Genomic DNA, 72,089 nt, shown 5'->3' with positions numbered 1-72,089 from the left:
CAGCCACTTGACTGTATAGATTATAGCAAAAATCATTCAAAGCAAAATCAACAGATAAATAGTATGGGTGTGTGTGTGTGTGTGAGACAGAGAGAGAGTGATATTTGATAGTCTATACTCAGACCTCCCAAGGTAATTGTCAGCAATAGACAGAGATTTCAATGGTCCTTTGAAGGTAGAAAGGGCATCTAGAAGATTATTCACCCCATCATGGGACAGCTCACAATTCTCAAATTTCAAATGTGACAAGTGAGAGCAAGTCTCAGCTGCTCCAACAAAATAGGGAACTAAACTCCTGTAAGTTTGATGATGGGCAATCAGAAACTAATTTTACATCTTCAAAATATACCTAGAAAATGGAAACAAAATTGACCTGATCCCATCATCCTCAATGGAATTGTCACTTATATCCAGTTCCTCCAAGTTAGGCATGTGACCAAGAGCATATCTAAGATTTTCCACGTCATCTTTCTGTAAATTGTTCCCCCTGTAAGACAAAAACTAGATTAGAATATCTTTTTCATCAAACACCAGTCACAATTTATATTTATATACAACAAGGTCAACCCTTTGTCTTACTGCAGCTCACATTATGTGACCAAAGCAAAAACCAATCAAACATAGAGCACTCTAGTATTAATTTTCCGTACACATGTAATTATATTCATCACAGCCAAAAGAAGTCAATTATAAAAGAATCTCATATCACACAGAAAGTACTCAATCATACTTATTATCATGCTACCTCAGGTTGAGTACACGCAACATTTGCAAGGAGTTTCCATTTCCTGGACACAGATTTGAACGGCTTGCAAAAATCCTGTTAACGTCATAAAGCCATCCTCCTATCTTGAAGAGTGCCGGGAACTATATATTAGCCATCAAATAACACTAATAAAACAAAATATGCAGATTAAAATCTCACCCTATTATCAGAAAGGTCAAGGACAGATATTCTAGGCAAATGGTTCAGAATAGTCACAAGAAGAGATTTTGCAAAACTCCGTCCAAGGTGGCTGTCAGAAAATTTTAATGAGCACAGGGACCTAGCAACAGCACAAAATAAGGTTAAAAGAGAGAGAATCTTTTACCTATATATTTATCCAAGTGAAAGACAGTTAGCAAACAGCAAACTGAACAAAAGATTAAATTAGTTGATGATACAATTGTCATGTGAAACATAGTAGGAGATCTCATTAAAACACATTGAATGTAGTCTACCATAAGATCAATGCTTCTTAACAATTTGGTTAATTCTTCCCTGTCCAAATCAAAACTAGCATTGTACAATACTACACGTTGATGGAAAAAGAAAAAACTAGAGAAACAACTCATTGCTCCTTAAGAAATTTAGAACTTCAAGTCTTATTAAGTCTTTCAAGTGGTCCTGATTACTTGGACCACATTCCAAACTCAATGAAATCACAAGGTATAAACAGAGGTGCTAAAAATATAATAAGGAAAATACAGAACTAAACTTATGCTCATATACCTTCCTGAAGACAAAAATGACACAAGTCCACTAGGTAAAGATACTGCACATGGTTCCAGAAAATTTGAGGCAATAATTGAGAAGTTTTGTATCCCATGTCTTTGTACACTCTCTGTGACCATAGAACCACATAATCCATTAATAAAATCGGCTGAAATTGTGCAGTGAACAAATTCCAGGGACGTTAATGTTTTACTATGTTGAGCGAGAAGTTTGCATAATCCATCAATCTGTGAAACATTGCAAGTGAAACCATCAACACCAAGGTCATAATTTTGAGCAAATAAAGAAATACTTCAAGTAATTATCACGATTGTTGGTCATCCAGAGATGATTAGACTTGACGGGCTCCGACTGGACCAACCAGACTACAGTTAAATCCTGGTGTGATTTCTCATTTTATGGTTGTAGTTGTCATGACATGAATGAGCAGCTTCAACTAAATTGAATCAGACAGAACATCAGACTAACAAACTATAAGATTGGAGTAGAGCGTAGCAGACCAGCTTACTTTTAGGGTTAAAAAGGAGAGTTTTATTAGCTATGTATTGTGTCTATTCTATCCACAGCTAGTTTTAGTTCAATTTGGCACAATTACTGGACAAGCAAATCCAGGAAATAAAGCTAACCAAAGATATGGAACAGATACATCATATCCATACAAACTCAAGCACAGATACGTTACAGATCACTCAAATCTATTGGATGAATGAAAGCTTACTTGTTCCTTGGATCTAATACACCTTAGCACCAGAATCTGCAGCTTGCATTCCCTTAATAAATCCTGCAAGTCAGAGCATATAAGATGACATTCTGTATCACCTGTTTTAAAGGGATAAAGGAGTTGAAACCTAGGAAGAACAACAGCTACATGAATTTTACTGTAAATTTGTAAATTTAATATTTTGTAGATACTAATTATAGTTTGTGAGCGAAATAAGAAATTTCTTTTCATAACTATTTTTTAGAAAAAAAAAATGCTATTACATAATACATACAATTGAAAATGTATGCACAAACTGAATTCAAAATTAGATATCGCCATTTGATAAGATGAAAATATAATGATTGTCATTCCAAAAGGATAAATATCAAATAGTCTCTGGATTTAATAAAGGATTTCTTCAGGATATTCTAGAAAGCACAACTTACACTAGTTTCTGCAGTACACAGAACATTTTGCAGCCTCAGACGACTGCATGAACACAAACATAAATGAGTAAAAGAACTAGTCAAGACAACATGAGGTGATATACAGTATTACTAATTCATCAGCATGATTATCATTGTAAACAAAGACCGTAAAGTCGTAAACCACAGAAAATCAATTTTAACTAGTCAACTGGATCCACTAAACCACTACTGATGAACAAAGCAAGGTTAATCAACAAGCAAGCTTCATTAACAGAAAAAAGGAAGTATTTTATCCAAGAATATAAATTAAAAATCCAGAGGACCCTCCCTCGTTCGATATCTAAAGTCAATCTTAACTGATCGTTTCCATATAAATTATGTCACAACAATACTGTAATGTCTTACCTCGCATGACTGCCAAATCGAAGGCAATGGTAAGATAATTTACAATGGTCACAAGTTGAATGATTTGTTCGTTCCCCAAAACCAATATGTTTCAATATTGTATCTGAAATGAAGACAGTGAAAACAGAATAATTTATGTTTATAAATTAAAGGGATAGAAACAGTGGATGAGGGGGGTTGTGCATCCACAAAAAGATTATTTGTGCACAAAATCAAGATGGAGGGGACCTTAAATATACAGATAGTACAAATGGCATTGATGCAAACACAAACTTTTAAAAACGTTACTTCATCAAAAGGTATAGGGAGGTGGGATTGAGAATACTAAAAGCATCAATTGGCGCTTCAAAGGGTTTCACAAAAAGGATAGTCAAACAGTTCTAGAAACTTTCAATCACCAATAGCTCATTCATTCTTTATCTTTGGTCAAACCAAGATGGCCTTTGTCTGTTTAAAAAACTTATATGCTTAGAAGTAGAAGTGATATTAACATTGAAACTCAAATATCTTCATGGACACAAAGCAATATTAAGAGCAAAATTAAATGTTTCCATAAACACTTTAAAAATCAGACGTGAGCAGATTTTTTCCTAAGCTAGAACTAGAAGAAAACTTCACACACAAATTTTCCAGAGGGAGAGAATTATCATTATACCTGGAATCTGTATGTCGCTAAGATACCCATTAAAAGACGGGACTAGTGCTATTTCTGCTGCTTCATCTAAACAGCTGTTATGTCACAAGGTTTTATAAAAGATTAAACTATGAGCAAAGACAATAGTAAATATTAAATAATAAAAATATATTATGAAACTGATATTATGTGTTAGCATACTTCTGTAAATGGTTTTCCCAATAAGCTTGCAGCCAGTCTGCTGGTTGCATCTGGTCAATGAGATGAGGCCACCGTAGTTTAAAAAAATTCCGCCAAATTGTATTTAGATTCCAATCCCTGTATCAGCAAGAAAACACAAGTCACAACAAATAAGAATTTACTTGCACAAAAAGGTAAACTATCTACAAGTACAAAGTTCTTTGCAACCTTCCACGTTTCCTCTTGTTGGTTAATTCATCATGAGAAAATCCTTCCTCAATCTGGTCTTGAAATGGCCTGTTACATTAACAACAAGAAGTGTGTCCAACCAATGTAAGATAGAAATCCAGAGGTAAAAATAAAAAGAAAGAGATGTAAAAAAAAGGCAGCTTGTAAGAGCCAAATAAAGCATTGATGCATTACTCACCCTACTACAAAATCATGCTGCTATCAGTAATAAAAACCATATGCTCACATGCAACATCAAAATTTTAACATTTTTAGCATATTTAGACGACTGTTACTTAAAATTTACAAAACCTTTCACCAATCAATCAATAATTCATAATCACTTGTTTAGACAATTCTTAGTTATACTATTACTAGCTACTTGCCAGGAACACATTTTAATGTATTTTTAAATGTACCAGCTATATATTTTTTATATGATAGAAGAATTGAAAATCGAATATAGTTTAATGGTTAAGAATCATGTGCAAGGTTCATAACTTGGCAGAATCTTTATAAATTTATATTATATATCTAGAATTTAATTTTGATGCACTATCCGTATAAAACTGTTTTATGCGTGCATCCAATTACATCACGTGGCGTCAACAAAAACAATTATCTTTTACTTTGATCACGTGAATAGTCATCCAAAAAAACGAATGTGATTGAACAACATTGTAAAATGTTTTACAATGTAAGAGCATCAAAATTAAATTCATATATCTATATATGTATATGTATGTATAAATCTATAGTATAGAAAAGTAAATTAAAAAGGGAAATGGCGGTTACAAGAGTGTATACCCATTATATATCAAATTATCTATAGCTAGATAGAGATCAGATATAGATAGATTATGCGAAAAAGAAAGCAACAAAAATTGGAGCAAAATGTGACAATAGTAATAGCTGGTAAAAAAAGAAAGAAAAATACATGTGAAGGTGGAACTTTAGCAATGCGAATGGAGGCAAACGAGTGATTAAGGTGTTGACCAAATCGAAAGGAAGGTCGTATATAACAGAAATAACAGCACCATCATCGTCGTCGTCGTCGTCGTCATGGTCGTTATCCCCTGCAACCATTGCACGTTCAACACTCATCTATAAGCACTCTAGAATCTCCAATCCTATGCAAATTAATTAATTCCAGAACAATAAACGATTAATTGAAAAGAAAAAGGGGGAAATTTTACGGAGGAAGAGTTGGCGAGCGAGTGTGTCGATGCAGAGAGAAACTAAAGAAGGGACCTCCGGCATTTGGGACCGAACTGTGCCACCGATTGGGATGGCGGCGCCGGGAAGAGGAAGACGAAGGCCGAGTTACAACGACGCCGTTTCGTATCAGTGTCTTACCACTTACTTACCGGCTTAGCTTTGTAGATACTTGATACTTGATAGAGTTGAGTAACGCGAGCTCGTGTTACAGACTTACAGTTAGTAACGTTTGTCATGGACCTCTCTTACTCAGGTTCATCATACACCATGTCTCTCTGGCCGTTGGATTTGCACTAGACTCCTATTGCACTTTTTGCCAACAAATTGTTCCTATCAAATTTTAGCTCCGATATTTTGGTTTTTAATACGTGTGACATATTTGTTAAATTTTATTATAAAATAAATAGGTCTCAACTTTGATTACTGCATGATTCTATTATGTAATTATAAGAGATTACTAAGATGCTTTGAGGTAATATCGAGATATTAATTTTGAGATGCGATGATTTAAAATACATTATTTTTTAAATGGTAGCAGATATTTTTGAAGAAAGATTGTTTCCTGTGAAAAAAGATAATTTATTCTCGTAATAATTGAGTCTCTATATGAGATGTTGTATGTTTATTCAAAAATTCCATGTAAAAGAGGACAATAGAAAGACATATACAATCTACAAATAAAAGAATAACATGTGAATGACAAGTTGATCAATGGGCTATTCAGAGTGATGGGGAATGAGAAGAGACCGAAATTTTAAGAAGATACGTGGTTGTAGTTTGAAAATTTGAAACTCTCGTTTTCAAGACTATACCCAGCGTCTAATCAACAAGGTTTGGTGATAAGAGATTATGAGTTTTGAAATGATCTAAATTAGATGTGAAACTTTTATTGGAGGAGGGAGCTTCGACAGTAAAAAATAGATTTATTGAATCAGTTTCATGGGGTGTTGCAGTTAGTTTGCTTGTTGAAAGGCAGCAAAGACATCGTGGTGTGGAGTTCGATAGAAAAAAAAAATCTATATTCAACTAATTCCTTTGTATAAGTGCTACATACAGGGACCGTTATCTGAAAAAGTAATAAGTTATAACTATACTAAGACTTAATTTGATAAAATTTTTATTTTTTAAAAATGGTTTATAAAATTTAACTTTTGAAAGATTATTTTTTAAAAATTGTAAAATTTATGTTTGGTAAATCAAATTAAAAATAACTTTTAATAAACATAAGCAACATTAATTGTGTTTGGTAAAATAGTTTTTAAAATTTAAAAATACTATAATAGACAAAGAAAAAGTACAGGTAGATAATGAAAATATTAAACAATGTGAACAATTAATATATCGGATGTTCATTTCACTACGTGTGCGGATGTTTATTCTAATATTAATATTTACGTGGGTAATTTGGAGGTATAGTGTGTTTTGATTTGATTGGTGGTTGTTCATGTTGTTCAAAAAATTTATTAGTTACCTAGCATAACCCATAGACAAAAATGTAAGTATTAAATTTAAAAATTAGTTAACATATTAGACTTTTAAATTTTGAAAAGCACAAGCTAACTTTAAAAAACTCTATCATAGATGCTTTCAAAAGTACCCTAATTTTTTAAAAGTTGCAAGTATAAGCACATGTGAATAATAACGCATATAGTAAATAACGCAAACAACAAATTAAAAATAGAAGGTAAAATTAAGTTTAAATATGGCAAGTTTATGCTTTGTTAAATTCTTTTGGGAATAGCTAGTCTATGTCAAATAAGGATTCCACACGTCTATTTTTGTGCTGATAATTGTAAAATTTTTATGTTAAACGGAATGTTATTTGGTCGATTCATTAGTTGTTTTTTATTAAATAAGTCGGATGTTCATTTTACTATGTCTGTCGATGGATTTTTTTTATTCTAATGTGAATGTTTATTTAGATATACCATTAGTATTTTACTTGATTTATTTCGTGTTGCATGCACATACTTTCACATATTTCTCTTGTTTTATGGTTTGAATTTGATTTAGTTTAATGTTGCTTGAATTCAAGTTAGGTTTGAGCTATGTCATTTAGATATTAGTGATTAAGTTAAAAGATTTTGTTAAAAAACATTGTGAGCATGTGGCCTATTATCACAAAAATTTTACTAACACACTAAGTTCTATTTAAGTTAGTCATTTACTTAAAATATAAATTGATAAATTAAGGGTTAATAGTCAAACTATTTCCTGGAAGATAAGACATTTTTCAAATTTATCCCTAAAAGATTTTGTTAATTAAATTGGTCATTCAAAGATTACGAATTAATCATATTTGTCCTCCAGTCACTCCATTAACAATTTTTTTTAAAGATTGATACTGTAAAATGTTAATTGATAACATATATAATACCTAATATGTCTAATTAGATATTAACCAAATATATTTATAAAAATTTATTAATTTATTCATTTTTCCCAATTACAAAAATTCTATTCCCAATATGACCTAGTGACTAAATTGATAGATTTTCTTAAACATATTTAGTTAATGTCCAATTGAACATGTTATGTGTCAAGTATATTATCAGTTAACATTTTATATCATCAATTGTTGATAAAAATTGTGAGTAGAGTAACTGAATGACATATATGACTAATTCGTAATCTTTGAAGGACCAATTTGAATGAAAAAATATTTTAGGGACGAATTTAAAGAATGTCTTATCTTTTAGGGACTAATTTGACTATTAATCCATTATAAAATATATGTCACTATTAAATTAAGTGTCTAATAGATGAGAAAATTAATGGGTATATTAGAATTTGTGGTTAATTTAAAATGTCGGATGTTCATTTTACTAGGTATGCGGATGATTCTTTTCTTCTAAAATAGATATTTATTTGATTTGGATTGGATTTAACTTAATTTTGCCTGATAAACAATAGAATCACCCAAGTTAAAAAAGAAGGAAGCATCTATATGTTTCTGCCTAAAAAACACCACACTTTGTCTTAGAAAAAAACTCCAATTATTTTACAAATAAAACATTAAAGATGATTGTACTATTCAACTTTCTTCGGCTGTTATTTTTCTCCCTTGACAGTCTTTATCATGGGTAATCCTTCAGCCTGTTGTATCATGATCTTCGTACTTGGTGCTGTGTATAGTGTTCTCACCTCCTTATGCTTGTTTCTTGAATGGTTGTGGTGTAGAGATTCAGCTTGGTCTTTCAACACCTTTTGTACTTAATCAACCAATGAATTTTGCAGACCGAAAATAATGTCTAGCATCAATTCCGATCTGAATGACTCTAGGATATCCTGTATGGTAAATTTGGTTGCGAGTGAGAGGTTAGAAGCGTTAGACAAATGTGTATTACATAGAACATAAGATAATTTTAGTAGGATTGGTAAGTTCACATTGTCCTATTCATCTAGTTGACCGTCTTCAGTCCACCTTTTCATAAATTTTATGGCATAGATGCCACAATCACAACTACATAAATGAAAAAAATTGATTTTATCAGGAGACCATACATTTATATAAAGTGAATTACAAATACATATATTAGTATGTTTCGATACAATTCACCCGTTTGATTGTTTAGGGACTTTGGCATATGCATGAGGCGGGCTATTTGTAGTCACTCGTAGAAGGGGAAGATCACTTTAGCCATGTCTTCAATTAGTCTCCCCTAAAAAACAGGTTCAGTTTCATTATTATAATATGTTACAGGCTAAATCACTAGAAAGGTTGACTGAGTACATGAGAGGTCTTTTTTTTAACCGCATATGCATCTATTTTCGTCCGACCAGCATCAGACTCCTCAGAATACAAACTATCTAGTACCAGCCACCAATGACCGTTCAAACATATAGGAATTAACCATTGCAGCAAAATACACACGGAACAAAAACATTCAAACATAACAACTTTTTACAGCATTCATACTAGTGTACCTTATTTAATTATGTCAAATCAAGCACAATCAAACTATGTTTAAACTGATTTTTCAATTAACTCCCAAACCACATAGGATATCAACTAACAAATTGACCGAAATCAAACTACGTCAAATCCAAAGCACACATAACAAAAGAAACTTGCGAAGCAAGTGCATGTAGAATTCATCAATTCAAGTAACAGAGTAATGGTGTTAGTCAAATAAATATTCATAACTTCTATTTTCTCCAGTTTCGCTTTGACATTGATTTTTCCCAAGTGGCTCATCATACCATTCATGTAATAAGGTGAACAATGCATCTTTACTAGTTTCTGTCAACAAAGGAAGTAGCCGTAAGAAGCAAGTGCAATCATGTTAAAGTAGAAGCCCATAACAGTGAACTGTGTATTACCTTTTTTCCTATATTGGCTTTTCAGTAGCACAAATAAGGTGGGTTTATAATCTATTAAGAACTAACAAAGGGTTAGGTTTCACACAATTCGAATTTTACAATTTGATTCGAAAACAAGCATCCAACGAGTAATAGAACAACCATACATTTTAATTACACTTCAAAAAAAAAAGGTCTATCATCACAATAAAAAATCGTGACCATAGCTAGTGAAAAGGGTTACCATAGGTCTATAGTCACAGTTTTTGACCTATGGTCACGGTTTTTCTATTTATGGTCACGGTTTCTATGGTCATGGTTGCAGTGTTTAAATTTTGACACTTTAGGCTATGTTTTTTTACCGTGACCATAGGTTACTCTATGGTCATGTGTAAAACAGTGACTATAGGCTGATCTATGGTCATGATTTTAGCGTGACCATAGCTTATCTATGGCCATCTTATTTAAAACCTTGACCATAGCTCACTATATGGTCTCCCCCTTTTGAAAAACCGTGACCATAGCCTTATCTATGGTCACGATTTTAGCGTGACCATAGCTTATATATGGTCATCTTATTTTAAAACCGTGACTATAGCTTACTCTTTGTTCACTTTTTTGAAAAACCGTGACTATAGCCTTATCTATAGTCACCCTGTTTTAAAATTGTGACCATACCTTATTCTATGGTTACCCTTTTGAAAAATCGTGACTATAACCTTATCTATGGTTATAGTTTTAGCATTACCATAGGTTATCTATGGTCACCCTATTTTAAAACCGTGACCATAACTTACTCTATAGTCACCCTTTTGAAAAATCGTGATCATAGCCTTATTTATGGTCACAATTTTAACATGACCATAACTTATCTACGGTCATCCTATTTTAAAATCGTAACTATAGTGTACTTTGTTTTCTGAGTTTTTTTTTTTTTTAAAGAATAATCACATCTCAAAATTATGATAATTACAAAATAAGTCTAAAAAAGAAAAATTCAAGATGTCTAAATCATAACATTTATATTATAATATGTACATATTTTTAATTCAAATAACACAAATCAAAATAAAGTGTAATTTATCCATTACATATAATACTGAGTAAATCTCTCAAAAAAAATTACAAAAGACATTAAAATATTACATTTAAATAAATAAGTATATATAAAACTCATCCCATCTCAGAATACATAGTGATAAGCTTGCCATATGCGCCATCATCTTCTCTTCTCCAATACCTTCTTAACATCATATCTCGTGGTTTAATTCTCCTAATTGAAGATGAGACAAGTTAGCTAGAAAAAATGAATATGAATACTTAATTTAATTATTATTGAGAATTGAATTGATTATCATGGGAGAAAATCATTATACATCTGAAGGTGAATAATATCACTGTGACCGTTAACATGATCAACCATAGTGCCCTGGTATACACCAAAGTCCCATCTGCAAGATTATTGGCATCAGAAAAATCTATAATCTGATTAGCGAACATAAATCATCATCTAATTAATTCATCACCATTTGGATAATTAGAAACTTACTCTGATCTTAAAGGACCAAGAGACATAAGAGCATGGAAAGTAGCTTCTGAACTTATATCAACCACACCCACTCCCATAATATATCACCCCACTGAGGACGAGTACAAAAATCATATCACATCATATCTTTCTCATCTAAAATTAATCAAACAACATCATATATATATATATAAGCGAAGCGAAGATTATGATTACGAATGAATATTTATTACTCTATCTATGTATTTGAAATGATGAGGACAATCAATTAGTAAAGAAAAGTATAGGTAGACAATAAAAATACTAAACAATGTGAACAATAGATATATCGGATGTTTAATTCACTAGGTGTGCGGATGATTATTCTAATATTAAGATCTAAGTGGGTAATTTAGAAGTGTAGTGTATTTTTATTTTATTGGACCACTTTTAGAGTCCATTATTCACATTGTTCACAAAAGCCATTATCTACCTAGCAAAGTCCAGTTAGTAATTATCAATGTAGCAACCAAAAATCTGCCGTGGTGAATGATCAATAACATCATAGGTCATTGCTTCACTGTATATTCATGATTGCCAGTCAAATGAGAATTTCATCCAATCTGGCCTTTTTGAACTGCCCTTTCTATTTTAGATCACATCACAATAATAATTATTACAACACTTTCTATATATATAGTTATATGCATGCTCATCATATATAAATAAATCTCATCATGTACCTTAGAGATGATTTTTTCGACAAAGGAGAAGCCAGCAGATTTGGAGGCTCTTGCAATGCAACCACATAATAATAATAACATACACAAGTAGTTCATTATTATAATTTATCTATGATGAATGACATTTAATAAGAAATAGAACCTTCATAGCAGCATCCTGCAATGAACGAATCCATTTTGCAGCTTCTTCTGAACTACTTGCTCCCAACTACAAAGAATAATGCCAAGTGTATACATAATCTCTCAGACAATCGTAGTAAAAGTTTGATTTTTATATATAAGTATTTAATTTATTTAATAGAACCTTAAGCTTATTCCTTTGGTTTGAAGCATTATATACTGTAAAGATGAAGAACACCTGCACAAATTAAAGTAAACAACCACTACTACTTAATTAGTGTTAAAATAAAATAAGCCAGAGAACTTCAAGTTAATTGATCAGGAAACTGTCCATTTTTGCTCCAAATAAATTCAACTTGGATAACATGTTACAACAAAATTCAAATTCAATTGATTTTCTTGATATTGTATTACTTTGTTACAATAAAAAGCGTATGTTGCCATATGTATGGTTAATTACTGACTTACTTATTAGTTATTAATGTACCTTTTTGTTGATGCTCTCTCTGCCATTGTCATTAACATGAACGCTGGAATCTATAATTGCAATTCTATTTGGCTCCTGAAAATATGTTACTTCTATTTAGTAGCAACTTAGAAAATAAATTGAACCAGTAGTGCTTACCGGCAGCGAGGGAGGAAGAGAAGTCACGGGTCACGGCGATGGAAGGACGGGAAGAGACAGCGACTGAGGACGGGAAGTGGGCTCGAACAGAGAGCGAGAAGAAGGACGTTGTGCTCAGACAAACATAGAGAGAGAGAGAGAGAGAGAGAGAGAGAGAGAGAGAGAGAGAGAGCTCGAACAAACGACGACTGAGGAGAGCTCGAAGAGGAGATGACGATAGAAGAGAGCTTGAAGAGACGGTGATGCCACGAGCTCCAAGAGACCCTCGTCCGATGGAGACCTTCTACAGGCGACGACGACACCCACGGTCTGTCCTACTGGGCGATAACACCATCTAATGGAGGTTTGACGCAGGACAGACACAGGTGCGTGCTGTGGCGGTGGCCGTTCGTGAACAACGACGCGAGTGTTACGCTACGTTTGGTTTAAGAAAAAATAAAAGAAAAGAAAAAGGATAGAAGAAAAATAAGAAAAAAAATACTAGAATATATTAATCTTTTTAAAGAAAATTATCATATTTTTTATTTATGTATAATATTACCCATAATTTTATTATTATTAATAATTATTAATATAAATTTAGTTTTAATAATTTTAATATATTATTATAATAGATATTTATATTTAAATATTATATATGTATTAGATAAATAATTTAAATTAAATATATAAAATTAAAATATTTTATAATATTTATAAAATATAATAAAATATAAATAAATAAAAGTATTTATATTTTATTTTATTATATGAGTATTAATGTAATTTTATACCATTATGATTTTTTTTTTTAAAATTTTTTTATCCAAATAAAAAAAATTTTCTTTCTCTATTTTCTTTCTATCTATTTTCTCTTCATCCAAACAATACACAAATAATTCTACTTTTTTTTTTCTCTCCTCTCATTTTCTTTCCTCTTATTTTTTTTCTTTCTATTTTCTTGGGAGTGGATCCTCTCCAGTAAAGAAAAAACTGGATGGTGTCAATTGTGATCTCTCACCCTTCATTACACTCTCTCTCATATTTAATTTTGGCCCCACTTATAAAGTTAATGGTGAAAGATCACACTGCATTTTCTCAAGTGTTGAAAAAACTGGAGAGGATCCATTTCCTATTTTCTTTCCTATATCCAAACAAAACTTAGTGAGTGGTTGTGCGGTGTTAGTGAGACCCAATCGAGTGAGGAGAAAATTGTAAACCCCGCTAAAATCGGTAAATAATCTGTCAATGAATTGAATTTTAATTAAAAAAATTAGAAATGCAAAACTAATATTAAAATAATATAGAACTCGTTAAAACAAAAATTCCGATACTAATTTCGAAAAATTCGACCTAAAATTGGGCCAAACAAACCGAACCGGGCGAACCAGACTCGAACTGGATCCATGGGCCCAATCAAGCCCTTATTTAAGCGTCTCCTTTTTCCCCAACTTAACAGATCCACGCAGCAACATTAAGAGAGGAAAGGGAGAGCTTTCCAAACCTTAGCTTCTTTAATTAAACTACCATAACTTTCTGCTCCGAGCTCCGATCGCCGCACCATTCGCGGCCACGCGTCCAGCGCGTCGAGCTCTACCTTTCTATTGGATCAATTTCACTAGTAAACCTCTTATTTGGTTCAGAATCTCTACCCCTCTTTTTTTGGTGAAATTAAAAACCTATAGTGAATCTTGTCCAATTTTTGTATTCTAGGTTCAAGTTAGCTGAGACTTGTGGACTCAAGCTATTGAGCATATGGGTATGGTAAGGATACCCTAACTCTAGCTCAATCTTGTATTTATAATGAAAAAACTGAAATTGGAACATGTATATGTATTAGGTGTAGATTAAGTGAGTATATATGCATTGGAATTGAATTGGAAGTACTTGGAGGCTTATTGGTGGTCAAGGCTTATTTTGGGCTGTTTTGATTGAGCTTGGAGGGGCTGTGTTTTGCTTGTGAGGCTGCCTTGGGTGAAATAACGTGATCGGCCAATGTATGATTTAGGTTTCGCGCGTTTAATATGTAAGGTTGTGTGAAAACTGAGGCTAGTGTCTTATAGGATAAGTTGAAGTAGTTATATGCATTAAATGTTTAGTTTTGTGGTGATGTTGGATAAGTTGATGATTGAGTTTGTGTTGAGATTAATGAGCATGAGTTGTTGGTATTGTTGAATATGTGCTTTTGACATTAGTAATGCTGGGTGGTGATGTTGTTGATATAAGTTAATGAATTTCTATGATTATGACTTGTTGATTCATTAAAAATGATTTATGGGTAGTTATTGATGAATGGAGGAGATGAGTTAATAAATTCTAATCATGGTAACTTGTGGTTGAAAAGGGTGGATCTTGGAATAATATATATGTTTTATGAAGTGGTATGAGTGTTAAGGTGGAAGTAGTTAGTAATGATGAAATAGGGCTTGATATATGGTAAGTGTATAGGTTTATTGGATAAGAAATGAGAAATTGGTGAAAAATGGGGTTCGGAATATTTTGGTAAAATATGAATTTTGCTGAACTTTGATAGTCCATATCTTGCTCTACAAATTTTGAATAAAGATGAGGTTTGTTTTAAGTTAAAGAGTGTTTAACAAGCTTGAGATTGGTATAAAGTTTGCGGAAAACCGAATTTTGTAGAGAAAGTTATGGATGTCGGAAATTTGGTGCGAAAAACTGGATTTTTGAACATTGCAGCAGAACCAAGTTTTCTGGTGTGTGCCCATGCACAGGTCTGTGCACACGCACCCAGCTGAAGCAAAACTCTACTTGTGCATACGCACGTCTCTGTGCGTACGTACGCCTCTGTGCGTACGCACACCTGGCATTTTTTATAAAGTGTGCGTACGCACGTCTTTGTGCGCATGCACACACTAAGGTAGGGCTTCTGTTGGTGGCGCTAACACGGGTGAGGCGCTTGCACACTTAGTGATGTGTGCGCACGCACACATACGTGCGCACGCACACATACGTGCGTACGCACACATCCTGCTTTCTTTTTGGGATGTGCGCACGCACAGGTGGGTGCGTACGCACACGCCCTGTTTTTCAGCACCTTTATTTTTCTGTTCTAAACATAATTTTAAAGCCTAAAACCCTATTTTTTCCCTGTTAACCTTAGATTCTACTAGCAAGCTTAGTAAATAGCAGATGTTAGGATTTTAAGGTAACTTGAAAATGAAGAAAGAGGTAAATATGATGAGTTAGGTGAAGAAAAGTGGTTATTGAATGAAGTAATGATGCCATGGCTTGATAAATGATTATACAATGATTATGAATATTAAATGGTTTATGAATGATGATATCTGAGATATGAGTTTTTTGGGTAACAGAACCGTGGCTCATCACCACGTGTTTCAGGTTGAATCTCGATACTCTGTTGACCCTACGTCGTAAGGGTGACCGGGCACGTATAAATTTCCGGGTATGGATAGCCCCATTGAGTGATTTATGAATGAATGTTTGATGATGAATGATTATGAAATCTATGCATAGACTCATGGGGATGCGCGACGGGGGACAGTCTAAGATTTTCGGACTTGTCGGGTTGGCTGGATAACCGACAGATGAGCCTCATCAGCCATAGGACAGGCATGCATCATGTGCATTTGTTTGTTTTGGTTGTTATGCGCTACCTGGGATTGCCTAACTGAACATATGTATCCTACTACTTGTATACTTGTTACTTGCACTATCTGTTTCTTACTTGTCTGTGAATTTATTTGGTTGCTTGTCTCTACTGAATTTAAGAATGACGGATGAACGGAGGAAGGGTGAATTGGTTAGGTGATAGGTGTTAGGTTTTAAGCAAATGAGTATAGGGTACTTAGATTACCTACCCCTTTTTATGGCTTATGTTTAGAGAATTAAGTTGTTTTAACTGTATGTTGGAGTTCTAGGATTGCCTCTGGCATTCCTAGGACCTTATTTATTATACGCATGGCACTTTTACCATGCTGAGAACGTCTGGTTCTCATCCCATACTGTGTTGTTGTTTTCAGATGCAGGTCGAAAGGCTCCTCGCCAGGCGTCTGGATCTTGGAAGCGAAGTAGTCCTTGGGTGTATTTTGGTTTTCTGTTTGTATATATGTATATATGTATTTAGCTTGCTCTTCAAGAAACTTGTTTATTTTGCTCCTCTTAGAGGCTACAGGAGAGTTAGGGTTTTATTTCTGTACTTTGATTTTTGGGATACTTGTATATGTATGTATACAACGGCGGATTTACGGGGGCCTAAGGTGGCCATGGTCCCCCCATTTTTTAAGAAAAAAAAAATTAATACTATTAGTTTATTATTAATATATATATATATATATATATATATATATATATATATAGATTAAATATATTTTAGTATATTAATACATTAAAAAAATTTACATATTAGTAACTTAATATGTATAAATTATAATGTGTATTATAATATATTAGTAGCAATTAACAAATAGGTTAAAAAAATAAAAATGTATAAATATATAAATAATTAAAAAGTTATTAAAAAATATAGGTTTGTATTAATGTAAAAAAGTAACAACTATAAAAAAATTTCTTATTTTGATTCTTTCTATGACAATAGAAACAATTAAATAGACTTTTTAAACAATAAAAATTATTAAAACAAGACTTTAAAATAAGATAAAAGATGAATTTTTAGCAGATTATATGATTGTATATGTTGAAGAAGAGAATGCTTCAAAATTTATTTCAAATGATAAATTTATAATTTTAGTTATATGAAATATCACAAAACAAATTTAAAAATATAATTCTAAAATTTGTAGTTAAATGTTAATTTCTATATAATATAATTATTAATGTTGACTTATATACTATAAATTATATTTTGTTGTTTTTTATTTTATTATATTTTAATTTATTTTGTATTTAATTTGGCCCTCCTCTTATAAAATTTCTAGATCCGCCACTGTATCGGCCAGCCTTGGCTTCGCAGGTTCAGTCAGGAGCTAGTTATGCTATATTCTTGGCCCTCTTTACTCTCTCTCGTTTATTTATATCTTGAACTTTTAGGTTTCTTAGCACGCAGGTGACTCCGTTCTCTGAGTGTTGCACTTTTTATTTTACAAATTTTGTTTTACCCATTTTTCAAGGCTCCTAGTTTATTATTAAATTCCTTCTGCTATTATACGTATGTATTTTATTTTTAGAGGTCGTAGCGCCTCGCCACCTCTGTTTTACATCCTAGGTGTAAAGCTCTGTGTGGTAGGGTGTTACAGAATTAGGAAGGGATGGGTAGTTAGGATTTTTTCTTAAGAGAGGAAACAACGTCGTTTGGGGTTCAAAAAAATAATTGATACATTTAGTCACCTACTAAAACTTTGACCATAGACCACTTTAGGTCACCTCTAAAACCGTGAACATAGACTCCTTTTAGGTGACCCTTTTTCGTAAAACTATGATCATAGAATCTTTTAATCAGGCTGTTGACGATCGAATTTTTACTAGTAAGGAATTCACAAATAAGTTCTCGTTGCAAGTATAGTTTCTAAACCAACAAAGAATCCTTTCATACAAAAATTTGGTTGTCACAAGTAATAAACCCCTAATAAAATTGATAATCGAAGTATTTAAACTTCGGGTCGTCTCTCAAGGAATTGCAGGGAGGTGTATTATTATTAGTTATGGAAGATTATCTTTTTTGGGGTTTTTGAATAAGGAACAAGAAAAGTAAACTGCAAGAAAGTAAATTAATAATTAGAAAACTCTTGGCAAGGTATGAGAATTAGACGTCCTATCCTAGTTATCCTTATCAATTGTGATGAGAATTGTTCATTTCTCCCACTTAGTTAACCCTTAACTATGAGGGTAAGTCAAATGGATAAATCAATATGAATCCTCAAGTCCTAGTCAACTCCCAAGGAAAGATTAGAGTTAGTAGAATTCAAGTCAATTAGCAACTTTCAATTGTCAATCAACAAAGGAGTTTGATAACTCAAGAGTCTCCAATTAATCAATCCAAGCTAAGAATGTAAAAAGCTAAATTAAAATCATAAATATGAAATACCTCAAATTGCATTAAATAAAGAAATCAAATCTAACATGGAGTTCATAAACTAAATTGGGAAAATAAATAAACTAGAATGCTAGAATAAATAAAAGCAGAAGAGAAACCAAATTAAAGGAACATTGAACCTGGAATTGAGAAGAAATAAACCTAAAACTAAGAGAAATCCTAAATCCTAAAACCTAGAGAGAGGAGAGAGCCTCTTTCTCTCTAGAAAACTACATCTAAAACCTAAATTATGAATAATGAGAAGTGTGAATGAATGTTGTATCGGTTATTTTTGTGTTTCCCCCATTCTGCAGCTCTTATTCTGTATTTTTCGGGCTTGGAACTGGGCCCAAAGGAGCCCAGAAATCACCCCCAGCGCTTTCTGCAACTTTCTGCACGTGGCGCATGTCACGCGTACGCGTAGGTCACGCGTACGCGTCGTTTGGAGAAATTCCTTGTCACGCTTACGTGTCACTGCCAGCTTCTCAAAACTTCATTTTCTTGTGTTCCTTCCAATTTTGCATGTTTCCTTTCCATCCTCTAAGCCATTCATGCCCTATAAAGCCTGAAAACACTTAACACACGGGTCACAGCATCGAATGGTAATAAAGGATAATTAAAATTGACAGTTTAAAGGCCTAGGAAACATGTTTTCAACTATATCACAAAATCAGGAAGGAATTATAAAACCATGCAAATTATATGAATAAGTGAGCAAATAATTGATAAAAACCACTCAAATTAGCACAAGATAAACCATAAAATAGTGGTTTATCAGCTGTCAATTATAATCCCGATCCAGTTGACCCAAGTTATCGGGTGATAAAGTACCTCTCGGATTTACTTGTCCAAGTCTTTCCTTAAAACAGAAATATCACAGGCACATAACTGGGCCCTAATCATTGGTGTTCAAAGCCTTATAACTTTAGATTTCTTTGATCTTTTGAGACTTTTTTTTAATTGCTTCAAGGAATTGATTTGAATTCTCATAATACTTCTTCAAAATTTTATTTTTGAAGATTCTTCTTCTGTTTTCACAAGATTCAAATATTTCAAATTCATCAAATGTAATCACCTTTTTTAAGCACCACCACTTCCGTTTGAATTCAATATTCAAAATTTTCATTAAGATATCTCCCATATAAAAGTGATTGCTAGAGGAACAAGCATTCAAATTTTAAATTTTAAAGAAAAAGAAAAAAACAGAATATGCAAAGCATACATGAAAGGGAAAAAAGGAAATAAACAAAAAAGAAAAAGAAAAAAAAAATACTAACCACTAAAATATGAAATTCATCTTACCCTAATCTTATTAGTTACTTGTTTATTATCACTGTCTTCTTTATTCTTCATTTTTCAGAGGCTCATGGTGTTACCAACACCAAAGTAAAAGGCTTACACTAAATTTAAAATTTAACAAAGTTTAGCAATAAATAATTCAAATCATATAAAGAAACATACGTGCATGAGAAAAAAAAGAGATAAGATGAATGCAACTATTAGTGAAGGAACAAGTAAAATAAAAATAGGGTAGAAATCTTAAAAAAAAAACATAAAAAAAATAGAAAAAAGAAAAAAGTGAAAATTGATTTTTGAATTTTAAAAATCTCTAGATATCCCTTTTTTTTTAGTTTAAAAATCAAGAACAGAAAACAAGAATTTGAAAATACGATTAAAATCGTTTTGAAGAGGATGCATGTGATGACTTTTTTTAAATATTTTATTAACCTAAAATCAATGATCCAAAATTTTTTCTTTTTAAAAACACAATGTGAACAAAAAAAAACACTCAAAGAAGAATGAAGAAGAAGAAGAAGAATGCAAATATGGAATGCTTAATTAGAAAAAAAAAAAGATAAATACTTTTTCTTCCAATTAATTAAAAAAATACTTTAATGAAAAAGAGAAAAAATACTCGTTGATTGAATTTTCTCCTACAATTTGATTACCTCTTTGTAAACAACTTCCTTTGTTGGATTAAGCCTTTTTTGTGTTTACAATACGGATTTAGAATCATCTTCCAGTGAGATTTTGTAACGCACATGGTGGGGCTTATTCCTTTGGTGTTGGTTGAGAATGTCTTCTCTATTGAACAAGTTTCTACTGGCTTCTTTTCTTTGTCCTCCTTAGATTGTTGTGGCAAATTGAATAGAGTCTTTTTATTGGGCAACTCTTGGCTCAATGGATTAGCCAAATTGCTCTCTACAGCTTCTTATGATTTGCAGATATATGGACCTTTTATATGAATTGCCTTATATTCTTTCGTAGGATTTTGCCTTTTTGTTAGTTGCTTGGCAACATGTGATAAACCACTATTTTATGGTATATTTTGGATTGAATTGAGTGGATTTTGTCAATTATTCTCCCACTTATTCATGTAAATTGCATGTTTTTAAGTTTTCTTTCTAATTTTGTGCTATAATTGAAAAGATGCTTTCTAGGCCTTAAAGTCGCTAATTTTTAATCCTCTCTTATTACCATTCGATGTCGTGATGTGTTTGTTAAGTGATTTCAGAGTTTATAGGGCAGGAATGACTTAGAGGATGGAAAGGGAGCATGCTAAAGTGAAAGGAACACAAGAATTTGGAGATTTGAGAAGCTGGAACCGATGCGTACGCATGGCTGAAGCGTACGCGTGACCAAGCCATAGTCCAAATGACGCGTACGCATGACTGATGCATACGTGTGGCTAGTGAATTATCAAAGCGACGCATACGCGTGACAAGCGGCACGTGCCTCAGTAAAGGGAAAAACGCTGGGGGCGATTTTTGGGCTGCTTTTGGCCCAGTTTCAAGTCTGAAAAGGAAGACAAGAGGCTGGGGAGTGGAGCTGGAAGGAGAATTCATCATTCATTTTACACATTTTTAGTTTTAGATAGATGTAGAATTCTATAGGATGTAGGGTTTCTTCTTTCATTTTTCTCCTTAGGTTTAGGTTTCAGTTTTATTTTAATTTAGTTTTCTCCTACTTTTATTTGTTCTAGCACTTTAGTTCACCAAATCCTCTTGTTAATTTCTTTATTTTACAATTTTAGTTTATGAGTCCTTTTGTTACTCTCAATTTCCTTTCAATGAAATTTTATGTTTTCATGTCTCTTGATATTTGCCTTAGTTACTATTATTGATTTCTTGTTTATGTTAGTCATAGCCTTTACTACTTCTTACATTTTGTGATGTTTAATTTTATTGCATGCTATGTGTTTGATAAAATGTTTCTTTTAGCTATAGAGTATATTTTTCTATTCTTGGCTTGGGTTGGTAACTTGGGTGACCTTGAGTTGCTAATGTCCAAGCGATTGATGATTGATGTCCATTGACACTAGCTTTCACTAATTCGATTAGTGAGTGGCTAGGACTTTTGGATTGGGATTGATGAAGCTCATTTGACTTTCCTTCAATTGTTAAAGGATGACTAAATGAGATTGATCCCTACAACTATCATATTCTGGTTAGTGACAAGGATAGAGATCCTTAACCATTAACCCTTGTCAAGACCTTTTTTACCATTTGAGTTTTCTTTGCTCTCTCGCTATTTACATTTCTTGTTCCATATTTCAAAACCCCAAAAAGAAGTATATCATAACCAATAATAAACACACTTCCCTGCAATTCCTTGAGAGACGACCCGAGGTTTGAATACTTCGGTTTATTTTTATTGGGGTTTGTACTTGTGACAAACAAATTAAACGTTGATCGGGGATTGATTGTTGGTTTAGAACTATACTTGCAACGTGATTATTTATATGAAATTCTAGACCGACATAAATCCTCTGTCAACATGCTCCACTTGCACCTCTAAATTTCTGATGGAAATTTCTCGATTTTTGAGGTTTGTTCTTGTTTCTTGCATGAAATCTTGGACTTGTTTCATGAAGCAGGCAGTGAATTGAGATAGTTTTTCCACAGCAAGTTCAAGAGATAAAGGTTCTTGAAGGACTTGATATTCAACATTAAAATTTATTTGCTTGTTTGGCACGTTGAAATATCCTTGTCCTTGATTCTACTAATTAAAAATTGAGTAGTTCCTCCATTCAGGAAAAGTGAGTAATTTCGTGGTTTGGATGGATATCTCAATGGATTATACTGCCTTTCTTCCACTTGTTTTGTGAGAAAAGAAAGTTGTTGCATCATACGTTCATTGTTTGCTAGAATTTTTTCCATAACATTTAGCTCCATCCTTCCTTTTACACACGAATAAGAAAAGATCAAACACACCTTGCAGTATACAAGAAATAGAGAAGAAGGATAAAGAAAATAAAAGAAAAGAACATAGAATAGAAGAAAAGAAAGTAAAAATAAAGAAACTGAATGTGAGACAAAAAGAAAATGAGATCTAAGTTAGGATTTAATTGGATCATATGTTGTCAATCTCAACTAATCCCCGACAACGTCGCCAGAAACTTGATGAATGAAAATTGAAGCTCACGGATACTAGTAAGTGCACTGGATCACTCAAGTAATACCATAGTGAGTGAATATCGTTCCCATGAAGATTAAAGGATTGAGCAAGAAAATATCATATTAGATACCTAATTTGATTAAAAGAACCTGAATTGAAGAGGGCAATATTGAGTCTTGTTAGAACTTTAGAGTTTGAACGCTTGAATGCTTATGGACAGAGAACTTGAATATTGATTTGAGAGAAGACAATGATGGTGAGAGTCAGGAGTTTCGGAGATGTTTATGCACTTAAAGAAATCAAACCTTGTTTACTTATCTTGAAGTATGCAATGATCTTTCATGACAAATCTTTAGTAACTGATTTCTAATTCCTTGGTTTCTCAATTTCTCAATAATCAATTAAGCAAAAAAACTTATTTAGATTCAAATAAGATTTAAAAGTAGTCCTTAGGTCGAATTATATGTCACGTATTCAAGTTAGTCATGTCCAGTTAAATCTTAGAAGAAAAACATAATTTTCAAAAGTTGTTCTAATCCAAATTATATGTCACTTATTCAAAATTAGAGTGATTGAAAATCATGTATGTGTCGCACACTAATTGAACCACTATTCCTATCTGAATTCAAAGAGTCATGTGAAAGAGTTTTCAATATTTAATTCAAATATCAAATTTTTCAATTATAATAAAAGAATTCAAAAGGAATTAGCATACCTTCTGATGATACTAATCCAAATGAAGGATGAATAACTCAATCATAAAATATATCAATGCAAGACTTCAAAATAAAATAAACATAGATTAATAATGCATAGAAAACATAAACAGAGCTTCTAACCTTTGACAAAGAATTAGTTACCTATGGAATGAAAGAAAAACAAGAAAAAAACTATGTTGAGGAAGGAAATGGGATTTAGATCCGAAATCATCCTCTTCGATGCCCTCTCTTCTAAACAAAAGTCACTTATTTATATCCTAATTCTAGAATATAAATTCAAACTATCCTATCTCATCTTTCAGAGAAAAAAATAAGATAACTAATTACTGACTTCAAATTCAAATCAAAACAATAATTCAAATCAAATCCTAACAACCAAATCTTTTATGTTTCTAGAAAGAATTAATAACTAATCTTCTAGAGTCTTCAATATTTTAAATATGATTAAGGCTTCTAATGATGTGGATAATTGAGATTGGACCTTAATTTATTTGCATCCTAAGAGTTAGAATTGTCTTTGCATCCTAGAGCCTCTTTGGACTTCTTAATGTTGTCTTAAAGCGATTCTTTAAGCGGACTTTCAATCAATAATCTCAGTCTAGTTAGCCCAAGTTATTGGATGATAAAGCACCCATCGAATTTACTTGTCCAAGTTTTTTTTTGAAACAAACATTACAGGCACATAACTGGGTCCTAATCATTGGTGCCCAGAGCCTTATAACTTTGGATTTCTTTGATCTTTTGAGACTTTTTTTAACTGTTTCAAGAAATTAATTTGAATTCTCATAATACTTGTTCAAATTTCTGTTTTCGAAGATTCTTCTTCTGTTTTCACGAGATTCAAATATTTCAAATTCATCAAATATAATCACCTCTTTCAAGTACCACTACTTCCGTTTGAATTCATTATTCAAAATTTTCATTAAGATATCTACCATATAAAGTGATTACTAGAGGAATAAGTATTCAAAATTTAAGTTTTAAAGAAAAAGAAAAATAGAATATGCAAAGCATGCATGAAAGAGAAAAAAAAAGAAATAAATAAAAAAAATTCTAACCACTAGAATATGAAATTCATCTTACTCTAATCTTACTAGTTACTTGTTCACCATTACTGTCTTCTTTATTCTTCATTATCCAGAGGCTTATGGTGTTACCGACACCAAACTTAAGGGCTTACACTAACTTTAGAATTTAACAAAGTTTAGTGATAAATGGTGCAAGTCATATAAAGAAGCATACGCGCATGAGGAAGAAATGGATAAAATAGATGCAACCATCAGTGGAGCAACAAGCAAAAGAAAACAATTTTTGATGCTAAAGAAAAAAAAAAGGAAAAATAGGGGTAGATATCTTTAAAGAAAACATAAAAAAATAGAAGGAAGGAAAAAGTATAAATTGATTTTTGAATTTTAAAAATTCCTGGATGTCCCCTTTTTTTTGAAGTTTCAAATCAAGAACAGAAAACAAGAATTTAAAAACACGGATTAAAATCATTTTGAAAAAGATGCATGTGATGACTTTTTTATAGAAAATATTTTACTAAGTTGAAATTAAAGAACAGAATTTTTTTTAAAACACAACGTGAACCACAAAAAAAAAGGTGAAAGAAGAATGAAAAGGAACAAGAAGAAGAAGAAAAATGCAAATATGGAATACTTAATTAGAACAGAAAAGATAAAAAATTTTTCTTCATCTTCCAATTAATTAAAAGAAAAGACTTTAAAAGAAAAGAAAAAAAAATACTCACTGATTGAATTTTCTCCCACAATTTGATTACCTCTTTGTAAATAACTTTCTTTGTTAGATTAAGCCGTTTGTGTGTTTTCACCACGGGTTTAGAATCTTCTTTCAGTGAGATTGTGTATACGCACATGGTGGGACTTATTCCCTTGGTGTTGGTTGAGAATGTCTTCTTTGTTGAACAAGTGTCTGCTGGCTTCTTTTCTTTTTCCTCCTTGGATTGTTGTAAGAAATTGATTAAAGCCTTTTTATTGAGCATCTCTTGGCTCAATGGATTAGCCAAATTGTTCTCTACAGCTTCTTCTGATTTGTAGAGATATAGACCCTTTATATGAATTGTCTTACATTCTTCAGTAGGATTTTACCTTTTTGCTAGTTACTTGGCAACATGCTCCACTTGCACTTCTAAATTTCTAATGAAAATTTTTTAATTTTTGAGGTTTGTTCTTATTTCTTACATGAAATTTTAGAATTATTGCATAAAAGAGGTAGTGAATTGAGATAGTCTTTCCACAACAAGTTCAAGAGATGAAAGTTTTTGAAGGACTTAATATTTTAACATTAAAATTTATTTGCTTATTTGGCACGTTGAAATATCCTTGTCCTTGATTCTTCCAATCATAAATTGGGTAATTTCTCCATTCAGGGAAAGATGAGTAACTTTGTGGTTTGGAAGGATATCTCAATGATTATACTGTCTTTGTTCTGCTGGTTCTTTTGTGAGGAAAGAAAATTGTTGTATCATACGTTCATTGTTTGCTAGAATTTTCTCCACAACATTTAGCTTCATCCTTCTTTTTACACACAAACAAGAAAAGATCAAACGTACTTTGAGGTATACGAGAAATAGAGAAGAAGAATAAAGAAAATAAAAGAAAAGAATGTAGAGTAGAAGAAAAGAAAGTAAAAATAAAAAAACTGAATGTGAGATAAAAAGAAAACGAGATCTAAGTTAGGATTTAACCGGACGTATGTTGTCAATCTCAATTAATCTCTAACAACGACGCCAAAAACTTGATAAGTAAAAATTGAACCTCATGGATACCGGCAAGTGCACCGGATCGCTCAAGTAATACCACAGTGAGTGGATATCGTTCCCACGAGGATTAAAGGATTGAGTAAGCAAATATCAGATTAAATACCTAATTAGATTAAAAAAACCTGGATGAAGAGGGTAAGATTGAGTCTTGCTGAGAACTTTAGAGCTTGAATGCTTGAATGTTTATGGACAGAGAACTTGAATGTTGATTTGAGAGAAGACAATGATGGTGATAGTCAAAAACTTCGGAGATGTTTATGCACTTAGAGAAATCAAACCTTGTTTACTTATCTTGAAGTATGCAATGATCTTTCACGACAAATCTTTAGTAACTGATTTCCAATCCATTGGTTCCTCAGTTTCTCAATAATCAATTAGTTGTCAGTTAATTAATTAAAGAGTTTAAGCACAAGAACTGATTTAGATTCAAATAAGATTTAAAAGTTGTCCTTAAGTCAAATTATACGTCATATATTCAAAATAGTCCTGTCTAATTAAATCTTAGAAGAAAAACACAATTTTCAAAAGTTGTTCTAATCCGAATTATATGTCACTTATTCAAAATTAGAGTGATTAAAAATTATGTATGTGTCGCACACTAATTGAACCACTATTCTTAGCCGAATTCAAAGAGTCATGTGAAAGAGTTTTCAAGCTTTAATTCAAATATAAAATTTTTAAATTATAAAAAAAATTAAAAGGGATTAGCATACCTTCCAATGATACTAATCCAAATGAAGAACGAATAACTCAATAATGAAATAGATCAATGCAAGACTTCAAAATAAAATAAATGTAGATTAATAACCCATAGAAAACATAAACACAACTCCTAACCTTTTGATAGAGGATTAGTTACCCATGGAATGAAAAAAAATAAGAAGAAAACTATGCTCAGGAAGGGAATGGGATTTGGATCCAAAAATCATTGTAACACCCTGTTACCCTAAGCCTTACCTCGTACCGTAAAGTAAAGGATAACAAAGTGTCATGACAGTTCTAAGACTCATATATATATATATATATATATATATATATATATATATATATATGTAGAAAAAATAGTAATACTAGAAGCCCGATGAAGGAATAAAAGCTCAAATTGCATAAAGAAGAATTACAAAGCGCGAAGCATTCACACACGAAAACTAAACGTATAGGTACGAATCAGAACAAGACATAATATATGTAAAACCTTGTAGATAGCTCCAGGATACACAAGGTAATAGTTAAAATAAACAAGATATATGTATAAGTATGATATACAAAAAGAGGATTAGTCACAGTCTGCGGAGTTTAGGCCGGCTAGGCAAACTGAATACATCAGAGTTTTGAAATTTAAAACAGCAACAACCTATCTCTCAAAGTTTTTAGGAATAAAGCCTCTAAGGCAACAAAGTTACATAAATACAAAGGATGAGAGAGCGACTATATCAAAATAAAGCAGAATAAAACAAAGATGAAACCATACTCCACTCTGTCACCATCTCGCAACTCACTGAGGTGGGTTATGACCTGCATCTGAAAAACAACAACAACATATGGTATGAGAAGCGGAGGTTCTCGGTATGGTAATAGTGCCCAATATATAAGATGTAAGGTTCCTAGACGCCAAAGGCAATCCTAGAACTTCTCATAGATACAAATATTTAAGCTTAACAAAACGAAATAACTTAAACCATAAACCATAAACAGGGTTATCTAAAACTTAGGGAATTTCTAACTAATACTAACAACCGCTGTATCCCACAGCCTTCACCAACCTAACCTCCATACGATCCCATCGCCACCGCCTCCCGATCCTCCTCCACACCAGTAAAACACATTTAATGCAAACAAGTAAAGCACAACTAGTATTCAGGTATAACAGATAAGCCAATTAGCATTTAGACATATTATTCAAATAGGCATAACTCATGCAATTAAAGCAAACAAGCAGATAGAAGATGTACATGATGAATGCCTACCCTATTTGACTCGTGATATCACTTGTCGGTTCAAAATGCCAACCCGACACATCTCTGGATGTCGCCTTTCTGCCACGACCAGGGTTATAGTGCCCAGCACTTTATCTTGCATCCCGTGAGTTATAGTGCCCGGCACATTCTTTCGAGTTATAGTGCCCGAGTTCACTCTGGCAACAGAAAGGTTATGTGAGCGGGAGACTGCCACAGTCCTCACATCTCAACGTAGGCAGGAGACTGCCTCGGCCCCTATGCCGGCACCGCTACCTCGACAAGTGGGAGACTACCACAGTCCTTGCCCAAGGCGCACAGTGACTTACCAATCATTACAGTTCAGTAATATAGCACAGCTCATAGCATAATTCCTTTTATACTCATTCCAATCTCATCATCGAACATCAATATCTCAAGTTCATCACCAACATCTCAAGTTCATCATCAACCCGGCCCTCCATTAGTTCACAAGATAAACCACCCAACTGACATACCAAGTCTAAGTCACCGTCTTCTAAAACCCGTATATAAGTCCATTAGATATCAAACATAAACCATCTATACTAGTCTTAGGCCTAAATACTAGATAGTACTCTTAAACAGCATTTGAAGGAAGTTTGGAAAGTTAGAGAACCCTTAAAAACGAAAAAAATTATTTTTTCAGCAAAACAGGGTGTATGCTTATGCATGCCAAATGTATGCGTACACATACCTAAAATTTTGCCTATTTCGCGTACGCATACAAGAGTTCGTGTACTGATGAACCACTATTTTATGGCTTATTTTGGATTGAATCGAGCGAATCTTATCAACTTTACTCACACTTATCCATATAATTTGCAGGTTTTTAAGTTTCCTTCCAAATTTTGTGCTATAGCTAAGAACATATTTCCTAGACCTTAAAAACACTAATATTTAATCTTCTCTTATTATCATTCGATGTCGTGATGCGTTTGTTAAGTGATTACAGGGTTTATAGAGCAGGAATGGCATAGAGGATGAAGGAGAAGCATGTTAAAGTGGAAAGAACATAAGAAATTAGAGATTTGAGAAGCTGGAACCGACGCGTGTGCATGGCTGAAGCATATGCGTGATCACGCCATCTTCCAACCGACGCGTACGCGTAACTGATGCGTACGCATGACCAGGAGCTTCGTCCAAGCGACGCGTATGCGTGACGAGCGTCACGTGCTACAATAAAGGGAATACGCTGGGGGCGATTTCCGAGCTGCTTTAAGCCCAGTTTCAAGCCTGAAAATGAAGACAAGAGGCTGGGAATGGAGCGGGGACACACACACTACACTTTAGTTTTTGAGTTTGAGATAGATGTAGAATTCTAGAGAGAGATGCTCTCTCCTCTCTCTAGGTTTTAGGGTTTCTTCTTTTATTTTCAATTTCATCTAGGTTTAAGTTCCACTTCTTATCTTGATTCAAGTTCCTCTTTTAATTTCTTGTTATTACCTCTTTGCTTTCTTAGTTTTATATGTTGTTTCTTTTACCTTGTTGCTTTATTGTTCATGACTCCTTGTTGATTCCAATTTCCTTTTAATGCCCTTTGAGATATTTTATGTTTATTGTCACTTTCTTTAATTTGTTGTTATTTTTTCTTGCAATTGTTAATCTTAGATTTTGCTATTTCTTGTTAATTTTCTATGTTTTTATTTTATGCCTTCCAGGTGTTTGATAAAATGCTTGGTTGGATTTTAAAATAGATTTTTGTGTTTTTGGCTTGGATTGAGTAATTTGGAGACTTTTGAATTGTCAAAGTCTCTTGTTGATTGGTGATTGAGAGTTGCTAGTTGGCTTGAGTTTCACTAAATCTAGTCTTTGATTAGGATTTGTGAACTTAAGTTGATTTTGTTCACTTGACTTCCTTCAACTGTTAGAGGTTAACTAAGTGAGAGCAAAAGGCAATTACCATCATAATTGACGATGATAATGAGGATAGGAATTCCAATTCTCAACCCTTGCTAGGACTTTTCTTAGTTGTTAGTATACTTTCTTGTTATTTACATTCCTTATTCATCATTCAGAAACCCCAAAAATACTTTTCCACAACCAATAATAAGTATACTTCCCTACAATTCCTTTGAGAGACGACCTGAGATTTAAATACTTTGGTTATTTTTATTAGTTTGCATTGTGACAAACAAATTAAACGTTGACCAAGGATTGTATATCAGTTTAGAACTATACTTGCAACGTGATTTTATTGAGAAATTCTTTACCGACATTTATCCTCCATCACGTATGCAGAGGTGCCAAACAGAATGGCAGACTCGCGTATGGGAGGTTCGCGTATGCATGCCATCCCAGAATTGCAGAATTCTGTAAAGTTGCAGAAATCAGTTTTAAACACCAAACTTTAAACGTTCATAACTTCCTCTACAAAAATCCATTTTCATCCAACTTTATACCAATTTAAATATCTTTGAATGAACTTTAATTTAAGATAAATTTCAACTAATTTCAAAAACAGAGACTCAAGTTAAAATCTGTCAAAATTTACCAAAAACTGGTTTTTACAAAAAATTTGCTAAGTTCTCACACTTCCAAAATTCACAATCAAACCAAACCAAAACATACCCTATCCATCACAAATCACTACCACACACTACACTTTACCATTCCATTGTACTTCCATCACTTTCACACCTAATTCATTCAACATTTTTACCATAGATCAACACAAAATCCATAATTTCAATTCAATACTTCCACACCAATAATTTACACAACCTAATTCCTCGTATATACCGTCCATCAATTTACAACATCATCACATCACAATCATTATATCACAATTATCATTCACACAATTAATATTCATTTTATCATCTACATTCATTACCCAACATCAATAATTTCCATCATAATTTATCAAAATAATCATATTCATCAAAATCATGATACATCATCAATCTAATAAATTTCAACAACTAATTCAATCCTATCCTAAGGTCCATTAGCCTAATTTTCCAAAACATTACATATTACATAAAGAAAATCGAAACCATACCTTGGCCAATTCCCACGCAACTCAAAACACCAAGCAAAGCCACCAAACTCGATCCAAATCCTAAAACCAACTCCAAACAAACACCAAAACTCAATCTAACATCATACAACATACCAACATCAAACCTAGGGTTTACAAAAATAACTAAACACAAGAATTTAGTAAGATCTTACCTTACCCAACGAGATTAGGAGTAAAACCCAACAATATTCCAATGCTAGATCATCCCTAAACAAATAAAATCACAAAACTTACTCAAAAACTAAACCAAAAAATGTAGAATTATTAGGGCTAGAAACTAGAGCTTGAGTTTTGATTTCTTACGAAAAAATCTTAGCTAGAAACGAAGAACTCGATGAGAGCTTCGCGCAGCCACAAATGACTCGTCAATCAGAGCACCGTAGCTTAAGTTATAGCTCCCGGAAGGTGACAACGAATAGTGACACCCCTTTTCTTCTCCCTTCTCTCTCAATCAGCGCCCCTTTGTTTTAGGACAAAAATGAGCTGAAAACTCATTAAACATACATATATATGTGGGACTTGGACCCGGTTTGAGTTCAGTCCAACCCATTAACGTTTTTAGCCCATTTGGCCCACTTTGGGTCAAAACCTTTAAGATTAACACTCGGTTTTCGATTCTAAATTATTTTTATCCCTTCAAAACAATAAATTAAATTTTTAAAATATTATTTTTCTCAATATCCGGTACTGTACAAACTAGAGTCGGTACTACCAGCTTAAGTGCCGGTACGCGTTTTTACAAAAACTTTTCGCAAAAGATACATTTTTTCACTCAGAAAATCTATTGAATTCAAATTTCACCTTTTTATTTTCAAATTAAGATGTCTAATTTTTCGAACCGATTCCGGGCAGTTAAAATTATTATTTTATTAAAGCGGTTTTGTGTGAAAACTCCGGTTCTTACAATCATCCTTCTCGATGCCCTCTCTTGTGAACAAGATTTGCTTATTTATATCTTAATTTTAGAATTCAAATTCAAACTATCCTAATATCATTGTTCGGAGAAAAAGATAAGATAACTAATTATTGATTTCAAATTCAAATCACATCCTAACAACTAAATTTTTTATGTTTTAAAAAAGAATTAATAATTAATCTTCTGGAGTCTTCAATATTTTTTATGTGATTAAGACTTCTAATGATGTGGATAATTGGGATTGGGCCTTAATTTATTTGCATCCTGAGAGTTGAAATTCTCTTTACGCCAGGCTTGCATAGATAAATTTGGGCATAAGCCCAAAATACACCTTTAGGGGATACACACACCGGGTGTGGAGTGCATGGCCGCCGAGCGTGCGTGGGAGCAAGGAGTGGGCCGCCAGGTGTGGGGCTTGTCTGCTGGGCCTGCGCGGGAGCAAGGAGAGGGCCGCCGGGCGTGGGACTTGTCTGCCGGGCGTTCATGCTTGGATGCTTGGGGCATTGATTTTTTCATGTCCCAAAGATGATGGTGGTGCGCGGTTCAAACTAAACGTTCACTATAGATATATGCATATCATTTTAAAGTTTTGGACATTAGCTTTCTAACGCAACTGGAATCCCTCATTTGAACTTTTATAACTCAAGTTATGACCACTTGAGTATAAAGAGGTCAGCGCTGGGGACATGCATGTCGAGCATATAAGCATGGCCATCGGGCGTTATGTAATTTGGAGTTTTGGGTGTCCTTAAGACACGGTTTTGATTCATCAGAGCACGCTTTTATTATATTTATGTTTTTCTTAGGAAAAAGTATCAATTTTTACATGTTTTTTAGTAAAATTTTTTTAAAAACACAGCAATATTATTCTAACTCTAAATATTTGATTATTTATAAAATTTTATTAGAAAACATAAAAAATTTAATTAAAATTTAAAAAAATAAATAAAAAAATCCTTAAAATTCACTTAAGATGACGTCATCATCATCGGTAGCAAATAAGGATGCACCATAAATTTACAATTACAATCAATAAAATTGAAGGCGTTATTTGCATTTTTGCCCCCCTAAACCAATATAAATGAACTAGATTATTGTTAGATTAAATGTTGGAGTCCAAGGCCATGACGGTGGTAAGGTTCATAGGGCTCATAACGTCGTTAGTTCCACTAAAGATTGCATCGACGATGAAACCAAGCGCACGTTGTGTTGGGTGGAAAGCATCCCAAAAAGCATAGATATCACGGTTTGGACAAAGGTTGGACAATGAAGTGCACGTTCCAATCCCATTGTATCGACCTTGTCCACAACATGCTACCTTTGATGTAACAAAACCTGCATAATAATGATAATAATAAGCTATGTATTTGCTACCATGAAGTGGTATTTCTATAATCAGTTATACCAAATGTTTGAGGTTTGGTGATGAAATCCATGTTCATAATGAAGGCATTGACAGCGACAAAAACGTCAGAACCAACTTGGGAGTTGAGATCTTTAGTCATCTGAACAAGGAGAGGGTTGTAAATCTGCGCAGCTTCTTGTAACTCCGGCACACACTCACCATTGGTGCTCTTTGAGGCAAGCTGTGACGGAACACATCCCAATGGACCTGTTCCTGACACCAACACCCTCCGAGCCCCCAACTCATACAACCTCTGCATTTTATTAATTGTTAATTTTATATTGATACATGTAATGTAATGATATAGAAATTATTACCTCTAGAATTTTACTGTACTCAGAGATAAGGTAGCGAGAGAATTGGGAAATGGTGAATTGGCGAGACCTAGGGGAAAATGGAGTTACAAAATAGTTGTTAACGAAGTCGTTACCACCAAGTGTTATCAGCACCAATGCTCCATTCACAATTTTCTTTGCCCTTTCTGACCCCACTTCTGCACTTAAACGTTCTTGGTATTCTTCAAACAACTCAAACTGCTCATACATTCTTAAGATCCTCACCTGCTTATTCACAAATTGGTCATAAAGTAAAAATAAATTATATACAGATTGATTTTTGATATGATATATTAAGTAATACAAAATTTTGACTTTAATTTAGAATCTCAATTTAAGAGAGTATATCATTACAAATTGGACGCCAGTGTCATTCAGGATTCCAATCCCAGCAGAAGCAAAGTTGGCCCCAACTAAGAGCTTTGGCCCATTTAACTCTGGGCTCAGATACGGTAATGTGGGCTCAGACCCAATTCTCTGGCCTACATAACAGAATATCAACCACCATGAATTGGAAACAATTATTTAAAGGCAACTACTCCTATGAAGATGCCAAAAACATCTTTTTATGATGATCTTTGTTTAAAAAGTGTAACTTATTTGTTTAGCAACACTTTAAATAAAGATAACACTTTTACTTTAAATAAAATCAAACCCTACAATCTATCATCTAATGGTCAAAATGAAATATCTTCATATGATGACAATCATAAAATCTTCATTGGAGTAGCCACCTTATTTAAAATTGGTTTAATTATTTGATTGTAACCCTTACGTACTTATAATGTCAGGTAGGTTGAAGCCATTGGAGAAGCGACCGGTAGGACGATGAGTGGGATAATCGATGCCATAGGGCCGAGAATCGGCGCGTGCCGTGGTTGGCAAGTAATTGTTGTTGCCACTATCAACCAGGGAGTCTCCAAACACAAAGAAAGCTCTGGGAGCAGCTCCCTCAGCTCTCTTTCGACCAAAAACAACAATAGTCACCACCATTGTGGCCATCACCACCTGCTGGACTCTCATAATCATGTTTTAACAATGTCAATTGTGAAATCTATAAGACTTCCCTGCAATGCAATGGCCTTATATAATGCCTTATTTGCACTGCTACTTCTCACTTTATGTTGCTTGTTCAAAGAAAATGACTCATGAGATACGTTTTCAGCAAATCTTATTCAACAAGTTTTGAGTTGTAATGTACTTACAATTTTGGAATTTACTAATAAGAAATTTTTAATTATATATACAAAACATTTAACTATATTGTGTCTTAATAACACAATTTAAGATTATAATAATAAACTTTTTTTATGTATTTAATACATTATAAATGTGAAAAAAATGTCTTTTCAATAATTTTTTAATAAGATATTTCTTTGATAGTAAGATAAAGAATTATTTTAGTCTTTAATGTTAGGCTAAATTTTAATTTGGTTCTTAAAGTTTTAAACATTCTATTTCAGTCTTAGACAATTTTAAACAAGTTCAATGTTATTTCATTATTAAATTTGACACGAATAACTAACATATTAAAGAGGTAATACGGTTCAATTTCAGTACGTATGTGAAATCGACCTTCTAACGATCACCAACATAAATGACTTACCTTAGATTTTAATTTGAAATGTCGATAATCGATTGTTAGAATTTGAGGTTTTATACAAAAAGGAGAATGAAAACAGGGAATATACAAGAAGGTTTTGGTTATGTTTCTCACAAAAATAAAGAGATATGACTTAACTAAAAATATTGTTAACTTTTACATCACTCACTCTATTAATTATTTATATAAAATTTAAAGAAGAGACAATATTAAATCTGTTTAAAATTTTTTAGAATTAAAATAAAATATTTAAAACGTTACTTATCAAATTAGAATTTAGTATATATATTGGAGATTAAAATAATATTGTATCCTTGATAGTATTATTAAAATGTGCCTTTAAGATATATATATTCAAATTTTATTATACTAAAATATATGGTAATAAAGTATCTAAAAAGATTAATGGTTGGAAAAAGATAGATATTTATTTTTCTAATTGTTGAAGAGGCAAACAGACATCAATTTCGTGTGGGTAGGCATCCAATCTGTTAGAGTCCTTTTTCCAATATTAATGGAAAAATGTGGTGATTGTCACGTATGTTGCATTGATACCTTTTAACCTTTTTTGTTGTAGTGTATGACCAATTACACGCTCTAATTTATTAGGTTGGTAAATGAAGTTGAGCACTCATGTGAATTGAATAAATATACATAGTCATCGGCTAAGTTAAATTTAGATCATTCTTAACCTCTTCTTTTTTCTTCCACAGATGGTTTGTTATTACAAAATACATAATAAAAAAAAATGCATCCAACATGATGGAAACTCTAACTCCGACTAAATAGGGTCCTTCCACTCTGTAAATTTCCAAAATTTGATATCAACCAGAAAAAAAAAAAAATATATATATATATATTAAAGGAAAATTCTAAAATAACTTAGTTTAGCAAAAATGAGTTATTTTATGAACGAATTTTATTTATAAGGTCCATAAAACTTTTTAAAATTCTTTTTAAAAAATGTTATTATCATTTATCATTTTAGATTTTGATGATTTAAAATTTTTTACTTATGATGGGTAACCGGAGATTAATGGGATGAACTTGTAAGGTTAGCCCAAATGTCAGAAGGAGGTGGTCTCTGACTTGGTTTGCGTCTGGGAGTCGCCGTCCGACTTGTATGTATGAAGGAATGGGGGGTGGTACCTGCAAAGACACTCCGATGCCTAAGTCAGCAAGGGGATAAGCAAGTTTAGAGAGTATTGGAACTTAGAGATACCTGAGGGGTGTCAGTGTATTTATAATGGTAAACCAATAACTGTCGTTGGAGTAGTTCCACCTTTTAAGGAGGATAACCGTCCCTTTATCTTAGGGAAGTTGAGATATGGCTCTTGGAAGTGGGTTGAGAGATTTTAGGGGCAGTTACTAATTTGAATAAGCATTATCTGCCAGCTGTCCTTCGAACCCGACTTCTTTGAGGTGGAGTCTATGTTGATTCCGACCTCCTCTGAGGAGGTCGGTCGGAAGCGAAGGCCAATCTTTGGATTGGGCCTTTTGGTATGCTTGGACCTGGGCCCGAATGTTGGACCAGGGTATGAACAGTGCCCCTACTCGAGTCCGATCTCTTTTAATTATGAGTTGGATTCGAGTATTTGAACTCGGGCTTGTAGTCGACGTGATGCAGAAACCGACGTGATTCAAATTTCTCAATAGTCGCGTCTAATCAAACGTCGCGTCTGTTATGGGTTTTGTATTTACACGTGGGGGCAGTTACATTGGTAACGGTGCGTTTCTTTAATGATCGCGTGGAGTTACCCTTATACCCCTGGCGTGTTTATAAATACTTTTCCCTCTCGTTTCTTCATCTTCTTTCGTTTTCTAAAATCTCTTACCCAGAATCCTTATTTTCTCAAAGAAAAAGTTTTTTAGCCTTCCTTCTTGATGTGACAGCTGTTGCCTTTGCTTCTCTTCGCACTCATTAACAAAGGTTAGTCTCTATCCTTCTCCTTTAACCTTTTGCGTGTTTAGAGGAGGTTTTGCATGCTGTTAGTGAGTACGTTGGTCTAGCCATTTTTGTTTTCATGCCCTTGAGAGAGGCTGTTTCGTATTTTAGAGGTTCTGTGTATGATCCTTTTCCATTTTTCTTTGTAAGTCTTTGTCGCTTTTTCTCCTATTTCTTTTTACTGGAGAAGATGACTTCTCACGTTTCTGAGTGGGTATACGTTACTATTCTTGGGGAGGAACCCCTAGTAGACACAGACTACATCACCGACCTCCGCACCTACCATAAGATCTGTGGCTCTGATGATAATGAGCCTAAGTATGAGTTGATTGTCCCGGGTCTTGAAGACCGGGTTTGTTTTGGGAAGGCTACCGATGCTGACCCTCATTTCTTTTTTATGTATGAGAGTCTTTTTACCCGTCTGGGGGTTTTTCTGCCTTTTTCTGATTTTGAGATAGAGGTTCTAAACCATTGCCGAGTTGCTCCCACCCAACTTCACCCCAACTCTTGGGGCTTCATGAAAATTTATCAACTTGTTAGCCGAGAATTAGATTTCCCGACAACTTTAAAGATTTTTTTTTATCTTTTTCATATAACCAAGCCCTTCAATGGGCAGAATAATAAGTAGCAGTGGATCTCTTTCTGCACCATTCAAGGTCAGAAAGTCTTCTCCATTTTTGACGACTCCTTCCATGACTTCAAAAACTTTTTCTTTAAAGTTCAAGCGGTAGAGGGTCACCATCCCTTTTTCCTTGATGAGAACTCCAACCTCCGATTTTCTCTTTATTGGTTGGAGGCCTCTCCTGTCGAAGAATATGGTCTGGAGGATTTAGATAAAGTAGAAGAGGCTGTTGTAGGGTTTTTCCGAGATGCTTGGGGGAGGGCCCCTAATTTGGATACAAAGAAGTTTCTATTGGGCTCTCCGAGTTTTGTACGGACCCAACTAGGTAGTCTTTCTTTGTTGTAGCTTAGCTTCCGACTTGTAGCCTTCCGACTTGTAGTCTAACTCTTTTGTTTTCTTCTTTTCAGAGATGGTGAAGAAAGGTTCAAGCGCCTCCTACCAGAAGGTTCAGGATGCCAAGAGAAGGTCGCGGGCACGGGTTGATGCTGCGAGGGCTGTCGGCACTCTTCCTCCTCCTCCTCCTCCTCGTGATTTGGGGACTTCTTCTCGCCTTATTATGGTAACTTCTGCTTCTACCTCTTCTCTTCCTCCTCCCATCCTTCATGCCCGAGCTTCCCCTGAACCTGAGAAGAAGAAGCGTAAGACTTCGGGGTCAGGCTCTTCTTCTAGGGATTTTGATGGTCCCCAGTTCGTTTGGAATCACATCTTTCTCCATACTTATATTAATATGGATGATGCTTCCGTTCGAAATCATCTTAATATCCTGGTTCAGGGGAGTGTTCGTGCTACTGGAGTATGCACAAAACTTCTTGATATTTTTTAGAAGACTCCCCTTAGCTCTTTGGGTTCTACCCAAAAAGTTGAAGAGTTGGAGGGGAGGATTTTCCTTTATAAAGAGGAAGAGAAGAGGCTCCTGGAGGAAGTGGCTGGTTTGAAGGAGGAGAAGTCCCGACTTCAGGAGAGGGAGAAGAAGCTAATGGCCCAGTGTGCCATGGCGGAAGGCCTGAAGGAGAAGGCGGAGTAGAATTACGTCAGGATTTTTTCCGAGAACATCGATCTCCAGCGGGAGCTGGAGAAAGGTCGGGAGGCTTATCAGGATTTAGAAGACTCCGTGGCGGAGAGCTCGGAGGAGGCATGGAGAATTTTTAAAGAGCAAGTCGGAGTTATTGCTCCTGGCCTGGATCTCTCCCCCTCTTGATCCTGATAAGATTGTTGTGGACGGGGCTATCGTTTCTTCTCCCCGACCTGAGGCGGATTCTGAGCTGAAGACCCGTGGCTAAAGAATTGTAGAATCTCCTCTTCGTGAGGATCAACTGGAGGGATCTCAGCCGACGTCTTTAGATGTTCCGATCCCTGCTGCCAAAGAGATTGCTCTGTTCTCCCCTGTTGCTGATCCAACCTTTCTTCCCTCTGGTGACCCTTGATTTTCCTTCTAATTGATCCGAGCTATTTTTGGGGGCCCGACTTGTGGGCCCCTTTTGAACAATTTTTATTTTTGTTGTTTTTGTGGTGGTTGCTCCTGACTTTTCTTGGCCTTTTATGGCCGTTAACAAAAAATACTTTAATTCCTGCCCCCCTTCCTTTTTGGTTAAGGGGTTTTAAGATTAATTGTCGTGTACATGCTTTCTGCAATTTTTCCCTTGTTAGGTTTTATAAAAAACCCTTTTGATCCTTTTGTTTTTGGAAAAACCTCTTTATCTGGGCAGGCTGTGTTTTGTCTAAATTGTCTTAGATTTTCCAAAGACTCGAGACAGCTTCTACCTTTGATTTTTGATGGTTTTTCTTGTCCATTTTTTGTATTCCTTGTACCCAATTTTCGTTTATTGAGTTTTCTATAACTTAGGTTATTTTTGCGATGCATTTCTATTTTCTCGGTTCCTCCAACTAGGTAGTCGTTTTAGGTTTTGGGATTCCGAGTTATTGCGATCAACCGTGTAACCTCTTTACACCGACTTGTACCTCATCGTTTTATCCTGCCGATCACGTAGGTCGGGCGTGGGATTTTCACGTTTTATCGAGCTTAAGTCGGCGCATTTCGTAGGAAAATGATAATAACTATTGGAATTTATAAAGAGATGCAGAAAAAGATCTTTATTTATTGACGAAGGTACTTTTGCAACTAAGTGGTTAAAAATTGTTGCCTCTTAGTCTCCACTTTGATGCCTCGTTAAAACCCCCTTCAGAAAAACCCTTTTTTTTTTGGGAAAAAACCATGAAGTCGGGAAAAAGAGTACATCAAGGAGTGGAGTTCGCTTTTAACTATAGTACATTTTCATATTACAAGTATGCCACGACCTAAGTAGCTCGGCACTGCTCAAGTCGGTTACCTTGTAGTATCCCTTTCCTAAGACTTCACTTATCTTATATGGTCCTTTCCAATTAGCAGCGAGCCTTCCTTTCCCCGACTTGTTGACTCTGATGTCATTTCTGATCAAGACTAAGTCGCCTGGGGTGAAGCTTCTTCGAATGACTTTCTTGTTGTATCTGTTTGTCATCCTTTGCTTCAGTACTACTTCTCTTATCTGGGCTTATTCTCGGACTTCGGGGAGTAACTCGAGTTCTTCTTTGTGCCCCTTTATGTTGCCAACCTCGTCGTAGAAGCTCACCCTTGGACTTTGCTCATTGATTTCAATTGGAATCATGGTTTCTATGCCATAAGCAAGTCAGAATGGTGTTTTCCCTATGGTAGACTGATGCGTAGTCTAATATACCCATAGTACTTGAGGGAGTTCCTCAGCCCATGCCCCTTTTGCATCTGGCAACCTTTTCTTCAACCCAGTCAGTATGACTTTATTAGCTGCCTCAGCTTGCCCATTTGCTTGTGGGTGTTTTACTGAGGTGAACTGATTCTTGATTTTCATACTAGCTACTAGGTTTCTGAAGGTAGAGTTTGTGAACTGAGTTCTGTTATCAGTGGTAATGGAGTGGGGGACTCCATACCTTGTGATAATGTTTTTGTAGAGAAATTTTCAACTTCTCTGGGGGTGATGGTGGCCAATGGTTCTGCTTCGATCCATTTCATGAAGTAGTCTACTCCCACTATTGGGTACTTTACTTGTCCAGGCACTTGGGGAAAGGGACCTAATAGGTCCAATCCCCACTTTGCAAAAGGCCATGGAAAAGTTATGCTAATGAGCTCCTCAGGGGGAGCGACGTGGAAGTTTGCATGCATTTGGCATGGTTGACACCTCTTTACGAACTCGGTCGCATCTTTCTACAAGGTCGGCCAGTAGAACCCGGCTCGGATGACTTTCCTAGCCAACGACCTTGCTCCGAGATGATTTTCGCAGATACCATTGTGGACTTCCTCCAGTACTTCTGTCATTCTTGAAGTCGGGACGCACTTCAATAGTGGTGTGGATATTCCTCTTTTATAGAGGATATTTTTCACCAAAGTGTAGTTTTGTGCTTCCCTCCATATTTTCTTGGCCTCTTTTTTCTCTTTGGGTAGGATGTCGAATTTCATGTATTCGATTAGTGGGTTCATCCATCCGAGGTCCAATCCGGATACCTCAAGGACGTCTTGTCTGCCCTCTATTTTTGTAACTGAGGGTTCTTGGAGAGTTTCTTGGATCAGACTTCTATTATTTCCTCCCGGCTTGGTACTTGCCAGTTTGGAGAGTGCGTCTGCTCTGCTGTTGAGATCCCGAGTTATGTGTTTGACCTCGGTCTCTGCAAAATGCCTAAGATGCTCCAAGGTTTTGTCTAAGTATCTCTTCATATTGGGATCTTTAGCCTGATACTCTCCATTTATTTGGGAGGTCACTACCTGAGAGTCGCTGAACATGACTACTTTGACCGCACCGACCTCCTCGGCCAGCTTTACCCCTACAATCAAGGCTTCATATTCTGCCTGATTGTTAAAAGCTAGAAATTCAAATTTGAGGGAGACTTCTACTTGGGTTCCCTCTTGGTTGACTAATATTATGCCTGCACCGCTTCCGACTTTGTTGGAGGATCCATCCACGTATAACTCCCATGTGGTAGAGGCTTCCTCTTGATCTCCTGTATATTCTGCCACGAAGTCGGTGAGGCATTGGGCTTTAATTGTCGTCTGAGTTTCGTACTTGAGGTCAAACTCAGATAGCTCTATGGCCCATTGAACCATTCTGACTGCAATATCCGTTTTCTGAAGGATTTGCTTCATGGGCTAGTTCGTTCGAACTCTTATTGTGTGTGCTTGAAAATAAGGTCGTAACCTTCAAGAGGCTACAAATAAGGCATACCCAAACTTTTCAATTTTTTGATACCTTAATTCAGGGCCTTGTAGGACTTTACTGGTGAAGTACACAGGATGTTGCCCGACCTAGTCTTCCCGTATTATAGCTGATGCTACAGCTTTGTCGACTACGAACAAATACAGGATGAGTTCTTCCCTAATTTTAGGTTGGGTCAGAATGGGAGGTTGGCTTAAAAACCTTTTGAACTCCTAGAATGCTTCTTCACACTCAAGAGTCCATTCGAACTGTCATCCTTTTCTTAGTAGAGAGAAGAGTGGTAGGAATCTTAATGCTGATATTGCCAAGAACCTGGAGAGAGCTGCAAGTCGGCCATTCAACTGCTGGACCCCCTTTAAGCAAATCGGGCTTTTCATTTCTAGGACTGCTTCGCACTTGTCGGGGTTGGCTTCAATCCCCCTTTGTGTAAGCATAAATCCCAAAAATTTTCCTGCCTCCACTGCGAATGTGCATTTTGCAGGATTAATGGTGTTGAAGACTTGTGAGAGGTCGGTCAAGAGGTCGGCCCCATCCTTGGTTTTCACTAGCATGTCGTCTACATAGACTTCCATTGAACTCCCAAGGTGAGGTGCAAACACCTTATTCATCAGCCTTTGATATGTGGCTCCTGAATTTTTTAACCCAAAAGGAATGACCACATAGCAATAGTTTGCTCTTAGCGTGATGAAAGATGTCTTTTCTTGATCCATCTTATACATCGAACTTTGATTATATCCTGAGTACGCATCCATAAACGACAAGTATTGATACCCCGAGCTGGAGTCTACTAAGGTATCAATGTTTGGAAGTGGATATGGGTCTTTAGGACACGCCTTGTTCAGGTCGGTGTAATCGATACACATCCTCCACTTGCCGTTTTGCTTTTTTACCAGCACCACATTTGCCAACCACGCCGGATATTTAACCTCTTTGATGAAGCCGGCTTCTAGGAGGGCTTATACTTGTTCTTCCACCACTTGGGCCCGTTCAGGTCCGAGCTTCCGTCTTCTTTGTTGAACAGGTCGCGATTTGGGGTACACTGATAGCTTATGCGACATAAGTTCGGGATCTATCCCTGGCATGTCGGAGGCTTTTCAGGCGAAGAGGTCGGAATTCTCTTGTAGGAGCTTTATAAGCTTCTACTTCAGCTCTTCTTTCAGGTTGGCTCCTATGTTGGTATTTTTTCTTCCTCTTCTCTGACCTGTATCTCTTCAGTTTTTCCCCGGGTTGTGGTTGCAACTCTTCTTTAGCTCTGATTCTTTCGAGCTCAATTGTGTACACCTCCTTACCCTTTCCTCTCAGGTTTAGGCTTTCATTATAACACTTTCTCGCCAATTTCTGATCTCCCTTAATGGTTGCAATTCCCTCTGGTGTTGGAAATTTCATACAAAGGTGGGGTGTAGATACCACTGCTCCAAGCCGATTTAGGGTTGTTCTGCCTATCAGGACATTGTAGGCTGAACCCACATCAACGACTATAAAGTCGATACTCAGAGTTTTGGACTTTTCCCCCTTTCCAAAAGTTGTGTGTAGGGGTATGAATCCCAGTGATTTTATTGGTGTATCCCCTAACCCATATAAGGTGTCAGGGTAAGCTCTTAATTCTTTTTCATCCAACCCCAGCTTATCAAATGCTAGTTTGAACAGGATATCGGCCGAGCTCCCCTGATCTACCAGGGTTCTGTGTAGATGGGCGTTGGCAAGGATCATAGTGATCACTACCGGATCGTCATGTCCAGGAATGATGCCTTGCCCGTCTTCTTTAGTGAAAGAGATTGTTGGAAGGTCGGGAGCTTCACCCCCGACCTGGTAGACTTCCTTCAGGTGTCTTTTTCGAGATGACTTTGTGAGACCACCTCCAGCAAATCCTCCTGAGATCATGTGTATATGTCTTTCCGGGGTCTGCGGCGGTGGGTCTCTTTGGTCCTCATCATCTCGCTTTCTCTTGCCATGCTGGTCCGACATTTCCATGAGATATCTGTCAAGTCGACCTTCTCTGACTAGCTTTTCTATCACATTTTTTAGGTCGTAACAATCATTTGTTGAGTGACCATATTTTATGGTACTCACAGTAGTCACTACGACTTTCCCCTTTTTGTTTTTGATGGGTCTAGGGGGAGGTAGTCTTTCAGTATGACAAATTTTCCTGTAGACATCAACTAGGGAAACTCGTAGAAGAGTATAGGAATGATACCTCCTGGGCCTTTCAGGGCCGACTTCCTATTTTTTCCTGGGTTCTCTTTCCTTCTCTTTTGATGAGTGAGGATGCCCAGGTCACCAGTTTGGCTCTTGCAGCCTGGCATTTTCCTCCATGTTGATGTGCTTTTCAGCTCTCTCCTGTACATCACTCAGGGAGGTCGGATGCCTTTTTGAGATGGACTGGGAGAAGGGGTCTTCTCGGAGTCCATTTACTAGGCCCATAATTACTACCTCTATGGGCAGGTCTTGAATTTCTAGACACGCTTTGTTGAACATTTCCATGTAGTCTCTTAAGGGTTCTCCGATCTCCTATTTTACTCCCAAGAAACTCAGTGTGTGCTTTACTTTGTCCTTCTGGATGGAGAATCGCATAAGGAACTTCCGCGAGAGGTTGTCGAAGCTGGTGACTGACCTTGAGGGGAGGCTATCGAACCACTTCATCACTGCTTTGGTTAAGGTCGTCGGAAAGGCCTTACAGCGAGTGGCATTAGAGGCGTCGGCTAGGTACATCCGACTTTTGAAATTTCTCAAGTGATGCTTGGGGTCGGTGGTCATATCATATAAGTCTATATCAGGGCTTTTGAAGTTCCTTGGAACCTTTGCCCTCATTATGTTCTCACTGAAGGGATCTTCCCCTCCTAAGGGTGAATCTTCTCGGTCGCTACGAGAGTTTCTACCTCGGAGAGCAGATTCTGATCTTGAGAGCTTTTCTTCAAGCTCTCTCTGTCGTTCGACCTCCCTTCTTAGGCTCCTCTCTGCCTCTCGCTGCCGTTCCAGCTCTTGCTCCAGCTATTCCAGCCGTCCCTGGTGGCCATGGAACAATCCCATGAAATCAGTTGCATGGGGTTGCCCTTCTTTGCCTGATTCATGTCCCTCGGAGAAGTTCCCCTTTGGGTCCTTTATCCCTGAGGTGCCTTCTTTGTTCTGGTTGGTCACCTCTTGGTGGGTGACAATCGCTCTGTCGTTATTGCCAGTGTCCTGATTCTCTTGCTCAGAATCAGATGCTATGTTTCCATCCTCGTTGAATTCGTCCACCACTACTGGTTAATTTCTCGGGTTCCCGGCAATGGCGCCAATGTTACGATGGGTAACTGGAGATTAGTGGGCTGGACTTGTAAGGTTAGCCCAAATGTCAGAAGGAGGTGGTTTCCGACTTGCTTTGCATCTGGGAGCCGCCGTCCGACTTGTGTGTATGAAGGAATGGGGAGTGGTACCTGCAAAGACACTTCGATGCCTAAGTCAGCAAGGGGGTAAGCAGGTTTAGAGAGTATTGGAACTTAGAGATACCTGAGGGGTGTCAGTGTATTTATAGTGGTGAACCAATAACTACCGTTGGAGTAGTTCCACCTTTTAAGGAGGATAACCATCCCTTTATCTTAGGGAAGTTGAGATATGGCTCCTGGAAGTGGGTTGAGAGATTTTAGGGGCAGTTACTTATTTGAATAAGCATTATCTGACAGCTGTCATTCGAATCCGACTTCTTTGAGGTGGAGTCTGTGTTGATTCCGACCGACCTCCTCTCAGTCGGAAGCGAAGGCCAATCTTTGGATTGGGCCTTTTGGTGTGCTTGGACCTAGGCCCGAGTGTTGGACATATTTAGAAAGGAGATAAATTTGAATTTAGGGTTTTTTTTTTTTGTAATGGAAGAAGAAGAAGAAAAAGAAATGAAGAAGACTAATTCGTTGCGATACTGAGCTCCATTTAAGGGTTTGTTGTTGGCCAATAGGTTACTGCATTCACAAGGCAGGATTCGAACATCCAACACTTGATTAAGCGAACTAGTGAACTAACCACTAGATCAACCAAACTTGATTTGATCAGAAATAACTATTTACTCTTAACTAAGAGATGAAATTTGGTTTGTTTTGTCCAATTAAAAAATAGCAATTGTGAATAACATTTTTTTCTCTTAGTATTAAAAAATAGGCGGAGAATAATGCCCAAATGTCTGCAGACCATAGATATATGCAATATGTTGGAGCCCATATAGGCCCAGAAAATAGAAAGATATAAAGATTTGTGTTTTTGGTTAACCAAAAATAATTTACAATAAGAAATAGAATAATAAAACACAATAAAATATATCTCTTTTGTTTTATCATATGTATTAGACCATCTCTAATCTTAGATATTACAACATTACAAACTCACACACACTACACACTCACATATGTAACATTTAAAGATTTATATTCATTATTTAGTTTCAACTTTCAACTAAGTTTTGAATTTGGGTGCCAATGAGTTATAACTCAAATGGCATAGTTTTCCTATACTCATTTAAAAGGTTGCGGGTTCAAATCTCCTATCTTTGATAAAAAACAAAAAAAAAGTTTCGAATTTGGTACAATACCGTAAGAAGTACCAAGATTTACCACTAAGTAAAAATCTCAGCTGCAAATATATCTCTTTATCAACCTTATTTCATTGACTAGACTAGTTCATACATAAGTTCAATTATGTCATTACTTAGTTTAGCTGCTTCTAATTTCAGCTTGATCGGCAGCTATGAAAAGCTTATATAAATAACATTAAAACCCAACAATTCTGTGAGAAATGTTGGTCAAGGTAATGGCAAGTGACGAGCTAGGAAAAGGAAAAAAGAAAAGAAAGTTCACAACGTGAATATGAATAAATGTCTAATATACTCTAAGAAAAGTAGAAAGTGTAATATTTCTTAAAAAAAATGATGACCAGATTGGAGATACTAAACAAATTAATAAGTTTTAATTTTTATTTTTTTTATAAACTTACAAAAAAATTAATTAACTTGATTAGTATGCTATTTTTAACTGTTAATATAAAATATAATAAATCAAAAATTAAATTTTGTTTTCATTAACAAAAAAAACAGTACTAATATAATATACACTAAAGGTTTAAGAATGAGGCATCAATACATGGATACTGGCTATTGCGTATTTATTCACGCATTTATAAAGTTAGTGAAAAAGTTTAATTTCTTTTTGAATTTGAAATTGGGTCGATTTAGCTAAAAATTGACCATGGACGAGAAAGAATTCAAAATATTTTTAAAATACTGGTATTCTAATAGTTTTAGTTATTGATTTTAATTATAAAAATTATATAATATATATTAATTAAAATTAACGGTGATATTCTAAAAATGTCTGAAGATTTTCCTATAATATATAGGCATTTGTTTTCTTTCGCGATATTAATTTAATATATATGTCACATATATGTTTGCACTTTGGAATACGGATTAAAGCAACAGTAATATTGATATCTAATATCTTGGTACATATGTGGATATTTCGTTCTTATGTTTCTTCTATTTTTAACATCACAATTGGGATTGATATAAAATGTGGAATACTAGGGCCAACACTTTTGAATGTGAAAAAGGAGATAGTTGATTATTGATGATTCATATAAGTTCAACATTTTTTTTTAATCTACTAAACTCAAACTTAGGCTTATACTTAAAGGAACTAAAATATATCATTTTCACTATTTTGTGTTGGTATGCAAGTTTAGTTTTTGTTTTGAGTATATTATTAAATTTGAGTGTTACAATTTGTAGGATTTGTTTAGGCACTAATTTTAAAAAATATTTTTTTTAAATGATATTTTTTTAGAAGATTTTTTACAGAAGTAAGAATAATTTTATGTTTGGATATCTCATGTAAAAAAAATTTTTTATCTATCAATTATATTTGGATAAAATAAGATAAAAGTACTTTTTTGTTTATTTATTATGTGAAAAACATCTTTTTTTTAAAGAAAAAAAATCTTTTAAAAAAAATGTAAATTGTAACTTTTCAAAAAAGATGTTTTTTTTTTTATTTTTTTAGTGCTTTTACTTTTACTATTAAAAATTTACTAGACACAAAAAAAATCTTTTTTTATTAAAAAATATTTTTTTTTATTGATTTAATGGCGCCCAAACAAATACGTAAAGTGACTTGATATTCATAAAAATTTAGATTAGTTTGACAAAATAATTTAAAATAAGTAATTCGTTAGATAATTCATAATTTTGTTAAATTGACTCAATATTTAATGGGTATTAAATTAGTTTATATGTTTTATGGTTAAAATGAGGGTTATGCTATGGTGCTGAAACAAGATTTTTTCAACACCTACTGAAATGAGATGGTGATAAAGAGAGTTAGACACGTGTTAGTGTTGTTGTTGCAGGAGCAGACACAAACGCAGAGTAGCGCAGTGATACAGAAATTTTGTTGAAAGTATTAAGCAGTTGTTAATAGTTTAATGAAAATAACTTTTTTATTGGTTTTTGTTATCATTAGACATGGACATGCTGTTTTTATTTTATAGTTGGACCCAGTTATTTGAAAAATGAATCGTTGATAAAAAATTATTTTGGGCCATAATAATAATAATAATAATAATAATAATAATAATATTTGAATATGACATGATATTTAGAGCATGTAGTAGTTATTTGTAGTTTTGTATATAAAAATCAAATAGGATCATGATAATGTTATCATAGTAATAATGAATTAAAATTATAAATCCCAGTAAAATAAATAATAATTAAATCCTAAATCCTTCTATTATTTTATCTTTTTTTACAAATTTATTAAACCTTAAAACATAATTTTTTAATTAAGAAATTATTTTTATTATAAAAAATAAATCACATCATTTAAGCATATGTATGAAAGTATAAAATTAAATAAATAAAATTAATTAAAAAAATAATAAACAAATTGAGAAAAATATGTTCGAAAAATCATAAATCTTAGCTGCTAAATTCTAATCCCTAAATTCTCAACAACAAACTCTAAACCTTAACCCCCAATTCAAAATCCCTAAATCTTAACTCAAATCTTATACCATAAATTTTAAACTACAAATCTAAATAAAAAATACTAAATAAATAACCTTTAACCATAAATTGCTAATTCATAAATTCTAAAGCATAAATCACACTTTCTATTCTATTAACAATAAATATTAATTTCTTAACTCTAAATCCTAAATAATATCATACATAATAAAATATTAATAAAAATATTTTGTATCACTTTTTTAATTAAAAATACTAAAACTTTAATATTTATTGTATATAATCTTTTAAATTAAAAAATTTCTAGAAATTTAAAAAGAAAATTTATTTTTGCTAGTATTTTGTGATTTGATAATTTTAATATTCTCTTTTTTTATAAAAAATTAAAGAGCATAATAAATACAAAGTAATTAATGAGTCATTCAAAGTTTAAAAGAATAGTAAATTTTTAAGAAAATAAAACTAAAAAAAGAATATATAGGATTTAAAAACAACGATAATTCATATTAATAAATTGATTAAAGACTAAAATTATGTATATGTCCTGAATAAAAATTAGTTATATGTCTATTCTATGTTAATGTATGTTAGTCTATTCACATAATTTAATTTGTATGGCCAAAAAAAAAAAAGAATGCAATTTATGAAAATTATAGGTGTACATCTATAAATGATTTTATGACTACTAGCTAAACAATAGAAGAAGATTTTAGATTAACTTCAATATTATTTAATAAATCCTTTGAAACAAAATTATCCTCACATAAAAATTAGAAGCTCGTTTACTCATTACAATATTAGATTTGACATTTTGAAATATTAGGTTTTAGTAGAAATTTTTTAATTTAAAAGATTGTATACAATAAATATTAAAATTTTAGTATTTTTAATTAAAAAAGTGATATAAAATATATTTATTAATATTTTACTATGTATGATATTATTTAGAATTTAGGGTTAAGAAATTAGTGTTTATTGTTGATAAAATAGAAAGTGTGATTTATAATTTTGAATTTATGGGTTAGCATTTATAGTTAAAGGTTATTTATTTAGTATTTTTTATTTAGGTTTGTAATTTAGTGTTTATGGTATAAAATTTGAGTCAGGATTTAGAGATTTTGGATTGAGGGTTAAGATTTAGAGTTTGTTGTCGAAAATTTAGGGAGTTTAGGATTTAGCAGCTAGAGTTTATAATTTTTCGAACATATTTTTTTTAATTTGTTTATTATTTTTTATTAACTTTCTTTATTTCATTTTAGACTTTTATATATATGTTTAAATTATGTGATTTATCTTTTATAATAAAGATAATTTCTTAATTAGTAAGATTTAATGAATTTGTAAAAAAAAAGATAAAATAATAGAAGAATTTAAGATTTTATTATTATTATTATTATTATTATTATTATTATTATTATTATTATTATTATTATTATTATTATTATTATTATTATTATTTATTTTACTGGGATTTATAATTTTAATTCATTATTACTATGATAGCATTATCGTGGTCCTATTTAATTTTTATGTACAAAACTACAAATAACTACTACATGCTCTAAATATCATGCTATATCCAAATATTATTATTATTATTATTATTATTATTATTATTATTATTATTATTATTATTATTATTATTGATCAATGGTTCACTTTTGGAATAACTTGGTCCAACTACAAAATGAAAATAGCATGTCCATGTCCAATGATAACAAAAACCAATAAAAAAGGTTATCTTTATTTAATTATTAATAACTACTTAATATTTCCAATACAACTCCTGCTACTACTGCTGTTCTGTAATTTGTGTCTCCTCCTGCAATAATAATACTAATACGTGTCCAACTCTCCTTGTCACCACCTCATTTCAGTAGGTGTTAAAAAAATTTTGTTTCAGCACCGTAGCACTCGCCTTAAAATGATTGACGTCAATTTTTTTTTCTTTTATATTTACAAATTCAAACAAGACAATTTTCCACTACGATCCATTGTTTAGATTCCATGCAAGGAAATATAACATGCAAAAGCAAAAGCAGAAAGCTTCTTGTATTCTATCCAAATCACTCTGATTCATATCTTCCTTTTTTGACAGAGAAGTGACAAGTGATGAAAGAAAATAGCAGTCCCTTTCAAGAATCATGCTTAGCCTGTGGTTTAGGATCTCAGGGATGCTCTCAACTTAATTATTCTCTATGCATAAACTAAACAGACCTTATCTTATTATTATTATTCAAAGTCTTAGCAGCAGCTGTCACGGGATTTTTGGGCTATGCTTTCAGTTATTATTATTATTATTATTATTATTATTGAGTGATTTTGGATTCTAGCATAGTTAGAAATTGTAGAGAGAAATTGCCATTTGCTATTAACAAATAACAACTGCCACCACTCAGGAATATTCTCCAACTTTTTTTTTTCTCATTTTGACAAATGCTTTTTTGTCATTACCCTTTCACATTTTGGAGAAAAAAAGGTTTGTCTCCTTTGATTCAGGTTTTCAGACTTTTATTATTGGCAGCCTCGTAAGTCATATATGATGTAAGAATCTTTATTCTCTGATTTTTTTTCTTTATTTTATTTTTTGTTAATAATATTTGATTATGTTCCAGGAGTTGGTGTGCTATGTGGATATAACTATGACAAGTGAACCAACTCTATAACCTGATTGATTATTAATCAGACTTTGATTAATTAATTGTTTTATTTGTAATTATTTTTCATGGAATGTTTTATGCAGTATTAGCTAGCTTGCCAACCAGAACTTTGCACATGTTGAGTCATGAGTGTGTCATGCATATAGTATTCAATTCAGTTGTTGAGCTTGCATATGCATCTTTTATAGGATTTGATTTCTATGTATTGTTAGTATAAGAAGAAAAATTGTTACAATGTTATGCAGACATTTATTTATGCATTACCATATACTTATATGATTATATCCACAAAAACGTGGGTTTTGTTTTTTTGAGAAGGCTTTAGTTCTGGCTCATGTAAAACTGAATAACCCCTTTATTGAAAACAAAACAAACATTACGTTATAATATATATATTGAAAAATAAAAGTATTTAGTTTAAAGGGGATACTTGTTTTGAACTTTAGCATAGTTGTTGGACCACAAAGCTTTTTTCTTAATATACGTGACACTCCATGTGTGTAGTAGGAGAATATTATTACATTGAATGTACAATAATACAGTTGAGTAAAAGTATAGTTACAATATGTTGAATTGCGCAATCATTAGTCTTATTTTATAAGAAAAGCTTCTACTAAGATTTGGAACCACAAAGTTTCTTGTGATATTTGTTAGGAAGAAAACACAAAATTTAGAGAACAAGTATATGCTATGGGTTTTTATATCTAAAAAAGTTCAAGTTAGAATGAAGAACATGAAACCGTTATTGTTGATGGCTATTGGCAATCCATTGCTAAAGGGAAGAGACAAAAGGAAACAAGGAAAAGGGATTTGAACTGTGATTCTCTTTTGGGGGATGTGGTGGGGGGTCCATTTTCCATGCAGAGTAGTAATGTTGATGCAGCCTAAAAGCTACACAACTATGGCTACATTTGGACCTGCTGTGACAGGTTGATCATTCATGATGATTGAATTGAGTGCTCAAATACAAGCATGTATTGTTGCCATCTTTAACTGTCACAAACTTTAATTAGAAAATTCACACTTATTGCAATCTATGTGTAGCTTGTATCAATACATACTTACAGAAGTTCTATTGAGTTTGATTCTTTACTAGGGTTGCCATTTCCAAAACCTGGATTTCCTTTTCTGGGTGAAGCTTTAAGTGTTGATGGCATTTCTCCATTGTCACAATCACAATAACAAACTTCTGACCTATTGAAATTTTAGCTACTCACTTTTAGGAATTCATGTAGTAGATGTTATTCTCACTTTCCCAAAAAAAGAAGAGGGAGGACATAAATGTTCAATAGTCACCTAAAAACAAGCACCTAACACTTCAATGAGAAAATCACTCTACACTGGAAAGTAATAAGTTTGTTATAAACCATTAATCACTGTTATACCTTGTATTCTCTATCTGGCAAACGCATAGGTAAAGCTATTTATTAGAGTCACTGATATAACATAACTACAAATTGAAACAATTTTAGGTAGCATTTAATAGATTAGGTAAGTAGGGTCATTGGTTGATAATCAAATACAGCAATAATAGTGTTACAATATTTGGAGGAAAAAAAGAAGAAAAAAAAAAAAGAGAGAACAAGCCAACCAAGAAGCCATTCAAGCCCTGCCTGTCAAATCAAGCACAGCATCCTCCACAAGTTCTTCCAGCAACTTCCCCTCTACCACCTTAACCAAAATATCCATCTCCAGACCCATAAGCTCAACCCACTCATTCCCCACAACCTCTTTTCTGACAACACTCTCCACAACCAGGCTGTTACTGTCCCCACAGTCACCCCAAAGAGACCTCATCCCACCAGATATTAAATCCTTCATCTGGGCCACAATGAGGTCCACCAATGGAGGAGTTGCACCCTCCAGGACTGGGAACATGCAGCGACTATTCCCACCCCACAACCTTAAGTACTTCTCCGATCCATAACCAGTAATCTCCATTAGGGTTACATTGACACAATCAAATACTAGCTTCTGGTTGGATCTCCTCTGCCTTCGCCGGGCTTCGGGGAGAGGCTGAGACTCCTTGTCATCCGGATTGGAGTAGTTATCCCTCAATGATGGATCCAAAGCACTGTCAAGGGAATGCCATCTTGGGTAAAATGAGTCAGACTGCACTTGATCGTCAAGTCCAGCTGCCAATAGTAGTTTATCAACGAGAACAAACCAATCTTGTTCCTCCACCTTGGTGTCTAGGGAGACCAATGATGGTTTTAACGGATAGGGACTTGCTACCTCTGCACAAGAGTCATCCCATGACAGGGTCCGAGCTATTGATTCTATGGGTGGTGATTTATCAATTAAATTAGACTTCATAAGCAGCCGTGATCCTATACAAGTAATACAAGAAATGACAGTCAGTAAATGAACCAATAACGATGACAAAGATTATCAAATAAGAACTTCCTGAAACAGCAAGATAGCAGCAGCCAGAGAAAGGTCTAAGCCTTACCCAGCTGACCACCCTTCATACAGTCTAAGGATCCATGAGCTGCATTCTCATCTTCAAAAGGAGGTTCTAAAACTGAGATTGGACTAGGCTGATCCTGGTTTTCTGTTGATGTCCCAGGCACTGTGGACTTTGATACAAACAAAACAGTATTCAGAATCTTGCACTATATTGCATTACCAATTTCCAGTACAGATAAAAAGGGATTTCACTGATATGAACCCAAAACATTTGGCATTCAGTTTAATATTTAATAAACTGTGATATCAAAAAACCAAAGTGATTGTGCTTTGCTGTACTAGTTCTAGGCTCATTTATATAATCAAGTATCCAATAATGTTCACACCAGGTATAATTCCTAATTCAATTCTTTCATTATTCAAAGTATTACAGAAAATCCCAAACTGTAGTCAAGTACAATGGTTTGGCTTAATACTTGCCAGGCTGCTTATCATATCATCTAACTTTCTTAACTGTATAGCATGCAACCTACAACTTTGTAAATGCAAGCATATCTACAGTAGCAGAACTTTCCAGGGTTTCCATTACAAATCAATCATTAAGGAACACACATAAGAAACCAAACTTTAAGGACTTTTTGTGATCTTGCAAACCAAGAACCTCGTACTGGTTTTTATATAATTAAAAAGATAAAACACATTTTTTTTAAAAAAAAAATATAGCATTAAAATCCAACATCCTTGAGTTTAGATTGAGCAATATGTAAACTTAAGCAGAAATTGCATAATGTGTCACAAAAGATGTAGATTTCAAATGCAGAATAACAGTATTTATTACCTCGAGAGATATTACACCTTGTCCATCAGAGTCTGAATGTGATTTTCCGGATGATTCATATACAGCTGGAAGAGAACACTCTGCAAAGGCACCGCTGTTGAAGCTTTGAGACTCACCATCTCTAACTCCACGTGAATTTACTGGAGATACTGACGTATCAGTTAGAGTTGACTGAGATTCCTCTTTGGATTGAGATAGAAAAGACTTCTCCTTGGTTGATTTCTTATTTCTTGAGAAAAAGAAATTTGTAACTTTCCCTTTAAATGATGATTTCATACTCTTTGACTTTGTCAACTCCTTGGAGACATGTGCTTTTCTAGTATCATGATCACAAACTTCAGTGCTGGGCCCAGTTTCATAGACAGTGGAAGATACAGGGACAGATTTTGACCTAGGAAGATTCTTAGGAGATCCATCCATGCATATTTCTTCACTAATATTACGACTGCAAGAAATAGAGTTGCTAGGTTCTTGGTCTTTGTTAATATCCTCAACCTCAGATATTATAACTTTCTTCATATCTGAAAGAGCGAGCATCTCACCTAATGTAGAGCTTCTCCGAAGATGTCTCTGCTCTTGTGTACCTTTAGTTGATGCCATCATGGCCCATCTTTCAGAAAGTCGTTTCTTGGCCTCTCGGCAAACAGATGACTCAGGAGAACAGGAAGCACGACTGAAGGATGATGAAGAAAAAGGGCTGCCACAGCGATTGATGTAATCCCAAGAATGCCTTGGAGATGGTGACATAAGTTCCAAATCACTCAAATTTCCTGCAGCATACTCATTATCTGATTTGTAAAATGAACTTTCATCTCCGATATATCCATTGGAAAATACTGAAGAATGCAATGTTTCATCTCTTTGATGGCTCCTCAGGCTTTCAGGTATTTGCTGTGCGATTTCGCTTGCATTTGTTGTTTGCTCTAGTGCATCACAATCTTCAAGACCGTGATATAAACTTCCAGTGTGCAGATTCCGAGGAGATGAAGTTGTCGGAGAAAGAACAGCCTTAATCTCATGAGTCTTCCCAGAGCTAGGTTTCAATACCACTATTCGAGTAGGTTGAACCGGGAAATCATCAACTTTCTGGCTGGCTGGAGAATACACAGGACTAGTTTTCTCCCAAGCAGCTGCTTGGCCAATATTTGTTGGTTTCTTAACATATTTATCATTCTTGCCCTTGGCACAGGGTTTTTCACGGTCAACCATCTTCGACGGTTTAAGAACAGTAATACGCTTAGTCTCAGCAATCGGAGTAGACTGAAGCTCATAAAGATTTTGAGAATCCAATAACCGGATTAGTAGGTCATTATTGGAGCTTAAAACTTCCAAGGCTTCATCAAACTCCTTGGACTGGCGCAGTCTCTCATCTGTAGAGAGACGTTTTGCTTCTATAAATTTCTGACGTATGAACGCCATTTTTTTTGCACTAACATCTTCAGTCCACTTTTCTCCGTTTGGCATCGTGTCTCTTACATTGTTCATTCTCTGTGATTGAAGCCATATTTCATAAATATCTCTGTAAGCAATCTGTTCTGTGCTCGGATGACCTTCATGAAGCATTTCCTTGTCCATAAATCTATCTTCCAGCTGCCAGTGTCTGAATGGTGTTCCTGAATGACCATGCATATGTTGAGAATAATCTCCTCTGTAGCTTCTCTCCATGGCCAAATTAGGCTCTCCCCGTGGGAGGGCTTCAAGCCCCATTAATTTGGCAACTACATTAGGTGGATTATGCTTGGAAACAATTTCTTTGGACATCTCTTGGTCTATGAGCATCTTGATGGGTGTTCCATTGATTCTCTTCTGTGAAGATCCTCTCATAGAGTCTGAAACCATCTGTAAAGTTCATGATAAGACTTAAAAAACAATAAAATGATTAAAAAACAAAGTGTCTAGTGAACCAATAGAACAAACAAAAATTCTTGACATAATCATCTTGTTAATCTTTCCTTTACCCAAATAATATTGAATGATAATGAAGGACTAGAGTCTCAAAATTACCAGCTTATCCTCTAATTGATCACCAAAAGAAGGATTGGTGATCCTTGCCACATCTGATTGACTTCTCAAAAGTGAAGAAGCTGCAAGTCAGGTATAATTTAGTGAGAAGGGATGAAATACCAACTCAGCAACATTTCGAGAGCACAATTTATAAGTACAATGACTTATTTATTCTTAGCTAGCTTCAAGATAGATAATAAACAGCTGACAATTCAAACTAATTACATGTAGAAACAGACAAATCACCAAGAGAGAGGTGTTCGTCGAGACAAAGTCAACAAAAAACCCAAAATAAATTAGCGACAAAACAGGGAAATACACTCAAACTACAAATTATAAATCATCAACCTAAACTAACCAATCCACCAAACGCCAAAACTAAGATCAACAAGAGGAGGAACTAAGTTTAAAATAACCACCATCCGCTAGAATCAGAGTTTCAATCATTGTCTAGGCAAGAAGATCATCTAAATAAACAAATAATCCAGCAATCAGCAATAATTAAAGCATTGACTTTGGGCTGTTAAAAAAAGGGGGTAATATGAAGATTTAAAGGGGTAAAACAAGGAGGGTCAAGGAAATCACCATCATGATGTGGCTTATCAGTGAGTAACCTATTTCCAGAAACCCCAGCAGTCAAATCAAAGAGGTTGACCATTCTTCCCAGGCAGCCAGGGAAAGGTTTCTCAACATTGTGAACTCTTCTGTTCTGAACCCCATTCATTTCAACAGCTGCACAAACGCAATTACATGAACATCTGAGTTGATTTTTTGGGAGGATCTGTAACAAAATTGCACATTAAAAAAATTAAAATTAAAAAAAGGCAAGATCTAAGAAAGTAAACAAAACACAATTGCAATTAACACATGGAAGAAATCAAGGTTTAAGTTATACTCAGAAAAGGCAGCTGAAAACATACGTTTGAGAATGAAATTCCAATGTGGAACCTCAGTTGTTACATTTACTCACGAGAGAGAGAGAGAGCAAAAACGGGGGGGAACGCAAGAACAAGATATTTGAGCGAATTCAGAGGGAATAATGAAAGGATAAGAAATCAAATCAAGTAAAGTCATGCGTCAGCATAACACAAGACAGAAGTGAAAAACATTGGTCCAAGTTCAGATTCGGAAGAGGAAAAGAAGAGAAGAGAAGAGGAACAACACAGAACAAAATGCTCCAAAAATAAAAACTCGCTCTCTCTTTCTCTTTCTCTCTGTATTGCCAGTGGTTAGGGTCCCGAAAAAGCGAAACGACAGTCGTTTGGAATTCCAAACACAACTGCAGCACAAAAAAAGAAGACAAGGACGAAAGCGGAATCTCAATTGAAATAAAAAGCAGCTGCAGAGAGAAAGAGAAAAGGATAAATTAAAAATCTGAGAAAAAAGAAAAAGAAGAAAGAGGGATGACTGAATGGCGAGATCGAGGGATTGACAACAAAAAACGAAGAAAGCGAAAGGCGCGTGAGTGTGGTGGTGGCAACAGACCTGGCGGTGAGTATCGAAGCTATGCCAACGATGACATCGAGCGGCGGCAGCGGTGGGATCTGACGTGGCAGTGGGGGAGCGGGGCGGAAGAAGAGAAGTGATGAAGACAACGGCGAGTGCGTGATTGCGTTTCTCTCTCTCTCTTGGGTGTGTGGGTTTGAGTTATTGGGCTGGCTGCTGTTTGCACCGACTCTCTTTGTCGGATTCCAAAGTGTCTATTCTCATTATTTCATTCTCTTGTTCCTCCTCCTCTTCTTCTTCTTCTAAACTTCCATTCATATATCAGGTTTTTGGATTAACGGCCATAAACTATTCATACACACAGTTAATCACTTATTACTAATTTACTCTCCAAATTACACCCTTTACATACTTTATATAAATTATAGGTAGATAAATAGGTTAATCAAAAAAGAAAAGATAAATAGCTAAACATATTTATCTACCTATTATCCATGTGTTCCTTTATTGTTTCTCAATAAATTCTCAATAAAAAAGTGCGTTTTTTTTACCTTTTGTGGCGTCAAAGTAATCACTGGATTAAATTTCAAGATTTACTAACACTAGAAATTTTTCAACTACTCAGTCAAGTGGTTTGTGATGTAAGAAGATATATATATATTTTTTAAACCAATATACACTAACATTTTTTAATTTATTCAATTTTATCATATGATATATATAAAAAATAATTTTGTAAAATATTTTATACATTCATAAAATTACATCTTTTTCTATTAATATAAAAGATAATTATTTTATTGAGATGTTATTACGTAATATACATATGTAAAATTATTTTATAGAATACATTTGTTCATATCCTAGTCTAAAATTTTTAAAAGGTCCTAAAATAAATAAAGTCTAGTTAAAAGATCCAACTCAATCAACTCATACTCGACCTCCTAAAGGTCGAAAACGGCGACAAGAGTCTCGCTCTACTTATTCAAATAAGTAATCAATTCTTAAGATATCTTCTACTCATCTAAAAAGGATATTTCAACGACTTTCTTAGAAAAAGGGAACGGGCATCCACCATCAAAGGTGGAATTACTAATTCAAGAGCCAATCTATTAAAAACTTTCTTTAAACCCTTATTAACTTAAGTATCGGAATCATTTGCTAGTATCACTCTCCACCTCCTCATAAAGAACTCAAACGACGACACCTCAGTACTAATAGAAGTTGAACGCTGCCCCAAAAAAGAGTTTGGACTTCATATTAAGGCCAAAAGCAATTTAATTTCAGATAATTTCCATAACAACATCAAAATTAAATTTTATATATAAATCTATTTTTATTTTTTTATATTTTTTTCCTTTCCTACGGAAAATGAAACGAAGGAATATTTGAATTCGCAAATAAAACTATTATATATAAAACAAAAAATAGCTATTAAATTAACTATTACATACTTTTATAGAAATTATATATACATACATTATTTTATAAATTTTTAATTTATATTTTATATTTTAATATTTATTTATAACGGCACTTATTTTTTTTTTATATACATGTGAGATAGATGTACACAAAATTCTAAAGTAAAAATAAGAGGATTTTTTGGAGGCTAAAAGTAAGTGAATCAATTTAGGTAATTAATAATAGACTAAAATTAATTTAATAATTATTTCTTATTTTTTGTTATTAACTTGTATTTTTTTTATAATAGAGAAATCAAGTTTAAAATCTAAAAATGGTAATATATATATATATATGAGAAGAACTCCTATTAATTTAGCTATGACTCAAAATAATTAATCTTAATAATATCTTATACTTAAAACAAAAATATTTAGTAATAAAAAAGAATTAACTATAAACAATCATAATTTGTCTTGTTTAACATTAATTAATTGTTTGTTACAATAATTAATAAATAATAAATAAGATAAATTTTAATTTTTTTTGTTTTCTTAATATTACCGTATCTAAAATAATATAAGAACAAAGAACATACATGATAAAAAAAACATAAAGTAAATAGTCACTTTTTACCATAAAAGATTAGAATTCTGACAAAACTGACCATGAAAAATTGAAACTAAAGTTATACCCATACAAGATAAGTTTTGTTCGACAAAAATAACCAATAGTTAAATTTTTATTAATAATTCCGTAAATATTTCTCTTATCCTAAATCGATTCATCCCCTTTTTCATTTCTCCCCTACCGCAGCCGATACTTCATAGAGGTTGACTTGGAGAAATAGGTGTTTATTTTACAGTTTGAGGTTGTATTCTAGGTTATATATATATAACCATATTTTGGCTGGTCTTAGTTTCGTAGGTCGAGTCGGAGCTTGTTATTTGTATTTTGGAATTCTGATTCATATGTATATGTTTTAAACCTTCCATTTGAAACTTGCTTATCCATCTATGCGTAACTTTTGTGAGTGATGCATTTTCTGTTTCATTTTTTATTAACTTCTCTTTGAAGGCTCCTAGTTACAACTTCCTTCAATTATATTATATTAGTATTTTTTATTTTTAGAGATCGTAGCGCTTGGCCATCTCTAATTTACGTCCTAAGCATAAAATTCTGTGTGATAAGGTGTTACAAAAAATAAATTGAATGAATGATGAATATTGTTAGATAATAATTAGACTATGTTTGGTGCTATTTTTAGTGCACATCTTTGGTTGGTTAGTGCTGCTTTATGGATTGAGATTTGGTAGTATACTCTGAACACATTACTAAGCTAGTTTAATGTTTGATAAAGTGGTTTGAATGCTGCTTTTATATAACTATGGATGATAGGTATAATCATTAGCTATAATTTCTGCACAAACAACTGTTGTTTTAAAAGTAATTTCAGGTTGAGAAAAAGTATTCATTCAGAGAGAGCTATCTGGACAAAAGAATGGGAGAGATCAACATGATATATTAAATCATCAAATACAAGTATCATAAATTCTTCTCACTTTTTTATAATTTATTTTATTGTATAATGTTTGTCATCAAGAGAGAGATTGTTGAGTTAGTAAAAATAAAAATAATAATTTGATGATGACCAACATTATAGTTTTGTGTTAAAAACTCAAAAGTGTAGTTGATATTTATGTTTATTGTGTAGAAAAATAAAATGTTCAAAACATGCCCAATTTCAATGCTATCCTCACAACCCTCATTTGGCCCATGACAAATGTTGGTGAATACAAACCAAGGAGAAAAGAAACGTTGAAAGCAAAACAAGAAAGATCATATTAGGGTTTCATGAAAATAAAAAAGATGATCACCAAACCTAAGCATCAAAGAACAAAAAAAGGAAAAAAAGTCAGATGCTAGTGCCAAAAGCAAAAATCAAATCAAAGGCTGAATTAGAAGAAAAATCAGCATATCAGTCCCATTTTTGGGCAAGCACTCTAACTTGTTGAAGCTATCCTTTTCCTGCTGCACATTTTTGGGTAAGAAGAAAGAAATGGAGGTTACCCATTTCTGCTGTAAATCAGAGGTCAAAATTAAAATATGAAGCCAAAAAATAGATCAATGGTTTAAATTTTTGAAGTCAAAGAAAAAGGAAGATAAGTAACTAGATAAGGATTCAAACCAATTCTACAAGCCATAAACCACTGCTGCTGACCCATCTCTCCTCTGCGTCTCTGCTCTAATTTTTGGAAAAAAAAATAAAGTCAAAGGTGTTCAACCAAGCTCAAGTTTTGGAAGTTTTACTTTTATTTAAAAGAGTAAACGGTCAGAAAATTGAAGTAAGGAAAGTGAGCACATTGTTTGGGTTTTCATAGCTTTTGAGCTAAACTTTCTTCTCTATCATAGTTTTACATTGAATTTTTTGTTCTTCAGTTTTATCCTTCTTTGTTTTTCAATCAATGGAAAAACGCAAATATCTAAGATATTAGTAAAAGCCATTGGAAGAAAAGACAGAGAGTAATCATGGAAAAAAAGCCAGAAAATTATTTTAATCTCTTTCATATGTATTTCTATTTTGTATTCATGATCTTGAGAGGATTTTCTTGCTAAGTTGGATGAGCACTTAATGGTTGAAAGATTAGGAGTGAACAAGTTTGGGTAGAAGTTTGGTTTTTCCCTGATAAGATTGAGTAGATTTCTTGGGAATTGGTGTTTGTAATCTTTGAGAAAGATAGTAGAAATTTCACCACAGTTGTGGTGGAGACTAGCCACATTGCACATAGTGGTTGAACCAGGATATATGGCTATGTCTTTCTCTATTTTCTGTTATGTTTTTATTTTTCATTCAATATGAGACAAAATAAAATTATCTCTTACCTATTTGATCCCGTAGACGTCACAGCAACTCAGTGTAAACAAAAGAAAATTGTTTGCTTTGTTATTGATGATTCATCAAGAGACAAAACCAAATTGTCTTCTGCATAATCAACATTGCAGGCTCAACAGCAACACTTACTTAAATCCAGTTTTAAGTTAAACAACACAAGTTTAAAAGAGGCCATATATTTAACTCCCTTTCTCTAGGTCATTGAGAATCTTCAATTTATGCCAACTTAGTTAGACTTGGTTGACAAAAACGCTTAGATGAATAACAAAACAAAAAAAAAATTAATCCTTAAATGTTTCTTATTTTAACTTCATAAATATTTTTTTAACATTTACATTTATTTATAAATCGAAAAAAAATAATAGATAAATTATCATAAAATATAAGTTAGAGAGAGCTCCATCACTAAATGCAATTTTAGAGTGAGAACAATTCAGATTGCTTGCAACTATGTAAGAATTATAAGGATCTCCATTGTTAATTAATCTTGTAATTCAAAATTACGAACTTATCTTTCTTTTCATAGAAGAATCTTTTACATATTTCATTATATCATATTTTGGACTCGTTTTGATGAGCTTATAAGAAAACACTACAAAAAAATGTTGAATATCATCAAATTTATCGTTGGATGTTAACGTCGAATTTTTCGACAAATTATAATTTTTGACGGTAAGTTTGCTGGTAATATTTGGAGGAAAAAAGATTAATGGGAACAAGTATTACTGTAGGATTTTGCAGGCAGATAAATTCAACGATAACCTAGATTAGTGAAACATTGCATTTTGGAGCACCATAAAACTTTACCGTCGAATAAATCTGCTGGTAATCGTGCCCTAAATTTAAATCGCGAATCCTCTTCCCCCTTATTTTGAATCTCTCTCTCTCTCTCTCTCTCTCTCTCTCTCTCTCTCTCTCTCTCTTTCTCTCTCTCTCGCCTCCCACAGTCTCTCTAACCCTCTAATATAATCTCCCCCTCAACATTCTCTCCAGGAACCCCCTCTAACGTTCCCCTCTCGTCGTCCGCCGATTAGTCTCTCTCTTCTCTCTCTCCCCCCTCGCCGCTGCCAACCACCTCAGCCAGTCGCTCCCGTAGTACCAGCCACCACCAATATTCTACCATCACCGCTGTTGTTGCTGTCGTCGTTGCTCCCTCTGTCTCCAGCAACAGTTGTTGACATTCAGAGGACCACCGGCAACCACCTCCAGCCACCATCTCCCTTCTCCGGCAACATCATCATTTTCTAATTAATTTTTCTTTTTGTTTTAGTTAAATTTAGGTTTTAGTTGTTAATTAATATTATGATTTAAGTTTTTGAGTTGATTAACATTTTATGGCTTGATTATCTTCATTAAAGAGTTCACTAATCTAATTTTGAATATTGAAGTTTGTTTAAACGATTGAGTTGAAGTTGATTAAAGATTAAAAAGGAAGAATTAATAGCTCTAATAATAAAATTTATTAGTAACAATGCTTGAAACCTCTTGGTAGGTGGATGGATTAGGATTTGAACCATTATCTGTTGCCTTAATGATTAAAAAAATTAATAACTTAAAGAAATTAAAGATAACAAACCACAAAAATTTTTGTTGAGTAAATTAATATTTGAAAAATTGAGTAGGGTTGAGAGATATTTGGTTTGGATGGAACCCTTGAAAGATGGAGAAGTCTGAATTTTAGGGGATGTTCTGTCAAAATTTTTGTAAGATTTTGAATGAAATTGAGAAATAAGAATGATAGAAATTGTTGTTGCGAATTCGAATTTTATAAGATTTTATAAAATTTTAATTTGATTAATTCTAAGTAAAGAATTATGTTTTGGAAAGTTTTAGTGAAATTTAATGGATGCAAATTTGTGTTTAATTTGTATGCTCTTTGAACACATGACGACAGGTACAGGTGTCACGAATTAACCTCGTGGTTGTGGTAGAGGGAGGATGTCTACTGGTACTCATAGGCAATAGGTGTACAGGATCAGCCGTTCATCATGGTCCCTAACTCTAACTACGTGGCTCCTTCTGCTGCGCCACCCCAACCAAGAAGTCGTCCAACTGCTTCACCAGAGTGGACTCTTCCACCACCTCCGCCTGTTCAATAGTCCACTATTTCAACGATAAAACCTCTAGCGGTAGACACTGTGGTGCCGAAATCTTCTCACGGATCCCAGTCAGATGCCCTTCCACCACCTCCCATCGTACGGATGACGATTTGACTGGATGGTTTGGCGGCGTGAATACTATTTTAAGTCTTTTATATGTATACTATTTTAGTTAGTTTAATTTAGTTACACTCAATTTTCTAGTTTTAGTGAATTTAGGTTGTTAAAATAGGTTCGATTTTGGTTAGTAGGTTTGAACTGCTAAAAGTGTTTGAGAATTCTTGATTGTTGATGGATGTTGATGCTTAAGTCATATAAGTCTATATTGATTTGTTTGTGAATTGTTTAAGTGAATTGTTGACGGATAGAGTTTGTGGCGCATTCTAGTTATAGATGAAACTCTGCCAAAGTTTCTAAAAAATCTAAATATAATTGAAGTTTAAAGATTACTTCAATTAACTTTTTAGTAAACTACTAATCCTAAGTTTTCTATTGATAGGTTTACGCCAGATAACAATGCATGTACGTAGGAGTGTACTAATGTCATCAAGCTGATGTACGGCCACCCGTGGCGGAACTACAAGAAGATCTCTGCTAAAATCAGAGAGCAATGGTTCCAGAAGTGGACAGTAAAGACCCTACATATTCAAACCTTACTTAGTTTATATCTTCTATTTTGTTTAATTATGTATTTAATTTCGATGAACTATTTGGTGAATGTTCTTTGTGCAGGAGAAATTTATATGGGATAAGACTCACGATGCCATGATCAAGAAGATCTTCGACCATCGGATGGCTAGGCAACTGCAGCAGATGATGGAGGACGTACATGAGCGGTGTGATCACCTCACTATTTGACTAAGCTGGACCTTAAGAAAGCATTGCACATCCATTGGGAGACTGTTGAGGGGTTTAAGCGTTTCTGTCTCATGAACAAAGCTAACAGAACATTGGTCAGGTCGTTGAAGTATATTGGTGGGTCAGCGACTTTTATGAAAACAAATGCCAAGCTGGTATGTAACTTGTTTCAATTTGTTATTAAGTTCATTTTGTTTTTGAAATATAATATCATTATTACTTGATTTAACATGTTTCAACCTGTATAGTCTAAGTCGTTGAGTCGTGATGCAACGATGGTGGAGACCTTCAAGTACACCCCCACCTTGAAGGAGAACAAGGAGAGATTTGATGATCAGCGGGTTGTGGATCATTACGTGTGTAAACATCATGGGGTATAAAGTTTCAATTAACTACAATCTTAATTATAAAATGTTACACAGGAGTCCTATACGCAGAGATTGGCGGAGGCCGTAACCTAGCAACCTTAGCAGACTGGAGATGACGACAATAACTCTGCTTCAGCTGAAGTAGATCTTGACACGGTTTGGCACGAGACCACATTTGAGCCATACAAGAACCGTGTCTACAGGTTAGGATAGTTCTTCTCCGACAACTTTTGCACCTCCACACTTAGACATTCATTCACCTTTGCCACCAGCCATCCCGTCGATCCCAAAGACAGCGTCGATTTGAGGGAATAGGTGCTGGAGCTCACCCAGAGCCTTCACCAACAGGTTCAGCAGCTACAGCAGTCTGAGGAGGAGTATCAGAAGATTCTCACACGCATTTCAAACACAGATTTCCTCAAGCTGGAGTGGAGGCAGGAGCTGGAGTGGCTTCAGCAGATGGAGTAACAGATGACGATGTGCCAAGATCAGATGCAGGGCAGTGGCAGCAACGCTGCTACAGTGACACCGACATCACCGCATAGTCCGCCGCCTCAATAGAACTAGGGGGAGGATGATGATGACGATGACTATCAGGATCTTTAGTTACTAGAGTTTTGTTGCAGACTCTTTCATTGTATATTCTACTTTTTTTACTGTTAATTTTTTTTTTGTACACTTGATATTTAATTTACCATATTTGGTTTCTATTATTTAGAATTTAACTACTAATTGTGCATAAAAACAAATTTAAACAAAAATAAATAAATAAAAAATTTGACCACCTATTGTGTAAAAAAAATGGTTTTACTGTCGGATTTACTAGAGGCAAAATTCGACAGTAATTAGGTGGAAAAAAATAGCATAGCGCCAAAATTACCGGCGGAGCTTTTTTTATGGTAATTATCAGAGGATTAAATAAAGAATCCGTCACAAAATCTAACGGTACCTATTGGCGGATTGAAAAATCCGATGGTAATTGGTTACCGGCAAGGGTTATACCGTCGGATTAATTCTGACGAAAAAATTGCCAGTAAATACAATACCAGCAGATTAGTTTCATTATTCCACTGGTAAATTTGATTGTACTCGATGTTTTTCTTATAGTGAAAGATCTTTTTTGAATTATCTTTTTTTAAAAGATTTTATAAAAAAATAAAAATAATTTTATGTTTGAATATTTCGTACAAAAAAAATTTACTTCTAAAAAAATATTTTTTATTTTTTTAATATTTTTTTTATTACTAAAAATCTATCAAACATACTTAAAAAATAATAAAATATCTTTGTCTAAAAAAGAATGAATTGGACAGAAAAATAAATTTGCATCCATGAAAGATATAGACGTTATTGTTGTTGTTGGTATTAATATTACGAATAAATTACCGTTTGTATCCATGAAAGATATAGACGCTGATAAATATATTTATATAAGAATAAAACGACAACTGTAACTATGGAAGATGGTTTTCGTGTGCCAAGAGTACTCTAACAGACCAATTACATAACCAACGTCTGGGTATTCTTGGCACATGGAGGCCATCTTTCGTGGTTACAATTGTCGTTTTATTCTTATATGGGTACATTTGTTAGTGTCTATATCTTTCATGGGTACAAATGGTAATTTATTTTTAATATTACTATTAGGCGGCATTTATTTATGAGAGCAAGATAAGATAAGGTACTGAAAATAAGATACAAAGGATAGAGATACAAAATTTTATGTTTTGTATTTTATTTTGTGATAAACTAAAACAAATTATAAAAATTCAATTTATTTTTATTTTTTCATTCAAAAAATTGGAGAAGAAAAATATAATAATTAAAAAATATAATTATAAAAAATTAACAAGAATAATAAAAAAATAAAAAATTAGTTGTGTTCTTTGTTAGTGTCTTTATGTCTTTTCTGTCAGGATAGACACAAAATACACTAATTCAATATTTCTGAATACAATATTTTTGTATATATCTCATCTGTTAAACACAATTTTATGTCACTATATCTCTATTTTAGTGTCCTATCTCTAAAAACAAATAAAGCCTTACTATTACTATTACTATTATATTAAATAAATTTGACCATGTAACCAATATTATTCAAATGATACAAATAATAGACATTTTTTATGAACAATTTTCTTCTTACTATCAATTTTTTTTTTCTTGTTCAGCCTCCCGTTATTTTTTTTTTTCTTGTTCAGCCACCCGTTAGCTTCTGCGAAAATTCTTTTGGCTTGTACTATATAAATAGTAGTTCTTACCTTAGTTGATAAGTACAAGATAAATATATTTAAGAGAAGAGATGAATGGACTATTAATGATAAATTAAAAACTTTGTGGAATATAAATGAAAACTTAAAATGACAGAAATATAAACTTGCAAACAAAGACAATGTATTTTTATTTTTCTTGAGTTTATAAACGAATTTTAAAAATTTAAACTATATATTTAATATTTTTCGTATCACTTATATAAAATAAATAAAAGCTTAAATGCCAGCGGTTTTATACTATAATTTTTTCAAGGACTTAAACAAATTTTCAAACACTTCTAAAGAGCTAATTTTTTACACTACTATAAAAATATAAATAGCAAGAAATATAAAGAGTTTAAGGGTTAGAAAGATATATAAGCACAGTATATTCTGGTTCGGTGTAATCTCTTCACTTACGTCTAGTCCTCCTTACCAAGGTGCGAAAATTTTCACTGTATCACTAAATTTATAGGGTGTTTGATAAACCGCTACAAGATAAAACACTTGATGAACACCTCACAATATATGATCACTACTTCAATTAAGCCACTCTACTTAAAGACTCATTATGTAAGAACTCAAAATAATACCAATTTCAATTACTTTTTCTTGAGTACTTAATGATGTTAGGTATTCTTACCGACTATAGTGTTTAGCAAGCTTTACCACTCAGAAAAAATCACCTCTAAGTCTCTCAACAAACAAGAAGAGCTACAAAACTCTTCTTTTACAATATGTGATAGTGAACTTCAGAAATAATAAGCTATTTCACAAGAGTATATGATTACAAATGAAGCATTATGAGTAATCTCAAGTTATTTCTCAAATGTTTATGAAAAACACTTTGAAAACTTATGAAATTTTATCACAATGAAAGCTTATAGGATGAGAGGAAGTTGTGTTCTGAAACAAAGGACCAAAATTTCTATTTATAGGTCTCCATGCACCCATGAACATTGGAAGTAAATGGGAAAAGCAAATGATTTAAAAGCATATGCTCTTGATAGAGTCTTGTGTCCACAAGGAAGTATAGGATCGATCCTCAAATCTAGGGATCGATTTTCTAGTTTAAATTTGTATGAAATATAGCACTTCAGCACGTGAGAATCAATCTTCCCTTTTAGCATAAGGATCAATTCTCTAGGCTTATTTTTTAAAAAATTTGAATTTTGAGTTATGGCACCTTGTGCTTGGTTGATTTGGGTCCTACTCCCCATAATCCATTATAAACATATAAGGATGATCATAATGTAACATCCTTGCTTGCAAAGCACTTAAGATGCTAAATCAAGTAGGATTTGAAGTTCAGTTAATGTATGAGTGTCATATTGACCTATTTATAATTAAGCATATCTTAAAGAAAATACATATAGAAAAGAGGTAAACTTGTAATTCATAAAAATTTACATACATAAAATAATGATCTTAGGTACAAATGCTACAACAAAAGATGAAAATGTTTAAAATACTTAAATAACGAGAAAAATTATTAAACTCAAAGGAAGCCTTTTGGTTGGTGCTAGTGGGTGGTGCGAATGAGATTTTTAAAGAGTTCTCTTCAGAACTTTTTGGAGAAGCTCCTTAAACAAAAGGAGCAAGAGCCTCTCCAAGTGGTCTTGGGTATAGATTTTATCCAAGGGATGATATGTGAGTTGATGTGGAAGGTTGGTGAGATGAGTCATGAGTCAAGGAAGAATAATGTGGTGTGGGTGTCGGTGAGTAAGGAGATTGATTTGTATGTAGGTTGGCAATAGAAAAGTCATATGGTGCACTGGGATAAAAAAGACGACTCAATAGAGGTTTTGGGAAGGATTGGAGTGGCATATAGTAGAAGTAGGCATTAGGTATTCCTGCTATGTATATGTTTCCAATGGCGGGATCTACCGAAAATTCTTCAATTCGGGCAACTCAATGAATACCACTAGAGTCACCATCTATATAATCTCAAAATAGAAAATATACAATACAAAAATAAATAATAGGGTGAGAATCGCAGACACGATTCCCAATAGAGATTAGTGAAATACATCGTATATTATTTATTCAAAAATCAATATCTAAGTTGTCAACAATCCTCATATAGTGTCATACAATTACACTACAAGAAAAATATTGAGTACTATCGGATTTACCGTTGGATTTAGTGCCACAAAGTAGCAGCGAATTTACCATCGAATTTACTAGCAGTAATGGTGTTGAATTTATAAGGTTAAGTAATTATCGGCGGATTTACGTTTCTGACGGTAAATTCGTCGGTAATATTTGGAAGAAAATAAAAATAAATTGGCGCGTCCTTTAGAGTTAGATATACCATCGAAAAAATTTGTCAGTAAACCAACTTAGTGAAACGATGCGTTTATGGTTTACCGTCGAAAAAATCCAACTGTAATTGGGCTGTAAATTCAAAATGCGAACCCTCTTTTCTGTTATTCAAATTCCTTCTCTCTCTCTCTCTCTCTCTCTCTCTCTCTCTCATCTGTTTCTTCCACTCTCCCCATCACCACCATCTTCCACCGTCGAAACCACCACCATCACAGCCCCCTCTCCATTGCCATCAACCCACCACTCAGACTCCTCCCTTTTTCTTCTTCTCCATTTCTTCCCTTTCTCTTTGTTCACACCCTAGCCCTCGCCAACAGCCACCCACCATCACTGCCATCACCTCTGTTCCTTTTTCTTTGTCACCGTTGGCAACTACAGAGCCGCTGCACGTTGCCCCCTTTCCTTCTTCTTCCCCTTCCTCTTGTTCTTGCTCTAGCCAAACCACCCTTGTTGTCCCAGAGACCACCGAAGCTCCGTCCCTTACCTCCCCTTGAGCTCACTACTGCCGCCATCTACTAAGTGCTGCTACGGCTAGTTACCTCCTTCTTCCCTCCTTCACTCTAACTCGACTCCTGTCTCTCTCGATTTGCTCACCACTCCAGGTTTTTGCTCAAATTGCTAATTCATAATCCGATTAGAATTATTATTGGTTTAGGTTTTAGTTGTTAATTAGTATTATGCTTTAATTAGACCCTAAAAGGATAATAGGTCTACTTTGACCCGACTTAAAGTGACCCGAAAAGAATTCGAGTTAAACCGGGGTCGACCCGATAGAACGTTAGCATATACAAATTTGTAAATTTTATATATTAAAATAATAAAATTTTACTTTTAGAAAATAAATTATTTTAAAATAAAAATAATACTGTATAATATAAAAATGTTAGTTAAATTATAAAAGTATAATATACCATTACTAATTAGCTCAAATATATATATTTTTATTGTAAAAAGCAATTTCGAGCTGGGCTGGGTGATCCGAAGCAAAATCCAAATCCGACCCAAAAATAACATCGATTAAAAAATGG

General features: G+C 33.9%; 3 protein-coding genes and 1 long non-coding RNA gene across 21 annotated transcripts in view; all 4 read right to left on the bottom strand.

The window, feature by feature from the left end:
- The window catches only part of LOC112758860 (uncharacterized), a 6,971-nt gene extending 1,348 nt beyond the window's left edge, over positions 1-5,623 (bottom strand). For 3 of the 6 annotated variants that reach the window (XM_025807642.3, XM_072220176.1, XM_072220178.1), the window contains exons 1-15: positions 5,270-5,623; positions 5,011-5,149; positions 4,074-4,142; positions 3,867-3,983; positions 3,687-3,760; positions 3,032-3,134; positions 2,645-2,687; positions 2,214-2,276; positions 1,689-1,722; positions 1,493-1,604; positions 926-1,046; positions 746-849; positions 374-487; positions 125-295; positions 1-11 (exon numbers count right to left, since the gene is read on the bottom strand). The exon at positions 1-11 is cut by the window's left edge and continues 133 nt beyond it. In XM_025807642.3, coding sequence (XP_025663427.1) covers positions 1-11; positions 125-295; positions 374-487; positions 746-849; positions 926-1,046; positions 1,493-1,604; positions 1,689-1,722; positions 2,214-2,276; positions 2,645-2,687; positions 3,032-3,134; positions 3,687-3,760; positions 3,867-3,983; positions 4,074-4,142; positions 5,011-5,149; positions 5,270-5,333 — 1,339 coding nt within the window. In that variant the 5' untranslated portion in view covers positions 5,334-5,623. Of the gene's footprint in view, positions 12-124; positions 296-373; positions 488-745; positions 850-925; positions 1,047-1,492; positions 1,723-2,213; positions 2,277-2,644; positions 2,688-3,031; positions 3,135-3,686; positions 3,761-3,866; positions 3,984-4,073; positions 4,143-5,010; positions 5,150-5,269 lie in introns of all 6 variants that reach the window. The other 3 variants (XM_025807639.3, XM_025807641.3, XM_025807643.3) reach the window with 1 other exon arrangement.
- A 4,973-nt stretch (positions 5,624-10,596) lies between these two features.
- On the bottom strand, positions 10,597-13,046 carry LOC112758859 (uncharacterized). Of its 6 annotated transcripts, none has more exons than XR_003179831.3 (7): positions 12,589-13,046; positions 12,451-12,525; positions 12,148-12,201; positions 11,986-12,051; positions 11,143-11,277; positions 10,970-11,044; positions 10,597-10,866 (listed from the first exon to the last, which is right to left on the bottom strand). It is a non-coding gene; the product is annotated as an uncharacterized lncRNA (long non-coding RNA). The 6 variants fall into 6 exon arrangements; XR_003179833.3 differs by having other exon boundaries at positions 11,143-11,233; positions 12,589-13,045; XR_003179832.3 differs by having other exon boundaries at positions 11,143-11,233; positions 11,844-12,051; positions 12,589-13,044.
- Positions 13,047-33,257: 20,211 nt separating this feature from the next.
- On the bottom strand, positions 33,258-35,372 carry LOC112759133 (GDSL esterase/lipase At4g28780). Its single transcript, XM_025807956.3, has 5 exons — positions 34,913-35,372; positions 34,488-34,615; positions 34,116-34,358; positions 33,799-34,051; positions 33,258-33,728 (listed from the first exon to the last, which is right to left on the bottom strand). The coding sequence occupies exons 1-5, from the start codon at positions 35,160-35,162 to the stop codon at positions 33,496-33,498; spliced, it is 1,107 nt and encodes a 368-aa protein (XP_025663741.1). The 5' UTR covers positions 35,163-35,372; the 3' UTR covers positions 33,258-33,495.
- An 18,247-nt stretch (positions 35,373-53,619) lies between these two features.
- Positions 53,620-59,355, bottom strand: LOC112758856 (uncharacterized). Of its 8 annotated transcripts, none has more exons than XM_029294051.2 (7): positions 58,899-59,153; positions 58,334-58,752; positions 57,999-58,145; positions 57,414-57,493; positions 55,410-57,248; positions 54,615-54,741; positions 53,620-54,492 (listed from the first exon to the last, which is right to left on the bottom strand). In XM_029294051.2, exons 3-7 carry the CDS (start codon positions 58,135-58,137, stop codon positions 53,765-53,767), a joined length of 2,913 nt encoding a protein of 970 aa, XP_029149884.1. In that variant the 5' UTR covers positions 58,138-58,145; positions 58,334-58,752; positions 58,899-59,153; the 3' UTR covers positions 53,620-53,764. The 8 variants fall into 8 exon arrangements, with proteins under 8 accessions (XP_029149884.1, XP_025663419.1, XP_072076273.1 ...); XM_025807634.3 differs by having other exon boundaries at positions 57,999-58,194; positions 58,899-59,150; XM_072220172.1 differs by having other exon boundaries at positions 57,368-57,493; positions 57,999-58,194; positions 58,899-59,037.
- Between the last annotated feature and the right edge of the window lie 12,734 nt (positions 59,356-72,089).

This window comes from Arachis hypogaea, chromosome 16, assembly GCF_003086295.3.
Source record: "Arachis hypogaea cultivar Tifrunner chromosome 16, arahy.Tifrunner.gnm2.J5K5, whole genome shotgun sequence".
Taxonomy (NCBI): Eukaryota; Viridiplantae; Streptophyta; class Magnoliopsida; order Fabales; family Fabaceae; genus Arachis; species Arachis hypogaea.
The sequence above is the reverse complement of the archived record's forward strand: the minus strand, read 5'-3'. Positions and strand labels throughout refer to the sequence as shown.

Bases quoted from the DNA above. Each gene is read 5' to 3' on its own strand.
- LOC112759133 (XM_025807956.3), bottom strand. From the start codon at position 35,162: ATGATTATGAGAGTCCAGCAGGTGGTGATGGCCACAATGGTGGTGACT. The intron at 34,052-34,115 runs GTAATAATTTCT...AATAAAATGCAG, and splicing joins AGTACAGTAAAATTCTAGAG to AGGTTGTATGAGTTGGGGGC. The intron at 33,729-33,798 runs GTATAACTGATT...ATTATTATGCAG, and splicing joins CACCAAACCTCAAACATTTG to GTTTTGTTACATCAAAGGTA.
- LOC112758856 (XM_025807633.3), bottom strand. From the start codon at position 58,137: ATGAATGGGGTTCAGAACAGAAGAGTTCACAATGTTGAGAAACCTTTC. The intron at 54,742-55,409 runs GTAATAAATACT...TTTGTATCAAAG, and splicing joins AAGGTGTAATATCTCTCGAG to TCCACAGTGCCTGGGACATC. The intron at 54,493-54,614 runs GTAAGGCTTAGA...TTACTTGTATAG, and splicing joins TATGAAGGGTGGTCAGCTGG to GATCACGGCTGCTTATGAAG.